The 72089-nt window shown below is 36.9% G+C and overlaps 5 protein-coding genes across 5 annotated transcripts; 1 reads left to right on the top strand and 4 right to left on the bottom strand.

The window, feature by feature from the left end:
• Positions 1-30624: 30624 nt before the first annotated feature.
• LOC104704647 (uncharacterized) lies at positions 30625-31638 on the bottom strand. Its single transcript, XM_010420698.2, has one exon. The coding sequence runs from the start codon at positions 31636-31638 to the stop codon at positions 30625-30627; it is 1014 nt and encodes a 337-aa protein (XP_010419000.2).
• Positions 31639-37672: 6034 nt separating this feature from the next.
• LOC104701209 (PHD finger protein MALE MEIOCYTE DEATH 1-like) lies at positions 37673-42421 on the top strand. The gene is made up of 3 exons (XM_010416856.2): positions 37673-38047; positions 38956-39199; positions 39290-42421. Exons 1-3 carry the CDS (start codon positions 37753-37755, stop codon positions 40869-40871), a joined length of 2121 nt encoding a protein of 706 aa, XP_010415158.2. The 5' UTR covers positions 37673-37752; the 3' UTR covers positions 40872-42421.
• Positions 40955-42468, bottom strand: LOC104701210 (U-box domain-containing protein 20). Its single transcript, XM_010416857.3, has one exon. It carries the CDS (start codon positions 42444-42446, stop codon positions 41103-41105), a length of 1344 nt encoding a protein of 447 aa, XP_010415159.2. The 5' UTR covers positions 42447-42468; the 3' UTR covers positions 40955-41102.
• Positions 42469-46262: 3794 nt separating this feature from the next.
• LOC104701208 (receptor protein kinase TMK1) lies at positions 46263-49752 on the bottom strand. Its single transcript, XM_010416855.3, has 2 exons — positions 47099-49752; positions 46263-47013 (listed from the first exon to the last, which is right to left on the bottom strand). The coding sequence occupies exons 1-2, from the start codon at positions 49398-49400 to the stop codon at positions 46481-46483; spliced, it is 2835 nt and encodes a 944-aa protein (XP_010415157.2). The 5' UTR covers positions 49401-49752; the 3' UTR covers positions 46263-46480.
• An 18804-nt stretch (positions 49753-68556) lies between these two features.
• Positions 68557-71655, bottom strand: LOC104704646 (vignain-like). The gene is made up of 4 exons (XM_019227074.2): positions 71166-71655; positions 70446-70687; positions 70156-70287; positions 68557-69125 (listed from the first exon to the last, which is right to left on the bottom strand). Exons 1-4 carry the CDS (start codon positions 71593-71595, stop codon positions 68856-68858), a joined length of 1074 nt encoding a protein of 357 aa, XP_019082619.2. The 5' UTR covers positions 71596-71655; the 3' UTR covers positions 68557-68855.
• Between the last annotated feature and the right edge of the window lie 434 nt (positions 71656-72089).

Below are 72089 nucleotides of genomic sequence, written 5' to 3'. Positions count from 1 at the left end.
ACTTTATTTTTCCTGCAACATTTTGAGAGAGAAATCCCTAAGAGATTTAGAGAATTTTTGGAGAGAAGAATCAAGACTCCTTACAGAGAAGATTTAGAACTCCTTTTCTACTTCTTTTAATCTCTTAATGCTATCTATTTTATTCATGATTTGTGTTTCATTAATCATGTCTGAGTAGATCTCTTGTTAGGTTCAGGGTTTTTCATAGGGTTTTTATGATTTATTAGATCTGTTATTTTTAGGATTCTTTATCTTTCTAGATCTTCATCTTAGGTTGTTCTTCATATTAATTCTTGATTGATCACCTAGAATTAATACCTAGAAAAATAAATTGATATGAGAATATAATTGATTTTCCTGATAAAACCTTTTGATGAGCAAAATTACTTTCTGCAAAGAGATTTGATTTAGTGATTTTGTGAACAATCTAAACTTGTTTTTAAAGCTGGTTTATTACCTAAAATTTTGCAAAGAAATTTGGATTTTCTGGTTTTAAATTTAGATAATATTTGTAGTGAGAACTGATTTATTTTACAAAAGAGTTTAGAGTTCTAGATCTGATCTTAATTGCTTGAATCCTAATTTATTGATTGATTTCATATTTCATAAATTCCTGAAAAATTCCCTAAGCCTAGCGTTTTTAATTCCTGGATTTACAACACTTTTGAATTATGTTTTGCATTGCTTTTAAATTAATATTTCGGTTTAGCATAATTAAAAGATTATTAAATATATTGTGTGATCTAGAGTCCTTGTGGATACGATCCCTAAGTACTACAATTGATCTCTTAATTTGAGAGAGTAGCTCATGGTTAAATTTGAGCATATCAGAAGTGGTATGAGAAGCAAGCCGCGACTTGAGCTTGTCTAGCCTGGGCCCATCTGTAATCCGTGGCTGGAGCGGGTATGGAGTATTCCATCCCATCTCTCTTGTTTACTTGGTCGCTTGGGATGGTTGGTTGTGCGACTAAGTAACAAGATGAGGTGGTACTCGGGTACAAAGTTTCCGTGAAGCGGGGTCTTTGTGACGGTTCTGTTTAGGACATTTGTTTGGCCTTGGTGGCGGTCCTGTTTAGGACATTTGTTTGGCCTTGGTGGCGGTCCTGTTTAGGACATTTGTTTGGCCTTGGTGGTGGTCCTGTTTAGGACATTTGTTTGGCCTTTGTGGCGGTCCTAGTAGCAGTGAGATGATCCATGTGTGGTCATGAGGTATCCCAGTGAGGGGATATGTGGTTGGTAGGACATTGAGATGTTTTACGCGAGCCACGGGAAGGAAACCTGGATAGGGATAGGACTCAGACGTGTTCAGAATTGTTTGCTCGCGACTCTTGGAGAACTTAGGTTCTCCTAGTACTACCATATTCTGAGACTTTGTGGCTTGGGAGTATGGTTGGTATATCGACTTCGGATGACGATCCGGGGGCGCGCTGTAGGGTGGCAACCCGAGAGATGACTATTCGATTTTTCCTTATATATTATGGCATGCGGGCTTAGGCCCGATGAGGAGCCAACATTATGGCATGCAGACTTAGGTCTGATGAGGAGCCAATAAAAACTCAAGGTCTAGGCCTCTGAGTAAAGGAAAGTCTAAAAGTCGAGAGCAAATAATGCTTGGAGCGTGAGTCTATCGCCTAGAGGTGAGCTTTCATAAATCGGTCGGAGGAGTGCGGGCCGTGGAGACGGTTGCACGGGATTCCTTGGCTGATGGTTGTTCGAGATTCGAGGACAAATCTAGTTTGGTGGGGGAGAATTGTAACACCCGCGAACCAAAATTCCGGTTTGGGGATTGCATCGGTCTATGCAGGTTCAGTTTTCTGCGTTTTGACTTAAGTGAAACGCTGCGTTTTGGGCAAAGGGAAGAGGAAAACCCTTAAGTCAATTCTTTTGTCTCATTAGTCGACTTTGGCTGTTTTTGAAAGAAACAAAGGAGAGAAAGAGTGTTCTTGGTGTTCTTGGTGATTTATGTGGGTTTGTGGCGTTTCCTGGTGAGATCTGAGGCTTAGAACGTTGTAGGAGCTTGCTAGGAGTGTTCTATTGCTTGTTTGAGGGTCAGATTCTTCTGTGGCAAAGGTAAGTTCAGGAACATGGCTTATCTAAGCTAGAGCTTCTTTGATCTGCTTGTTTACGTGTTGTTAGGCTTGTTAGATGGTTATTTGGGACGTTAGGAAGCTTTCTTGTGGCTTGGGATCGAGTTTTGTGGTTGCAGGAACAAAGATCCGGCGAGAAGTTTTGGGGAACGCGTTGCTTGGCATGATGCATCGGCCGATGCACTTTGTGCGTCGGTCGATGCAAGTGCGAGGACAGCGCATAAAACCTAGGGTTTTCGTGTTATGTCGAGCATGCGTCGGTCGATTTAGTGCGAGTGTCGGTCGATGCATGTGTGACTTGCATCGGTCGATGCATACCTTGTGTCGGTCGATGCATCCCCATGTGGTGTCGGTCGATGCATGTTGGTGTCGGTCGATGCAGAGTCCTGGTTTGTTGTTTGTTGATTGTTGGTTGATGGTTAGAGATGTCTTTATTGCTTGTGTGCATGGCCTAGTAGATGGGAGAATTGCCTTACTGAGTGTTTATAAAATACTCATGCATTGCAATTTGTGTTTATGGTGCAGGTAAAGGAAAAGTGTGATCGTGGAATCAAGGCAATGAAGAGGAGGATGTTCTAGGGACTCGATATGATGTTGTCTGACATTGCTAGGTTGCTAGAGTTGGGTCATTAGAAACATTTCTAGGTTGTTGGTTTCATGTTTTCTGATGATTGGTTATTGGATATGCATTATGTTATAATATTGGATATTTATTGTATATTGGTTTTGATTATTCCGCTGTTGGTTGTGATTGTGGTTAGGTGGCTAGTAAGTATGAGACCACTAGTTATAATTATTTATTATTATTATTATTTATTATTTTTTAAAAAAATGGGCCGGGTCGCTTCACGTACATACTACTAAATTATTAATATTTATTTTGGCTGAAATTTATTAAATAAATCAAATTTTTGCTTTACCAAAGCGTTATTTTCAAAAACCGCAACATAATTGCTTGTTTGACAAACATGTGCGGTCCTTAGAGTAATAGTGGATTTTGAAAAACGCAAACAGTATTTATTCTGTTTTTTCACAATAACTAAAATTTTATTTGTTGGTGTGATTGGTGACATTGTTTACTTTTTATCACGAACTTTGAAAAACGCTTTTTTACGTTTTTTTATACGTTACCATTCAAGCCCTAAGTAGAGGATTCTCTTTCTCATAATATATTTAAGAGTCCCTATATTTAATAGGATTCACTATTTTGGGCTCGACCAATCATCTTTCTATCTGCAACTCATCCTCAACCATACGATTAAGTGAAGATCAACGGCTGATACGAACTCCCGCCACACTACAATCGATAAGCTTCCTACCTTGAGACTCAAAAACATCAATTCAACTGATATTCCACTTCAATACGTTTTAAATTCGTTTACTTCGATAAGTCTGTATACTACAATATATAGGAACATATATTAATTTTGAATTAAATCAATAAAAATATGAATCTATACTAAAAAAGTATGTACATAATAGAGCTTATTTTGCGTACTACTAGAGTATCTTTTATTCTTAACATATTAAGCAAACTAAGGGTCTGAATGGTAACCACGGATTTAGTAGTGCGGGACAAATAATTTATTAGTGCGGTACATTTCAACTGCGATACGTGCAGGACAAATTTATTTGCGGGACAAATGCGGATAATGCAAATTAAGCGTATAAAATAATGTTTAATTGGTGAAAAACTATTTGCGGTGTGGATTTCATATTTTTATAAATAATTAGTATAATTATATATATATATATTATTGTAACAACAATGATATGAATAAATTTAAAAATATCTAAGTTTATTCAATAATAAAATATACTACACAATAAAAAATAACTAATAAAAGTTTAAAAAAAAAAATTATTTATTATAAGATTATCTGAATTATTAATGGTTATAGGTACATATTAATAAATTATTAATATTTATTTTGGTTGTAATTTATTAAATAAATCATATTTTTGGTTTACCAAAACGTTATTGTCAAAAACCACAGCATAATTGCTAGCTTGACATACATGTGCGGTCCATAGAGTAATAGTGAATTTTGATAAACGAAACAGTATTTATTCTGTTTTTTCACAATAACTCAAATTTTATTTGTTGGTGTGATTGGTGACATTGTTTACTTTTTATCATAAACTTCGAAACACACTTTTTTACACGTTACCATTCAAGCCCTATGTATAGGATTCTCTTTCTCATCATATATTTAAGAGTCCCTATATTTAATAGGATTCACTATTTTGGGCTCGACCAATCATCTTTCTATCTTCAACTCATCCTCAACTATACGATTAAGTGAAGATCAACGGCTGATACGAACTCACGCCACACTACAGTCGATAAGCTTCCTACCTTGAGACTCAAAAACATCACTTCAACTGACATTCCACTTCAATACGTTTTAAATTCGTTTGATTTGATAAGTCTGCATACTACAGTATATAGAAACTGATATTAATTTTGATTTAAATCAATAAAAATATGAATCTATACTAAAAAGTACGGACATAACAGAGCTTATTTTGCGTACTACTCGAGTATCTTTTATTCTTAACATATTAAACAAACTTATGGTCCAAAGGTTAACCATGGATTTAGTAGTGCGGAAAAAATAATTTGTTAAAAGTACGGATCAACTGCGGTACGTGCGGGACAAGTGTGGATAATGCAAATTAAGCAGTATAAAATAATGTTTGATTGATGAAAAACTATTTGTGGTGCGCATATTTTTATTAATAATTAGTATAATTATATATTTTAGTTTTTTTAAATAAATAAATAATTTTATTTTATATACAGATATATTATTGTAACAACAATGATATGAATAAATTAAAAAATATCTAAGTTTATTCAATCATAAAATATAATACACAATAAAAAAAACTATTAAAAGTTTCAAAACAAATCTATTTATTATAAGATTAACTGAGTTATTAATGGTTATACGTACATACTACTAAATTATTAATAATTATTTTAGTTAAAAATTATTAAATAAATCAAATTTTTGCTTTACCAAAGCGTTATTGTCAAAAACCGTAGCATAATTGCTTGTTTGACATACATATGCGGTCCATAGGGTAGTAGTGGATTTTGAAAAACGCAAACAGTATTTATTCTGTTTTTTCACAATAACGCAAATTTTTATTTGTTGGTGTGATTGGTGACATTGTTTACTTTTTAATCATAAACTTTGAAAAACGCTTTTTTATACGTTACCATTCAAGCCCTAAGTAGAGGATTCTCTTTCTCATCATATATTTAAGAGTCCTTATATTTAATATGATTCACAATTTTGGGCTCGGCCAATTATCTTTTTATCTTCAACTCATCCTCAACCATACGATTAAGTGAAGATCAACGGCTGATACGAACTCACGCCACACTACAGTCGATAAGCTTCCTACCTTGAGACTCAAAAACGTCACTTCAACTGACATTCCACTTCAATATGTTTTAAATTCGTTTGATTTGATAAGTCTGTATACTATAGTATATAGGAACTGATATTAATTTTGATTTAAAAGAAAAAAAATATAAATCTATACTAAAAAATATGTACATAACAGAGCTTATTTTGAGTACTACTAGAGTATGTTTCATTCTTAACATATTAAGTAAAGTAAGGGTCCGAATGGTAACCCCGAATTTAGTAGTGCGGGAAAAATAATTTGTTAGTGCGTGATAACTCTCTAATTTACATGTTTTAAGTATCATTTTTTGTCCATATTATGCATTGTTTATACCCTTACCTTAGCTTTTTTAGGTCATTAACTGTAGGAATTCGCATTAGGCCATTTAGGGTGTTGCATTAGGCCATTTAGGGTGTTGCATTTTTGCATTTGCATACTTTGGATGAAAACAGATAGAGCCTAAAATGGGGAAAAACTAGGAGAAATCCGAACGTGTACCCGAAGGAGCCATCAAGCTGTAAGAACAGTCTGAACCCCAACACGATCGAGGAGGATCCGAGAGAAGGAAGAACAACCCGAAGACCTACCCGAAGAGTAACCCAAGCACATCCTCGTGCACCCCATCGAGCAGACCCTCGGGCAGGACTGGGAAGCTAGGGTTAATGGGTTTCCATATATAATACCTCCCTCTTCTTCCTCTCGCCCTAGACGCCGCATACCCTAAAACCAGAGAGCGAGAGCTTCTGTGAGAGAACTGAGCGACTCAAAACTCTTTTCCACTTTTGTTAGGATTTATTTTTCTATCTTTTTGTTTTTTCTTTAGATTTCTACTTTGTACTCTATTTTCTCTACTATATCTTTCAATACAATGCAATTTTCGTTTATCTTTGTTTCTATGTCTTTTGCAATGATTTCTGAGTAGTGCAGTAAAATTTCTAGGGATGGGATAGATGATTTTGTGTTCTTGATCGGTTTGGATGTCTTAGTTTGATTTTTTATATTTTATAAATTCCCTTCTAGATTGGTGTTCTTAATGCTGTCAACAAACCGAAAGGGTGAGATTAGATCTAAGGTGTTTTACCACCGAGAGGTGTAGATGAAATGCTTGAATCAACCAATGCTAGAGGTTTACTCACTTAGCCTAAGAGATTAGATGACTAAGGGGTTTATTGACAATAATGAATCGGTTCATTATTGCCTGCTTGGTCATGTTTCTCTAACGAGAGTTGGTAGGGGAGTGATCAAGGTTGATTGCTTCTATCACGAGAGTGTTTTAACAAGATTTTAGAGATTCATTGTATATAGAATATTTGTGATGTGCGTGGTTTTTATCACTTCAATCTTTTACCTCAAAAAGACCACACAATGGCTGCAAGTGCACAGCTAATCGGTAGTAGTATTTAAGGATCGATCCCACAGAGAGAGAGTTGTTGTTTAACGGAATCCAACGGCAGTAATTAAGGGTAGGACTAAATAAAATGGGGGATTTGGGTGTCACGGTTGTAGCAAGCAAATAAACGTAAATAAAATGCAAGTAAAAATAATAAAACAAGCGTTGGGCATCACGGGAAATCGTAGGGGTTCAATGATCTATCTATCTAGGAAAGTTTAGGGTTAGATTGTTTATCTAAAACTCGGACTACGAAACACGAATGAACCGTTAACTTATAGTTCACAAGCTAACCGTCTAAGATCACTACAATCCGTTACTTAACTGTCGCAGGCAACGACGCATATATAGATCAAAGCATTTAAAACAAGTTCGATTCTAATCCATGGAATTCCATAGGTAAAGGGTATGTGCTTCCTATGTCTCCCAACACATCTAAGCTAGGTCAAACACACATGCAAGCTTTTGGCAAAGCACACACACTTTAGATCATAGTTAGTTCATGAGGCTAACTTAAAGCATTAAGCAAAGACTTAGAATTAAAGCATAGAATAAACAGAATTTAAATCTAACAAACCCTAAAAATTGCCACCTAAACTAAGATCATCTCCTCCCCTTTGATTTATCCCATTAAACCAACTAGAAAACTACTCTAGCATGTGTAAGGGAATCATCAAAGCAAGGTTTAAACAATTCATAAACATAAAAGAATAAATAGAGAGAAAGGATTTAGATATTACTTCAATGATTGTCAAACAAAGTTGTAGAATCTTCTTCCTTTTGAAACAAAGTACAAAGCAAATAAAATAGAAAGAGTTAGTGGATCTCAAAGCTTCAAAGAGAGGGACGAGAGAGAGAGAGAGCTTCTGATCGACGGCAGGTCCTCTGGTCGTGTCTCTTGGCTGCTCCAATGATTGCACACTCTAAACCCTAGGTTTAGAAGAGTATTTATAGGGTTGTGTCTAGGTTTAGGGTTTTGTAAGGGTAGAAACGTCTTTTCTTCTTAAGTGCATGTCAAAGAGCGGCATAGGAAGCTTCTAGAACATGGTGAAGGCTTGGACTGGGCCGCCGTGGTGTTCGCTGGTCAGGCCTTCAATAAAAAGCCCATTGGCTTGATGGTTCTCCTTATGTCGGTTTGTAACACGTCTCGGTAAATCGGGCATAACTTCCTGATGAGTGAATGGATTGACTTGATTCCACTTCGAGGAAAAAGATGACTCTTTCATATTTCCATAGACACCAAGTACGTCGAAATGTTAGTTCTGAAAGTTCTTCAAAAGTTGTCCGTACTGTAAAGCTCTGAAACTTTCCTAAAACGTATTTTCCTTGTCTTTTGGTTCTTTTTGTTATAAAACCTGTAAAACCTTCTTGAAACCTAAAATACTTGATAATAGACATTAAAGCCTTGAAATCATACTAAACTCTTCCTAAATGCATACTAAAACTATAGCTAAAATGGATAAAATAATGATGTTATCAACTCCCCCACACTTAGACTTTGCTTGTCCTCAAGCAAATAAAGAATAAATCATGGAAAAGAGGTTCTGAAAATACTGGGAATTCAATTATATTTGGGGATATTGTCTTTGCACTCTTCTTCGCCTTGACATTAGGAACTTTCATTTGTAATCCACCATGAGAATTATCAACGCTCCTTTATCCAGAATCAATTCTTTAGAGTCTCCAGAATCTCCATTGTCATCTCTTTACATAAATTAAAGCAATAATAGAATGTAAAATCTTACCAAGGGAAAATCGATCAATGGCTTGCAGACTTTCTTCAAGCCAAGACTTTCTTCATATGATTCCTTTACTCTCCCTTTTCTCACTTTTTTTTTTTCTTTTTAAATCAAAGGTGTAGGCGAATAGTGGGGTCATCGGTAATTTACCTACCCCTCGCTTCCACGCTTTGTGTGATCATTTGACTCAAGAGTAGAATAATGAGGTCAAATGTAATTTACCTACCTCTCTAAACTGATCAAAATCATCTCGTCTTTTGTTCTCTTTTTTTTGTTTTTTATTCTTTTTCTTTCTTCTTTTTTTTTTTAGTATTGAAGGGAAGATAGAGGGGAACTTACTTTTGAAGAAGTGCAATGTCTTGTGTGGCTTGAATGTAGAGATCTAGTCCAATGTATACCGATTCCCAGGGCTTGAAAATTAAGTTCGGTTTAGGTCCTATAAAAGTTAGAGACAACGTTAGATCATCTGAATATCCATCGAATAGGGACTTGGGGGATTGTTGAGTCGGCTCACAGTCTTTCCAAACTTTGGTTCTGTTGTCAAGCATAGTCAAGAGTCATAAGAGTGTTAATCCAAATCAAATAAACCGTTAGAATAAGATCATAATCCCCTACTAGTTTTGACTCAATAAAAAAAAATGTGACTCGATAAAAATGTCAAAATTATTGATGTAAAAAGTGGAAAAAGGTCTCAAGTCAACAAAATAGAAAGTAGCATTAGTATAGGATGAATATCCTTCCCCCCAGACTTAAATCACACCATCCTCGGTGGGAAAAAAGAAAGAGTTGAGGGTTAAAAATCATAAGGAAAAGTGTAGGGTTTGAGAACAATTTCACCTTGATGGAATGATGTTGTGTCGACTCTTAGACATTTTATGGTTGCCCAAAAATTTGTCTTAGGGTCGGCTGTGGTAATGAAAATGTGGTGACTAACCGTTTATACTTCCTTTGGTTGCTTGACATCGAGTTTGACCTAGGCTAAGTTCAATCGAATTGTGTTTGATATATCTCTAGATGCATCCTTCTTGAAACAAAAACCTAAAACCATCAATAATAATGAGAAAATAAAAATAACAAAAACATACCTAAAAAAAGGAATGGTGATGGTAGGTGGTAGGATATTGGTGGTTCAGATTTGTCTCGCGGTACACCGATGAATGGCCGCGGACAAAGCAGCTGGTACGGTGGTGCGGTACGCGGTACATGGGACATGGTATATGGACGTCGATCATGGTGCAGGGTATGCAGTACATGGTATGTGGTACATGGTACATGGTACATAGTACATGGTACACAATACACGGTACATAGTACATAGTACATAGTGGTACGTAAGACATGGCATTGGCTACGGTTGGTATGGCTGGTGGGGACTCTCGGCATCGATCACATGAGGATTGTGATTGATCCGTTGCCTTCGGCTTGCTTCGGTCACGGTGATCATGGCCGGTTAGTAGGTGGTACTTGCCACTAGACATGGTGTGCATTGCCAATCCATGGTCCTTCTTCTTTCTTTCTTTTTTTTTTTGGCTTTTCTGTTTTCTATTTTTTTTTTTGTGTGTGTGTGTTTTTTTTTATAAACCTGAAACTAAAATGCAAAAATTTCAATAGTAGAAGAAAATAAATCCTAAAAATAAAAACTTACTAGACATGGGTTGCCTCGACGTTAGCTTGCTTTCTCAAGCAGGGTGAGGAGAGTGGGTTGTCCTTAGACAAGCTCTCTTGGATCTTTCTCCAATGTAGGCATCTGGTGGCTCTCTTGCATAATCTTCTTCTCTACACCGTCGAGTAGGTGGGTTGAATGGTTTAGCCTCATAGAAAATGTCTCCATTGATGTTGGTGAGAGTCATTCTTCGGTTAGCCCAGTCCATGACGGCTCCAGATGTGACTAGGAATGCTCCTCCAAGGATAAGTGGTGTAAACCTTCCTTTCTCAGCATTGATAACTTGAAAATCAGTTGGAACATTGCAGATTCCAACTCTCACATGAATGTCTCGGACCATTCCTTCGGGTATTGTGAATGAGGAGTTGGCGAGTCCTATGCGTATGTCTGAGGGTTTTAAGTGTCTCAAGCCAATCTTCCTTGCAGCATTGGTTTACATGATGTTGATACAAGAACCGGAATCACATAATGCATCTTCGAATGTAACTCCATTGATGGAACAAGTGATAAGGAATCGGCCAGGGCTCTCCACTTTGTGCAGTGTGTTGAACGGTCGTGGGTAGTGTAAGGCTTTATCATAGAGCTATTTCATCTCTTTCCTTGACTCACAACTCTCAAGAAAGAACCGATCAATATGATAAATAGAACAAGCTTTTTCAAAAGTGGTACCTTGGGGAAGTCTTCCTACAGCTTGGTTGAAATCGCCTAGATCTCTTAGGCTTATCATGCGTGGGTAACAACGGTTGTTCAAGAGGGTGAGACAACGTGGTTCATATTGGAACTGTGTTCCCTTGAATGGCTCATCTTCTTCTTCATAAATCTCCCCTTCTTAAAGTTCTTGCAAAGGTTGGACTCCTTTGAAGGTTGTAATGGTGTTACAAACGACTTGGGGCGTTGATTCTTCTTCTCCTTGATGTGAGATTTCGTGTGATTTGAGGTTGCAGGTTTTGACCTCCATTGAACCTTGTTGCTTGTTCTCCACGAAATTCTCTTGTGTTGAAGTAAAAGAAAGTTTTCCTTTTTCAAAAAGGAAACTAGAATGTTTTCCTTTCTTGAATAGGATTTCCTTTTCTTCTCCTCCTTCCTCCTTGTCGGTTTTATCTTCCTCTTCCTTGTGTCCAGCAACACGTGAGGTTAGATCCTCAATCTTATCAGCAAGTTCTTGGTTCATCTCCTTTTGTTCAGCTTCAAACTCCTTATGGCTCTCCTTTGCGAATGTAAACTCATCGGATATGAGTTCTCCAAAATGTTTTTGTTCAAACTCGAGACCAAACATCTTGCTCTCAGCTTCATAGGCTCGGTTCTCAAGCTTCTGCACACGCCTCCTTGTGTCTAATTCCTTGTTGATTAAAACTCCAAACTTGGACTCATGGTCCTTTGCTAAGTTCGAAACTTCATTGCCCAAGTCTCTAATGTTGACAGCATTGTCTTGGGCACTCTTGAGATGTCTCTCTTGTTCTTCCTCAAGACAATGGAGTCTTATCTCCATGGCTTCAGCATCCTTAGACCTTTTATCTTCTATGCTTCTAACTCTAACAACAATGTCATCGATTTTTCTTGAAAGATTAGAATCGATTTTGTCAAGCTTCTCATGTAGCATCTTCATGGTCTCATCTTGAAGATCAGCTAACTGACTTATTAGGTTCAGCATCTTCCCTTCTTCAGCTCTTTTTGTGTAGACTCTCGAAAATTGTCTTTAAAAACTTGATGAGGGAATCGAATATAATCAGGCTCTCGGCGTGGATAGGGGCGGTTTAAATTGGTATCGGGCCTCCTTGGATAAGGCCTTTGAAAACGACTTTGCCGGTGACTTGGAACAGGTTCCCAATCTTCATAAACATCATATGGTGCTGGATATGGTCGGGTTCTAGGGTTACCTCGGTAGATAGCTTCCTCTTGGTGTTGGAGTTGTCGAAAATTGTGGTTTTCGGTAACTTCTTCATTAGGGAACTGATATGTCATGCAACAGTAGAAGTCTTTGAGCTCTTCTTCTCCATCTTCTTTAGTAGATGATAGATCATAAGACTCATCATTCTCTCTTGGTAAATCTTCATATTCTATAGCTCTCTCCTTGAAATAAGCTTCTTCTTCATCGGTTGGGTAATCTCTTTCTCTAGTCCACTCCTTGGACTCGTTAGGATCGGTTGGGTACTCAAGTGAGGCTCCATATTCTTCTTCAGCTTCTGTAGATTTAAAGACTTGATCATAACTCCAGTTGTTGCGTTCGTCCGGGTTGTTGAATAAGGTTTGTAAGGCTTCAACCTTCCATTCTAAGCGGCTCTCGATGGTATCAATGATGTAACCCATGTTGATAATCTTCGTCCTATCATCATCAATATACTCCATGTGGTTTAAAACTTGGTTGTTGATGGCATTGATTGATTCCTCCAAGTGGGTAACGTCCTTGGTGATAGCTTCGATTTCAGCTCCAAACTCAATGCTCATCTTATCCAATAGCATTTAGAACTTTATCAGCCTCCTCTTGACTTGATATAAGTTCATCCATCATCTTCATGATCTTGTCTTCATTGTAATAGCTCCTTGAAGGGATTAGTTTTCGATTGTCATAGAAAAAGTTTTCATTGACATCGACATTCATGACTTCTTGCGGATCAAGGTAGTGGTCCGTTGCGAAGCATGGCACATTCTTTTAGTACGGCGTGTAAGAGTGGGCAGCTGGGCAGTAAGCTGGTCCCATAGGTGCTCGGCCTTTAGATGGTCGAGTGAAAGAACTGCGACAAGGTCGCCTAAGTGATGGTACAATGGTTGGTCGAAAGTGACCAATACGTGAACCTTGCAGCGAGTGGGCTTGCGGACCGGATGAGTCTCCGGCTGTGGCTCGATGGCGTCACATGAGTTCTGAAATAGTGAGATTCTCAAAATCTCCTTGGAGGGCGTCGAGGTTCATCCTCAAGGTCTCCTGAAACAATGAAAAACAAAAAGAAAAAAATAAAAAGCAAGGTGTCCTAGACGTTACTCTAGTTCCTAGACTCTTTTAAACAACAATCTCTCCCCGGCAACGGTGCCAAAAAGCTTGATGTGCGTGGTTTTTATCACTTCAATCTTTTACCTCAAAAAGACCACACAATGGCTGCAAGTGCACAGCTAATCTGTAGTAGTATTTAAGGATCGATCCCACAGAGAGAGAGTTGTTGTTTAACGGAATCCAACGGAAGTAAGTAAGGCTAGGACTAAATAAAATGGGGGTTTTGGGTGTCACAGTTGTAGCAAGCAAATAAACGTAAATAAAATGCAAGAAAAAATAATAAAACAAGCATTGGGCATCAAGAGAAATCGTAGGGGTTCAATGATCTATCTATCTAGGAAAGTTTAGGGTTAGTTTATTTATTCGTTGCCTGTGACAAAACACGAATGAACGGTTAACTTATAGTTCACAAGCTAACCGTCTAAGATCACTACACTCTGTTACTCAACTGTCGCAGGCAACGACGCATATATAGATCAAAACATTTAAAACAAGTTCGATTCTAATCTATGGAATTCCATAGGTAAGGGGTATGTGCTTCCTATGTCTCCCCACACATCTAAGCTAGGTCAAGCACACATGCAAGCTTTTGGCAAAGCACACACACTTTAGATCATAGTTATTTCATGAGGCTAACTTAAATCATTAAGCAAAGACTTAGAATTAAAGCATAAAATAAACAGAATTTAAATCTAACAAACCCTAAAAATTGCCACCTAAACTAAGATCATCTCCCCCCTTTGATTTATCCCTTTAAACCCAACTAGAAAACTACTCTAGCATGTTTAAGGGAATCATCAAAGCAATGTTTAAACAATTCATAAACATAAAAGAATAAATAGAGAGAAAGGATTTAGATATTACTTCAATGATTGTCAAACAAAGTTGTAGAATCTTCTTCCTTTTGAAACAAAGTACAAAGCAAACAGAATAGAAAGAGTTGGTGGATCTCAAAGCTTCAAAGAGAGGGACGAGAGAGAGAGAGAGCTTCTGGTCGACGGCAGGTCCTCTGGTCGACGGCAGGTCCTCTGGTCGTGTCTCTTGGCTGCTCCAATGATTGCACACTCTAAACTCTAGGTTTAGAAGAGTATTTATAGGGTTTTGTTTATGTTTAGGGTTTTGTAAGGTAGAAACGTTTTTTCTTCTTAAGTGCATGGCAAGAGGCGGCGTAGGAAGCTTCTAGAACATGGTGAAGGCTTGGACTGGGCCACCGTGGTGTTCGCTGGTCAGGCCTTCAATAAAAAGCACATTTGCTTGATGGTTCTCCTTATGTCGGTTTGTAACACGTCTCGGTAAATCAGGCATAACTTCCTGATGATTGAATGGATTGACTTGATTCCACTTGGAGGAGAAAGATGACTCTTTCAGATTTTCATAGACACCAAGTACGTCGAAATGTTAGTTCTGAAAGTTCTTCAAAAGTTGCCCGTACTGTAAAGCTCTGAAACTTTCCTAAAACGTATTTTCCTTGTCTTTTGATTCTTTTTGTTATAAAACCTGTAAAACCTTCTTGAAACCTAAAATACTTGATAATAGACACTAAAGCCTTGAAATCATACTAAACTCTCCCTAAATTCATACTAAAACTATAGCTAAAATGGGTAAAATAATGATGTTTTTAATAAAAAAACATTTTTTTAAGTTTATGATAAAAGAGTAAACAATGTACCTATCATAAACTTTGAAAAACGCTTTTTTATATGTTACCATTCAAGCCTTAAGTAGAGGATTCTCTCTCTCTCATCATATATTTAAAAGTCCCTATAATTAATAGGATTCACTATTTTGGTCTCGACCAATCTTCTTTCTATCTGCAACTCATCCTCAACTATACAATTAAGTGAAGATCAACGGCTGATATGAACTCTCTCCACACTACAGTCAATAAGCTTCCTACCTTGAGACTCAAAAACATCACTTCAACTGACATTCCACTTCAATACGTTTTAAATTCGTTTGATTCAATAAGTTTGTATACTACTTAAACGACCCGAACCATTTTTTTAATAATAATAAATACTCTACAACTAGTGGTCTCATACCCACTAGCCACCTAACCACAATCACACAACAGCGGATAACATAAACCATAACATTAAACCAATAAATATCTAATAATTAAATAACCAATATATAAAGTATAGCAAACATCCATTAACCAAACAGCAGGAAACATAGAACCAGCAACCTAGCAATGCCAGACAACAACCAATTGAGTCCCTAGAACATCCTCCTCTTCATTGCCTTGATTCCACGATCACACTTTGTCTTTACCTGCACCACAAACACACAAATTGAGATGCATGAGTATTTAATAAACACTCAGTGAGTCAATCCTCCCATCTACTGGGTTAAACACACAAGCAACTGAGATACCAATGTCCAAAACAATCAACAAACAAATCATACAAACCATGAAGCAAACATAGTCTCGCTGGAAGGGAAGTGTCGACCGACACTGGCACTTGGTGTCGACCGACACTGGCACTTGGTGTCGACCGACACTACTCCACAGTGTCGACCGATGCTGCTCACTAGTGTCGACTGACACCCTCCTGGTGTCGATCGACATCGACTCTGCAATCGCAAACCGCTCGAAGCCGAGAGTCGAATCTCGCTTCCCAACTCTTCCAATCCGTCCAATACTCAAACCCAAAGCCATATGAATCCGTAGGAACCCTATAGCAACCATAACAAGCAAGAAAATACCACAAACAACACCAAACAAGCAAGACAAAGGAAATCTCAGGCTTAGATCAGCCATGGTCATGCACTCACCTCTTTGCAGGAAGATTCTGACCAACAGCAACGAATCCAACCCTCCTACCAAGCTTCTAGCACCTTGCTAGCTTCAGATCCCTAAAGAACAGCCAAGAAATCTAACCAATCCTCCCAAAACCTCAAGAACTCTTCTTTCTCTCTTTTTCTCTCAAAACGATGAAACAGCGACAAACAAAACTTGCCAAAACCCTTTATGTCGACAAATCCTTTAAATATCTCGGCTCGTTGGTTTTCCTTTAACTAAACAGACCAAAATCGACAATTAAATCGAACTGGTCGAACCCATCCCCAAAAGGCAAAGTTTTGGTTCGCGAATGTTATAATTCTCCCCCACCAACATAGATTCGTCCTCAAATCTCGAAAAACCATCAGCCAAAGACTCACGTGCAACCGTCTCCACGGTCCGCACTCCTCCGACCAAACTACAAAATGTCACCTCTAGGCGATAGACTCACGTCCAGGCATTATTTGCTCTCGCCTTTTGGACTTTTCTTTACTGATAGGCCTTAACCTTGAGTTTTATTGGCTATTCATCAGGCCTAAGCCGGCATGCCATAATGTTGGCTCCTCATCGGGCCTAAGCCCGCATGCCAAAATATATAAGGAAGTCCAATATTCGTCTCTCGGGTTGCCACCCTACAGCGCGCCCCCGGATCGTCATCTGAAGTCGATATATCAACCATACTCTCAAGCCACAAAGTCTCAGAATAAGAGTCGCGAGCAAACAATTCTGAACATGTATGAGTCCTATCCCTAACTAGGTTCCCTTCCCGTGGCTCTCATAAGACAACACAATGTCCTACCAACTACATATCCCCTCACTGGAATACCTCATGACCACACAAGGATCATAAACATGCCCCAAGGGCCGCCACAAAGGCCAAACAAATGTTCTAAACAGGACTGCCACCAAGGCCACACAAAAGTCCTAAACAGGACCGCCACAAAGGCAAAAAAATGTCCTAAACAGGACCGCCACCAAGGCCACTTGTCCCAAAGGACTGTCACAAAGACCACTCGTCCAGAAGGACCATCACGAAGACCACTTGTCCCGAAGGACCAACACGAAGACCATACATCCCGAAGGACCGTCACGACGACCACTCCTCCCGAAGGATTGCCTAAATAATCCACATGTCCCGAAGGACCATCACGAAGACCACACATCCCGAAGGACCGCCTAAACAGGCACATTGACTAAACAGCCCGTCACAAAGGCCACACAATGTCTCAAAAGACCGCCACACAAGGCACAATGACTCAAAATTCCGCCACGAAGGCCATACAAGCACCACCAAGGCTCACAACTACTAAAAATGGACAAATTCTAACTCACATAAAATTTTCCATTTTTAGAACTTTCCACTTTTAGAAACTTCTATTTGAGGAAACTTTCCCTCAAACCGCCGCCTCACGGAAATTTCGTACCCCGAACACCACATTATCTTGTTACTTAGTCGCACAACCAACCACCTCTAAGCGACCAAGTAAACAAGAGAGATGGGCTGGAATACTCCATTCCCACTCCAGGCACGGATTACAAATGGGACCAGCCTAGACAAGCTCAAGTCGCGGCTTGCTTCTTATACCACTTCTTAAACCTTGCCTTCATCCTCGCCTCTGGCTCCCAAGTCTGTTCCTTAACACCATCACAGTTCCCAAAGGACTCTCATTGAAGAAATCTTCTTCTTCCGAAGTTCCTTGATCCTCCTCTGGAGAACCCTCACTGGTCTCGCCTCCAAAGTCATATTAGGCTGAAGATCCTCAGGAATTTTAGCCAACAACTGATCATCCTCACGGAGACACTTCCGCAACATAGACACATGGAAAACCTTCTGGAACGCACGCATAACCTCATGCAACTCCAGCCTATATGCTACCGGTCCCACCCGCTCAATCACTCTAAACGGATCCATATACCTCGGACTCAACTTAGTCTTTGTCGATGACCTGTTCGGACCCCGCAACATGGCCATCTTGAGGTACACTCTGTCTCCCACCTGAAACTCAAGATCTCTTCTCCTTTTATCGGCATAACTCCTCTGCCTATCATGAGCTTCCTTCATGTTCAGCCTGAGAACCCGAATCTTCTTTGAGGTCTCCTGAACAAAACTAGCACCATACATGCTCCTCTCCCCCCACCAGGTTACGACATGGCCTCCCATACAATGCCTCATAAGGAGCCATCCCAATACTTGCCTGGTAACTGTTGTTGTAAGCAAACTCTACCAGGTTCAGGTGATCTGCCCAATGGCCACCCCAATCCAACACACACATCCTCAGCAAATTCTTCAACATCTGGATTGTCCTCTCTTGATTGTCCATCTATCTGGGGATGATAAGCTATACTCATATGCACCTTAGTGCCCATCTCTGCCTAAAATGCTCTCCAGAACACTGAAGTGAACTTAGAATCCCTACCACACACAATACTCGCTGGCACCCCATGCAACCTGACTATCTCCTTCACATATTTCTTAGCCAAGACCGCTGCTCCATCAGTCTTCTTAATGGCTAGAAAATGTGCCGACTTAGTCGGTCCACAATGATCCAAATAGCATCAAATATCCGAGACACTGGCAATCCTACCACAAATTCCATCGTGATCATATCCCACTTCCACTCGGAAATGGGTAGACTCTTCAGTAACCCGCATGGAACCTGATGCTCAGCATTCACTAGCTGACACACATCGCACCTCGTGACCCAACTAGCTACATTCTTCTTCATCCCGACCCAATGATAGTACCTCTTGAGGTCACAGTACATCTTAGTCACTCCTGGATGAATAGAAAACATGCTCGCATGAGCCTCTTTCAGGATCTCCTGCCTAAACTCCTCATCCTTGGGCACACAAATCCGATCGTGCATTAAAATAGTACCATTAGCTGAGACCTGATACTCTGAATCAACATCCTTAGAGGTATTCACCAGCCCCAAATCCTTCTCCTGAGCCAACCATACCCTGCTCAGAAGATCTGCTCTATCAGCCGCCTCCAAAACCAACGGCTCCTGAGAAACCGCACACAACCTCAAAGCATTGATCTCTCCTACCAGAGACTCCATCTCCTGCTCCTGAGCCGAAGCTACCCTCTTCCGACTCAGAGCATCTGCAACCAAGTTAGCCTTACCAGGGTGATAGGCTATCTCCAAATCATAATCCGCCACCATCTCCATCCACCGCCGCTGCCTCAAGTTCAGCTCAGGCTGAGTGAATATATACTTCAGGCTCTTATGATTTGTAAACACTTGTACTTTTGCACCATAAAGATAAGATCTCTAAATCTTCAGGGCAAAAACTACAGCAGCCATCTCCAAATCATGAGTAGGATAGTTGTCCTCATGCTTCCGCAACTGCCGCGAAGCATAGGCAATCACCTTCCCATGATGCATCAACACACACCCCAAACCAACTCTGGATGCATCTGTCTAAACCACATAGGGTTCTCCCTGCTCAGGCAAAGCCAATATTGGCGTAGTAGTCAGCATCTCCTTAAGGCTTGCAAAGCCCTCCTCTCACTCCTGTGACTAAACAAAAGAAACATCCTTTTCTGTCAACTTAGTCATCGGACGTGCCTTGCTTGCAAAGCCCTGCACAAATCTCCTGTAGTAACCTGCCAAACCAAGGAAACTCCTGATTTCTGTGGCATTCTGCGGGGTAGGCCAATCCCTGATAGCCTGAATCTTTTCTGGATCTACAGAAACCCCTTCTGCAGAAACAATATGACCCAGAAAACCCATCTCACGCTGCCAAAAACTACACTTGCTCAACATAGCAAACAACTTATGCTCCCGCAGCTTCTCCAGAATTGCCCTCAAATGCATTGCATACTCCTTAGGACTCTTGGAATAAACCAAGATATCGTCGATGAAAATGATGACAAACACGTCCAGAAACTCCTAAAACACGCTGTTCATCAATCTCATAAACGTTGTTGGCGCGTTAGTCAACCCAAAAGGCATCACCATGAACTCATAATGCCCATACCTCGTCCTGAATGCAGTCTTCCTCATATTTGCCTCATCGATCCTGGGAAGACGGTACTTGTTCTTCACAGTGACCCGGTTCAAACCCCAATAATCAATGCACAAGCGGAAACTCCCACTTTTCTTCTTAACAAATAACATTGGCGCTCCCCACGGTGATATACTAGGATGGATGAATCCCTTGCTGAACAAATCCTCTAGCTGCTTCTTTTGTTCCGTCATCTCTGCTGGAGCCATCCTGTAAGGAGCTTTAGATAACAGCGTCGTCCCCAATTCCAGTTCAATCGTGAAAGGATCTGACCGAGAAGATGGTAATCCCTGCAATGACTTAAATACATCCTCAAACTCCCCTACAACCTCAATACTGCTAATCGTAGACTGCCCCACTGACTCTGGCATTGATATAGTAACCAAATAAGCCTCACGGTCCTTCTCGATCATCTTCCCAGCCTGCATGGCCGAGATCATGAGACTCCCCGAAGTCGGTCTAATGCCTTGGAAAACCAACTTCCCTGCTGGACGCTCAAACTCCACTCTACCCCGACGGCAATCCAAATGTACCATATGCCGATGCAACCAATCCATCCCGAGAATAACATCATACAACTCCATTGGACTGATAAGCAAATCTGCTGGCTACGACTCTCCTGCGATCTGAATATCAACTCCCCTAACTCGTCCAATGACTCTCAGAAACTTGCCTCCCGCAACTCTGACAACTCCTTTACGCTCTATGGGATCCCCTCTGATATCTGCACCCTCTGCACACTCCAGGGTAATGAAGCTATGAGTAGCTCCAGAATCAAACATAACGTGGGACTTAAACCCGCCCACCAACAAGGTCCCTACACAAACCTCATGTGTTGAGAACCTAACACTTTATCACAGGAAAACATATAATCCGAACCTAGCACTGGTTCCACCAGTCTCGACCGTCGTGCACACCCATGGCGCCTGCTCAATCCGTGCCACCTGCTGCACTCCAGGGTGCACCACATGCTGCATTGCTGCTACTGCCATCTACTGCAACTTGGGACACTTGGGTTTGATGTGCCCAGGCTCCCTTCAATGATAGCATACACGAACCGCTGCCATCGGAGCACTCCTCTGGGGACAGCTAGCTACCTTTTGATCCATGCTCCCACACCCAAAGCACCCTGCACCACTCGGTCTCTGTGTAGCCTCCCACTTCTTCTTGGTTCTCTGCACAGGCTTGTCGCCCTTGCTAGAAACTCCCTGATGATGAGCCTTCCCATGCTGCACCGCTGGACTAACAGTCAGTAACTGTGCCCAGATGACCTCGTCAATCTCTGCTGCAGTCTCCACCAGCTCTGCACGCGTAGCATAACTTCGTCCTCTGCAATGGACCCTCAAGTCATCACGAAGAGCCCTCATAAACCTCCTGATCTGGGCCTCCTCAGACTCTATAGCCCGACCCCCATAAGACAGAAGTCGACTGAACTCCAAGTCCAACTCCCGCACTGACCGTGTCCCCTGAGATAATTGAAGGAACTGCACCTCCAACCGGTCTAATGCCTCTCTCAGGAAGTACTTGCGGTTGAACTCCTCCATGAAGTCAACCCAAGTCATCTTCCTCTGCACTCTCCTAGCAGCCACTGATCTCAACCACACCTGAGCATCACCAATCAAATTGTGGACCCCTATGTCCACCCAAAACTCCTCAAGACATCTGAGCGTCTGGAAGTTACATTCCCCACTCTTCCTCCACGCATCTGCAGCAGTAGGATCTGTACCACCCGAAAACCGTGAAGTATCATTGCTACGCATCTCCCTCAGCATAGACACATAACTACCATGTGCCTCCACATCCGCAGGCACTGGCTGCCGCTCCTCCGCCACAACTGGTGGCAGTACCTGAGCCTGATCCGCTACCACTGCTGGCAACCGATCCAAAAACTGTGCTAACAAGCCCGCAAGATCAACTCCTTCAGGGACTCCACCTGTTGGGACTCCCACACCCAAAACCCTCGCACCAATGGCCACTCGGGGACGAACACCGGCCACACTCATGGATCCCTTCTGAAGGCCCTGCGACTCGCCAACACCCTCAGCTGTCCCACTCTGGTCCACAGTATCACTAATTGTTGGGCCCCTGCCCCTACCACGACCACGTCCGCGTCTACGATCACGTCCGCGTCCACGACCACGACCAGCAACAACATCCTCTCTAACCATCTGCACTACCATGAACAGAAGACTAAGCAAGCAATTTAACCATAACATAAAAATAGACACTCATCGTGGAATCACACAGTATGCTCGAAGAGGATGTTCTAGAACTCCATGCCACACACAATTGACTAACTCACATAATCAAATCAAGCATGCAAATCCCAAACATCTGCAGCACAAAACTTAGTGAACCCAAACCTATAACCGTAAGGGCTCTGATACCAAACTGAAACGACTCGGCCCGTTTTTTTTAATAATAAATAATAATAATAATAATGATGATAAATACTATACAACTAGTGGTCTCATACCCACTATCCACCTAACCACAATCACACAACAGCGGATAACATAAACCATAACATTAAACCAATAAATATCCAATAATTAAATAACCAATATATAAAGTATAACAAACATCCATTAACCAAGCAGCAAGAAACATAGAACCAACAACCTAGCAATGTTCTAATGACCTAACTCTAGCAACCTAGCAATGCCAGACAACAACTAATCGAGTCCCTAGAACATCATCCTCTTCATTGCCTTGATTCCACGATCACACTTTGTCTTTACCTGCACCACAAATACAAATTGAGATGCATGAGTATTTAATAAACACTTAGTGAGGCAATATGACTTTGAAGGCGAGACCAGTGAGAGTTCTCGAGAGGAGGATCAAGGAGCTTCGGAAGAAGAAGAAGAAGATTCCTTTGGTGAGAGTCCTATGGGACTGTGATGGTGTTGAGGAGAAGACTTGGGAGCCAGAGGCGAGGATGAAGGCAAGGTTTAAGAAGTGGTTTGAGAAACAGGCCGCGACTTGAGCTTTTCTAGCCTGGTCCCAGTTGTAGTCTGTGGCTGGAGCGGGAATAGAGTATTTCAGCCCATCTCTCTTGTTACTTGTGACTAACTAACAAGATGAAGTGGTGTTTGGGATACGAAATTCCGTGAGGCAGTGGTTAAAAAAGGAAAGTTTCCTGATTTAGAAGTTGCTTAAAGTGGAAAGTTCTAAAAATGGAAAGTTTTATGTGTTAGAATTTGTCCATTTTTAGTAGTTGTGAGCCATGGTGGGGCTTTTGTTGCCTTTTTGGCGGACTGTTAAGTTATTGTGTGTCTGTGTGTGGCGTTTTTTCGAGATATTATGTGGCCTTTGTGGTGGACTGTTTAGCCATTGTGTGGCCTTTGTGGCGGACTGTTTAGCCATTGTGTGGCCTTTGTGGCGGGCTGTTTAGCCAATTGTGTGGCCTTTGTGGCGGGTTGTTTAACCAATGTTGCCTGTTTAGGCGGTCCTTTGGGATGTGTGTTCTTCGTGACGGTCCTTCGAGATGTGTGGCCTGTTAAGGCAATACTTCGGGATGAGTGGTCTTCGTGACGGTCCTTCGGGATGTATGGTCTTCGTGACGGTTCTTCGGGACAAGTGGTCTTCGTGATGGTCCTTCGCGACGAGTGGTCTTCGTGACGGTACTTCGGGATAAGTGATCTTTGTGATGGTCCTGTTTAGGACATTGTTTGGCCTTGGTGGTGGTCCTGTTTAGGACATTTGTTTGGCCTTTGTGGCGGCTCTTGTGGCATTTTGATTATCCTTGTGTGGTCATGAGGTATTCCAGTAAGGGGATATGTGGTTGGTAGGACATTGTGTTGTTTTACGCGAGCCACGGGAAGGAAACCTAGATAGGGATAGGGCTCAGACGTGTTCAGATGATGATCCGGGGGCGCGCTATAGGGTAGCAACCCGAGAGACGAATATTGGACTTCCTTATATATTATGGTAAGCAGATTTCGACCTGATGAAGAGCCAATAAAAACTCAAGGTCGAGACCTATGAGTAAAAGAAAGTCCAAAAGTCGAGAGCAAATAATGCCTGAAACGTGAGTTTATCACCTAGACGTAACCTTCGTCGATCGGTCGGAGGAAGTGCGGGCCGTGGAGACGGTTGCACATGAGTCCTTGGCTGACGGTTGTTTGAGATTCGAGGATGAATTTATGTTGGTGGGGGAGAATTGTAACATCCGTGTTCCAGGGATAGAGTTTGGGATGTGTTGAGTAAACCAAATGAGTAGATTTTAATTGATTTTTGGTTTAATTAAATCCTGGTAAACCAAAAACCCTTAATCTCCCTCATAAAGTCACGCTTCCTCTCTTTCTTTAGCTGGTGTCGACATTGTTATCAGAGAGAGGGAGAGAAAGTGTGAGAACCCTTGGTTTTTTTGGTGTAAAGGAGGAAAAGAGGAGATCAAGCTTTTTCCTTAGAGCAAAGAGAGAAACAGAACTGTTATGGTTTGGGAGAAAGAGGATCTGACTGCTCAAATCGTTTCAAAAGGTATTGATTTTGGGTAGGGTTGTAGCTAAGAGTTTTTCGTACACTCTCTGTTTTACAGAAGTGAGTTTGAGTTAATATTCTAGGAGATATCAGCAGTTTCGTAGGGCGTTTCTTCTCAGTCGCGGATTGAGACCAGCGTGTGTTTCGGGATCGATTGCGGTGTCATCTGAGATCTGATCGTGCTGAAATTTTGTGAGAAGCTTCTGGACGTCTAGACCTTGCTTTTCACCGGAGGGATTGGAAAGTTAACGGATCGAGTTTGGTTTTCTGGGATATCGGAGAGTTTCTCTTTTGGTTGTAGTTATTTTCGTGAATCACTTGTTAAGTTGAGTGCGTGACCATGTGCTTATATAAGCGATTGGGTTGTATAACTTGTTTTGTGTGATGATGTGTAGGTGTAGTGAAAGTGTTATTAGTTTTTCTGTTTAATGGTTGGTTAGTTATATTTTATTTGTAGTTGTACTCTTGATTTGTTTGTGTGTATAGCTCGTAGATGGGAGGATCACCTCACTGGGTATTTCTGGTAATACTCCCCCATCTCATTGTGTTTGTAGTGCAGGTAGAGGCAAAGTGTGACTGTGGGATCATGACTATGAAGAGGAGAATGTTCTAAGGACTTAGTTGTTATGTTTTGGTTTCTGCTAGGTTGCTAGAATTGGAATGTTGGTGTTAGAACCATGGTTTAAGTTGCTAGTTTTTGGTCTATGTTTCTCGTTAATTATTGGTTTATTATTATTGGTATTTTCCGCTGCTTCTTTGGTGATTTTAGTTTCTGCATATTTAAATAAATATTTTTGGGTTATTTATATATTTATTAATTATTTATTATTATTTATTATTTATTATTAAAAAAAAACGGATCGGGCCGTTTCAGTTTGGTATCAGAGCTCTTACGGTTCTAGGTTTGGGTTCACTGAGTTTCTGTTGTTGATGTTGTGGATTTTGAATGCTATAATTAATTATGTGAGTTAGTCATTTGTGTGTGGCATGAAGTCCTAGAACATCTTCTTCGAGTCTTTAACGAGATTCTACGGTAAGTTATGTTTCTTTGTATGGTTTCGGTTTGTTTCTATGCTTGTTAGCCTCTATTTTTGAAAGAACAGTGGTTAAAAGTGGTTGAGTTGTTGGTCGTGGATGTGGCGTTGTCGTGGTCGGGCGGATTCTCGAGGCCAACGAGTGTGTATTATTATTTTCATGAATCTCATCAACTGTTTTAATTTATAACATTGATGCTTACAACATAATATATAATCAAATTCATAGTTTAGTTTAAATCGTAATATAATTTTTCCTATATCAGTTATCATTAAAATTTAATAGTCAAAAATTATTTATATAAATCATTCATACATATATAATACTCAAAAATCAAAGTGTTATTTAAGGCCTAATATAATAATTGATATAAATTATCATCAAGTTCTAATAATCGAAATTTATTGTATAAACCATTCATGTATAAAACTTTTCTGAAAGTGATACTTGAGTATATATAGAACAGTCTATGGAACATTGCTTTGGAATATTAAAATACTCTCGTAATCTGTTAACCACAAAGTCTTAAAAATTGATTCTCACAATTCCCATTTTTTGTTTTGTTTTATTAGAAACTTTAAATAAATAATGAGTTATGAATAAAACACGACAACATCATATTCCACCGAATTCAGAGTTGTAGAGAAAGCAAATAAATTTGAACAAAATATCACATCAACTTATTACTTCAGAAAATCTTCAAACAAAAATAAATCTATATAATAAAAGAAATAAATACGACAAATCATATGTCAAACGGGCACATTAAAAAAAGGAGCTAGGCAGCCCCATGAATCTACAACCTGCCCGTGGGAGGGGAACAACAGCCAGTTCTAGTCCACTTGTCTTTTAAGTTGTGGTAACGGGACCAGACTATGTTATCATTAGCCATCAACTTAATTATGATATATGAACTCTATTAGTTATGCTCACGAAGATAAGCTCAAATGATACATAAAAAGATATATGAATTATGTTTCAATATGAATATATTTATAAGGGCTGAAAGCTAGAGGAAATATATATTTCCAAAATCTTTAAATAGTATTTTAAAATTATAGCTAACAATAACAAGTTTTTTTCCAAACTATCTAATATATTTTTCAAAAAACCATTTTATGATGAAAAGACGTAATTGTAAGCAATATTTCTTGAGATTGTTATATAAAATACCTGACTAAAATTGCATGTGCATAAAACTATATTTTACCATTATTGTATAGACTTCTCAACAATACAATACGGTATGTCGATCTATGTGATGTCAAAAGAACTTGGTAGTTTAACTTCATTAGTTGCTCACTCCATTTTGACCCCCGACCCTCATTTTATATTGTGAAATGTGACTGAATGAGGTGTTTGATTAATTTTGGGTTTTAGAGAATTACTAAACAAAATCGAACCACTAATTTTTTGAGGTTACTAAAAATATATATACACAAATCGACGAACGGAAAAAGTTTTTAGGATTTTTGAGATATATCGAAAAATATACACTTGATGTCGGAAAAAATCTAAATTGGGTAGTTCTACTGATGTATTTCATTATTTTTTTCTCTTCAAGTGTCTTCATCTTTCAACTTGTTTACATGTTTTTTTGTCTCTAAGGACATCTTTACTTAGAGTAACGGTGAACGTTTCTCAAAAAAATATTTTTTAAAAATTATTACAGATTTTCTTTATTTATTTATTTTTAATATATATTACACTGAATAAATGACACTTTTATATTTCTTCTAAGAATCGTTTCTCTTTTTTTGTCTTCTCCCTCTTCTTTTTATTATTTTTTTAATAAGAGTATTTGTATGAACATACCTTGTTCTTTTGGTTTTATGTTTATATGTGAGTCATGAACTGTCAATCATAATTACATGAACTTTTACTGAATTTAAAAATGATGTTTGTATGGTTGTTGAATTAAAATTTAATCTTTTTAGATATGAGGTTTAACACTCTTGGATCTTTTTGATTTTTTTTTTAATTAATTATCTGTCTCCAATTCATCATGTTTGGCAGAATATAGTTGTGACATTTAGGTTTTAGTTAGACACTCATAAAAACTGAAATATCTTAAAGACTGCAATTAATTAATATACTGCAAACATGTGAAATAACTATTTGATGTTTGTTCAAAAAAAAAAAAGTGAAATAACTATTTGATAAGTTTAACACTAATGAGCTACAAACTAACATCCCCATATGTATGAGAAATCACATTACATGTATGCGCAGAATATTCAACATTTGTATCTAATGATCGATTCCTTTATGTACTTATAATAATATTTTAACAAGTTTTTTTGGTCGTAGGCGAGTCAAGATGATTTTATTATAAGGATGGTTCTTAAATAATTTTAAAGGGTAAATGCTTCATTGTTCTTTCATCTATAAGTTTGTCTATGGCAAAATTAACATAATCATTCTGTTTTATATGTAAGGGTAATTTTTGTTCTAACATTGCTAATAAAAATCATCAATCAAGTAAATGAATAACTCTATATCCAATTAAAGGTACTGATGGTAAAAGGTATGTTTCACTACAACAAGGATCAATTACATAAATTATTTGATTCAAACGTTTGAATGATACTAATATAATGGTTCTTAATTAGATGATGTTTAAAGGTAAGTTCTTCATGGTTCTATCATCTATAAGCTTGCTTGATGGTAAATTCAACTTAATCACTTTGTTTTATATGTAAGGATAGTTTATGTTCCAAAATTGTTCAAAAAATCATGAATCAAGTAAATGAACAACTCTATACCTAACTAATGTTGGTGGTATTTTTTAAAAGATAATGAATCAATTGCATAAACTAATTTGACTCAAAAGTTTGAATGATAAAAATATGAATTACTTATTATAATTATCGATACACAAATTATAATTTAACATCAGTAGTAATAAATTAATAATCAATGTCATTATTGATTAGTGTTGCAAAAATAAATCCTTAAGCATAATTTTACAATAGTGATACACATATATAAATTGAATTTACATCATTTAGAAATTATACAATTTAAACAAATACTCGTGTTGATTTGGCAAGTCAATGAAAAGTTTGTTATTATATTCGAAAGTCAACAAAAGTTGAGTGTTTATTTGGCTAGACCAGAAATTTATGTTTTTTTTTTAGCAAATTCTGGAAAGTTTGGAGTTTTTTTTGCTGAATTCTCAATAATTTTCCCACTTAAAACCAAACTATATTTGTGGCTTCCAAACCAAAGTGACCAAAATTTTAATTTTGTTCAATTAACGGAACAAATTGATTTTCCAAAATTCGAGATTAAACCGAGCCAAATCGATCGCTTCTCCAGTCTACCCAAGACAACTATGTCGGACCCAGGTTATAGATTAACAGATTATCGAGAGTCTTTTATGACACCATGTGTCTCTGTAGCAAATACAACCACTGATCTAATGCTAGTCATGAGCTCTTCACCATATGTGGCTAAGTACAGAAATTTTTAAATTTTAACCACAAAATATGTTTTCGGTAATTTGATAAATTCTTGTATTCTTATTTTGACAGCATGAATGTGACTAAATTAACCTACTCTAGTATCTATCTCAAATTATTATAGACCAAAACTAAAAACTTCTTTTACCATGGCTTTCTGGTATTATGTACAAGATTGAAACAATATCTTCTCCATCAGCTATACTAAGATTCGAAAACAATATTTTTTTTAGATAGTTTGAAAGCAATATCTTCTCCATCAGCTATACTAAGATGAGAACATATTTTTAATTAAATCTATATATTTATAAAAATTGGTATAACATACTTGAATGCAACTGTATATTGGAAAAAATGATGAACAAAAATAAAATAAAATTAAGGAGAATTCAATACTAGGTGTCGGATTTTCTAATAAATGAAGGCATACTCTTTTTCTTTGCTTCAAGGAGAAAAATTCGCTTATAATATGAATCCAATATACTTTTCACTGATGCAAGAGAATAATATTATATAGAATTCTTGTCTTCCGCAACTAATCTTATATATAATAGATCGATCTAGAAATTGTATTTCTAAACTGGTGCTTTCTAGATATAAAGCAGTACAAGAAAACCAAAGATATTAAGAAAGACTTATCATCAAGGCTAATTGAGTTTAACACAGTTGAGTTGTTTAAAGTGTTTTTGAGCTGCACGATTTTCTGCTACCGCCATGTCGACGACCTCTTTGCCTTGTTCGTCAGGAAAGATCTTAAAAAGCTGAACGAGAGTGTACATGATGCAACCAAGAAGAGGAATTTTTGACCAATTGGAAGTAACTTGATCAGAAGCCTTTGGATGATCCATATGTATTGATCGATAAAGATTGTAAGAGAGGATGAAGAAAAGTAAAAGTAAAGAGAGGTAGTGGTGTATTTATCTAATCCTAATGGAAAGAGTGACTCAATGTCCACGAACAACAAAAAGTTCTCACGACTTCTTTATTGATTGAAATAAGAAAGTTGATCTCAAAGAATCAAATGCCTTGTTCACTTTTCCTACGTGTAAAATTCAAACAAATAATTTGACATAAGAGACTTTTAGAAATTATTTTAAAATCTATTTAGATTTTTTTCTTCTTCTTATAAAACCATTTCACCATTTACGTTGGACCAAAATTTTGATTTATCATTATAAGTAGTGGCACATAATTATTAGAGTTAATGATTTAGTATTATATTAATATGTGTAGATTGATGGTTTTTAATGATATAATTTTATATGCTTAATTAGCAAATTGGATATATATGAAATGGTTATATATATATATTCAATTATAATTTCTCTAAAGATGAAATTACCATTTTCTCTAAAGATGAAATTACCATTTTCTCTGTTAAGCATGGTTTATTTTTTGAATTTTTAGGAAATTTCTATTATATTTTTAAAATAAGGATCATAAATCATTTAGAAATTTTTTTTTTTCGTCTGAATAATTCATTATATTAAGAACTGAGTAAAAGTGTCACAATACAAAAAGATAAGGAACGAAAGCAATCATCAACAGAAAACTCATTACACAGGCGTAATGCATTTCTTATTTTCGAATAGTTTCTGTAACCAAAAAGGATAGCCTAAGGCTATATATGATTGCAACCGGTCCTCCCTTGTGACACTTCGAGCAATCAAAAAAGCTCCCAGATTCGTTTTTCTATCTTCTAATACTGTCCTCCAATGAGGGAGGGAAGCCAAGGCCCGGAGAAGGCATTCCGAGTGGTATCTGAAATTAGGCCACGCATCAGGACGATTTGTGGCGCCGACTAATTCCTTTGTGTCCTGCGCAAACATCACTCTCGGGATTTTCAAGCTTCTCATACTCTCAATGGCCCATAGGCCTCCTTGGAGCTGTGCAGAATCCTTGGTGTCAACATCACAAATAGCGGTTCTAGCATGCATGAGGACTCTTCCTTCATAGTTTCTTAGAACCCAGGAGGCTCCACATAAGCTTTTCTCCTGATTCCATGAGGTAGCCACATTGCATTTCAACCATGGCTTAGACGGCGGTCTCCAAGATTTCGAGTCTTTAGGCGGAGACTGCAGGTTGTTGATTTCTTCTTCTTCCTGAGAAAGTTCCTGCGCTTGGAACCATTCATCAGAACTTTCTCTGATTTTCAACACCAGATCAGTTACCAAAAAGAGCCTTCCTTCAAAGATAAGGTTGTTTCTATTTTTCCAGAGCAACCATAAAATCCAAGGGAAAGATCTTCGAATGCTTATGTCAATTTTTGAATTCTTACCCATAAGCAAGACATCATACATATTCGCATAGATGGAATTAAGTGAAAACCCACCTACTGGACTTGGTAAACCTGAGAGTGCCCAGATTTGTCTAGCAATGGTGCAAGTAACCAGGATGTGGTTGATCGATTTACCCTGCAACCCACAAACTTGACATCGCATGTCCATCTTAATGCCTCTGGTTGTGCCACTGACCGCTTTCCAGAGGAAAATCTTAATCTTTGAGGGTGCTAAGACTTTCAAGATTTGTATCTTAATAACATTCAACGAGGGTAACGAAGTTGCAGTCATGATTTCATCCTTTTTTTCAATCTGGGTGGCTAGCCACTACCCTGATTTGACACTGTACTCTCCACTTTTGTTGTGCATCCAACTTTTGTAGTCTGGGGATGACACCAGAGGTTTAGATAATAGGATTAGCTGGACTTCCCTCGGATAGAAGAGTTCCTCCAATGTTTCTATGCGCCAAGCTTTTGCTTCATGGTCTATGAGTTCCACAACAGATTGATCAATGTCTACCAAGATATTCTTCATTAATGGTGGTCGCATACTTCCATCACAGAGCCAAGGGGAGGTCCACACTTTTAAAGATCTGCCATCACCCACTTGTTGCTTCAGTCCTTTATCCAGCAAGTTTCTGCCATGCAGAATACTTTTCCATGCAAAGGAGGGCCGTGTCCCGAGTTCTGCATCCAAGAAAGAAGAGTCACAGTAATATCTACTCTTGAGGAATCTGGAGAAAAGAATTTCTGGTTCCTGAAGGAGTCTCCATGCTTGTTTAGCCAATAAAGCCTGATTAAAGAGTTCAATATCTTTAAACCCAGGACCTCCTTGGTTTTTGGGTAGACATAACTTTTCCCACGAAATCCAACTGATGTTTCTATGGTTTTCCAAGGAACTCCACCAAAAGGCTGACATCGCTCCGGCTAATGATTCACAGGTGGATTTGGGAAATTTAAAGCATGGCATGGCATATACTGGCATTGCCATTGCCACCGTCTTAAGAAGGATCTCCTTACCTCCCTGGGAGAGGGTTTTAGCATACCAGCCCGATAACCGGTTCTTCATCTTGACGTGGATATATGCTAGCATCTCTTTTTTGGATCCGCTAAAGCACTCCGGCAATCCCAAGTAAGTTCCAGCACCTCCCTCATCATTGATCCCCAGTTTACTCTTGATAAGTAGTTTACTTGGTTCTGGAACCTTCGCCCCAAAGGTAATGGAGGACTTGAGCAGATTTATGGTTTGTCCTGTCGCTTTCCCATAGATGTTCAGGATGTTCAGAAGTTCCCCACTTTGGTCCTCGTCTGCTTTGCACATGAATAGACTATCATCTGCAAAGAGGAGATGATGTATGGAAGGACCATCCAGAGAGAATTGTAAGCCATTGATTTACCCATTGTGCTCTGCTCTGTTTAACAAGTGGGTGAGACCTTCAGTGCATAAGATGAAGAGAAATGGCGAGAGGGGGTCTCCTTGTCTGAGTCCTCTTTGTGGTGTAACCATACCATGAGCCTGTCCATTGATCAAGATTGTGTAGGTGACAGTAGTGACACACTTCATGACTAGAGCAACCCATTCTTCTTTGAAACCCAAAGCGAGTAGAAGATACTTCAAATAGCTCCATTCAACTCGATCAAATGCCTTAGACATATACGTTTTCATTGCCATATAGTCTTTAGCTAAAAGATCATGCGTCCTTAAACCGTGAACCACCTCGTGGGCTATAATGATATTGTCATATATCAGTCTGTCTGCTTAGAAACATTTATTCATTCCACCCTTTACTTCAATTAATCCTTAAAAAAAAAAGAAAAAAAAAAATCTAATGCCACTTTCGCAAATAGGTAGTTAATTATATTCTTAGTACTTGTCCATCACACATGAGTTTGGTGTTTAGAGTGGTCTATGTAACTATGTACCTAAATAGATTTATTACACTATACAAACTTTACCAGTACACTTTTTTTTTTGGGGGGCAAATTGATACTACATTATACTAGTACATTTTTTTTTTTTGGACAAACAGATGTTATCATTCATTCATTAATGAAAGAGTAACATACAAGGGAACAAGGCTAGTTTAAAGGATAATATAAGAGGGGGTTTCCCAGAAATTAAAACATCAATGCAATAAAGGTAGATAGTGGCAACAGATATTAGAAGCTTGAGAGCTATGGACCAAAGGCTTGACAGCGTTTTGGAACCTGTGAGATCAAGACATATCAATGCATCCTCCATGAGCAGATCAAGGAAAAGAGGGTGGCCATTGTCTTGAAACAAAGACTAATTGGCAAAGGAACGACAAAGGCTGATACTCTCATAAGAACTTTGCCAAGGGAGTGAGCAAGAGTGGCGTTACTCTGCAAATCGGCCAATGCAATGGTGGTTGCTATTAAGTACTTGGGTGAAGGTAGCTTGAGGAGGTTGTGGTAACCACTACTTCTTTGAGCAGAGGTTATAATCCCACTAATCTTCATGCTTGACTGAGGAGACTTCAAAAAGTTGATGAAAAGCCAATTGGAGATCATAATCTGTGGGCGAGGGAGAAAGGAGAGGTTGGTGAAGCAAAGGTAACCCCCTCTCCGTAGAGGTGAGATCATAATGCCAATCTTCAACAAACTACCTCCTTCTAGAGGGTCATCCTTAAGTGATTCTAGTAACAGGGTTCTCAACAGACTCTTGGGCCAATATAGCAACAAATGCTGATTAAGGTTCACTAGCAGTGTTCGGACTAGCGGTATCCCTAAGCTAAACAACAATTGACTAGAAAGGGGAAGAGTGGAATTAAAGCTAGACCTAGTTACAAGTTGACACTGAAACAGTTGGGCTAATGGTAATATGTAGGATAAAGAATCAGGGATAACCAGCAATAGAGATACACCGATTGGCAGATCAACATCATTATCAAAGAGCTGCATTGGAAGCTTCCAAACCAAGCTAATTAACTGGCCTTGACACAAAGGTGATTCATCCACAACCGAAGTATCTAGGGATCTGCTACCGAGTGTAACTCGACTTGACCAAGCAGGATACAAAGATACTAATCGACTTGGCCTAATTATGCAATTAAGGTCATAGGGTCTAAGGCAATTCTAGGTCAGGGATGACTTATACTTATAGTTTATCCATCGTAAACTATCTTCCAGGGTTTCAAAGTAAGATTGGGGACTAAACCTGGGACAGAGGATTACCGAGAGAGAATCAGAGATCACCAAGGAGGAGGGCTTCTTCGTCAAGCGGTTCACCGGTCCCAGCGTCAAAACAGAGCTTCCGTCCAGCTGTAGTCAAACAAAGTACTTGGTGAGAGGATTTGGATCCGAGGAGCGGTAAGATGTGATATTTGACGGCTTAAGGGGGTGGTGAGACAGACAGAGACCGAGCCTATAGGGACACTGATGGATCTCTCGAGCAATACCAAAGTGATGAGAACTCGATGTAAGGGATTCACCGAGGGGGGTAACCAGGTGCGGAGGCGGAAAAGGTGGTTGAAGCTGATGCAATGTCGGAGATGAGATCTGGAATCTCAACATATCTCCGGGAAAACTGAGACTAGAAGCGAGTAGACTACAGAGGAAGAGGAGGCCATGGAGATAAAGAAACCAAGTCCCAGCGACGCCGATCGGGTTCGGCGCCGTCGGGGGAGAAGATCTCGGTGGTTGTGCCAGAGAGAAAAGGAGACTAGGGCGAACTCATGAATCTACAAGACTATAATAATATACTAGTACATTTCATACATATATTTTACAAATAAACATTTTTAAACAGATAGTTTAATGAAAGACTCTCACCAAGTTTTCCTAGACACAAGTTTTAATAAAAAATAGTATTTTAGAGATATGTGTATTTTATAGAGAAATTCCCTTCAATAGCACTAATCTAAGTTTTTCTTCCAAATCTAGCACACACTCTCAATTTTTCCAAAAGTAGCACTTGTGTACATTAAATTTATTATTTGATTTAAATAACAAAATTTAATTTGAAATTATTAAACTTACGTTTGGATAGGTTCTGTGAAGGTTCCGGCGAAGCTTACGGAGTTACGGTGAAGCTTCCGGCGATGAACCTTCCGGTGAAGCTTCTTCTTCTTCTTCTTCTTCGTGCATTTTTTTAGTCTTATATTTTGACATTCTCGACGAGATCGTGATTCTTTATAGCTTTTAACTGAGGGATTAGGCAAACTTGTCATATTAAGGCTTCTGAATATAGCTAATTGTTTCATCACCAATCAGATTCATAATTAGATTTGAAGCTTTGGGTATTGGAATTGTTGGGTATTAAATGAAATCTGATTATGAATTATGAACTATTGGGAATTGTTGAGTATTGTTGGGTATTGGAATTGCTGGGTACTGTTGAATGTTAGAACTGTTAGGAATTGTTAGGTAATAAAAGAAATCTGATTATGAGTGGTGGCTTGAATTTTTGGGTATTGGAATTTGAACTGTAAATGAGATGGAAAAGCATGGGTAATCTTGAAGATGAAATATGTATTTTAGTGATATCTTCTCATCTTTGGACAACAAAATTGTTGTATACCAAGTGTTTGATATAATGTCATTGAGAACAAAGAAGTTGGTAAATAGTAAGAAAATTAGTTGGTTTTGATGTCTTTGGCTTCTTCGGGTTATACTTCGTCGGTTATGGAGTTGGCTAGTACTGTTGATGAGGCAGAGTACAGTGGGAGAGGATCTTCTCGTTCTGGTCATAACTATTTTTGGGATTTATAAATATTCAGACAAAGCATCCTAAATTTCAAGGATGTCTTCCTAAATATTATGAAATCCTTTTGAAATCTACAGTAAAATCATTGGGGGACATAGTTGGACTAGCGTGTCTTGAATTAAGATCATTACAGTACAAAAAATATGTCCTCTCTGATGGTTCTGGATAAAATGATATGTATACGGTTGGTGCTATAACTATTGTGTTATTTTTTATAAAAGCCATCATAAATTTGAAAGTATCCTTCCTAAACATCATTCAATCCTTTATAAATAATTTGTTTGCATCCAGCTTAGTGTTTAACCTAAACTAGTGTTTGTTATTATATTTTCTACGAATGAATAGCTTGGCTTACTGGTACACTCTCTTAAACTGTTTCTAAAGGCAGGCATCAGATTTGAATCTTGGCAAATGTTAAAGAGTTCACATTTTTATATTTTTATGAAAACCATCATGAAGTTCAAGAAGTTCACCTTTTTATTTTTTTATGAAAGTCATCACGAAGGTTAAACATCATTTTGATGTTTGGAAATCTAAACTTTTTTTATGATAGTCATCATGAAGTTCAAGAAAATCCTTCCTGAATTTCATAGAATTCTTTCTAAATTTTATACAATCCTTCCTGAATTTCATATAATCTTTCTCGAATTTCATACAAACTTTCCTGAATTTCATATAATCCTTCCTAAAATTAGAGAACCTAGAGAATAGAACTCAGAAAAAAATCTAAGTGAGTTCAACTTGTTAATCGAGTAAAATAGTCGATAAATCAAGTAAAGATGATGAAGTAACGGACAAAAATGAACAAGATTCAAAGGAGGAGGAAGAAATTCAAGGCAACATGCAACAATGATATATATATATAGAGAGAGTGAGAGAGAAAGAGTGGATCGTGAGAGAGAGAGTGGATCTTGCTCGTAGGTAGTGTTCATATTCAGATGGTGTTCATATTCAGATTTGGGTTTGTGGAGGCTAAAAAAAAACGAAATAAACTTTAATTTTATTAATAATTTAGGTTTTTTTCCAAAATTAAGAATATATCAATTTGTGTTACTTTGGGAACATTTTAAAACATGTGCTAATTGTGGAAGAAAAACTTAAAATAGTGCTATTTTGTCAATTGACCTATTTTATATAAGATAATATTTTCGAAAATAACTTTTGTATATAAAAAATGAAGTGTTTAAATATTTAAAAAGTGTTCTTACTTTTTTGTGGTAATTTATTTAATTATGTTTTTAAAAATCAGAATTTTTTAGGGATAACAAAACTAGAAGACTAATAATTTGTAAATATTTTTATTTTATATAAAATCATATTCTGGAAATAAAACCTTTTAATTTTTATAAAAAATAATTAAAGTGTTTATTTTCTGGTTTCCGAGTGAGCTGTTGACTTAACAGAGTGAGCGGTTTGACTAACAAACACTTGCAGTTACAGAGATGAACGGCTAAGATCAACCAAATCCCCAACCTCAATCCAAAACCGTCAGATCTTAATGGCTATTACGTAAATAACAACCATCCTCAAGGGCATTTTCTAAAACAACCACTCGCTTTGTTTCAATTTGAGCGGGTAAACTCCTATCAGAGAGCTCATCTTCTTCCTTCCTTCGTCTCCATCGATCGAATCCTAAAATCCCCAAAAAAACCCTAAAAATTACAGAATCGAAATCGAACGATGCCAGTGCCAATCATAGAAACGTGCCGTAAGAGGAAGAGGAGGCCCAAAGTTTATAGCTCGCAACGGTTCGGCGAAGATGGGGTTCCGATTAACCGGGGCGAAGCTTTTCGCGATCAGATTAGGGTTTTTTTACGGGATTGCGGCGAGGTTGAGGAGTACAGCGTTCTTGGTATGCCTGTTTGGTGTACGCTACTTAGCCATGAGACTACGAACTCGGTGGTTCCGCTTTACACTGTTGAAGAGGACGTGGCTCGTTCTTCGGAGCCTTACTGCGATCAATGTCGTTGCACAGGTTTGTATGGATTGATTTCATTTTGGATTTGGTCAATTTCGTTGGATCAATTTGGTGTTTGATGAGATTTTTGTGGATTGGGGTTTTTGTATATGGATTTGTTTCGGTTAGGTGTTTATGATTTGTTGTTGGATTGAGATTTTTGAGGATTGGGTTTTAGATGATTGTGTGTATCTTAAGATGATAACTTTGAGTAATGGGTTTTGATGAGTATGGATCTTAAGATGTTTGGGTTTGATCGATTTGGTTAGATCAATTTGGTGTTTGATGAGATTTTGTGAATTGGGTTTTTGTATATGGATTTGTTTCGGTTAGGTGTTTACGATTTTTTTATGGATTGAGATTTTTGAGTAATGGTTTAGATGATTATGTGTATCTTAAAGGTGTTGTTCTGTATATTGGTTTCAAATTATGTATCTATCTTAACATGTTGTTTAATTGAAACTTTTGAGTAATGCATGGGTTTTGATGAGTATGGATCTTAAGATGTTTCTGAATTGTAAATCTGATTATCAGTTTCATATGAGTGTGTGTTATTGCTAAATGGTAATATTAGATTGTGAATATTGGTATCAGATTAATGTGTGTCTTAAGATGTTTCTGAATCGTGATTCTGAGTATTGGGTTTTAGGTAAGTAAGTATTTGAAGATGATGCTAACTCGAGATTCTCAGTATTCTTTTCAGATTAGTAGCTTTATGATGTTGTTAAATATTAGTATGTATCTTTAAGATGTTGTTGATTGAGATTCTGTTTGGTTTGAGATAAGTGGAATAACTGGTGAGGATCAATGATCGGACTAGAGAGAAGACGTTTCTGACTTTGACTTTGATTCTGACTTTGCTTAATGAGATTCTGTTCGACTTTGATTTAAGATGTTTCTGACTTTGATTTTGTGTTTTGTTTCAGGGTGGAGCAATCATTTTGTGTCAAAAAGGAAGTATCACTTTATAATTCCAATTGATTCTGAGTGGAATATGCCTTTAGAAGATGATGTTTTTGATCTACAAAGTCATCTTTTACATGGATTGATTCATAGTAATGGCTTTGGTCATTTGATATGCATCAATGGTATGGAAGGGGATTCTAAATACTTGTGCGGAAGAGAAATTGTTGATCTTTGGGACCGGATTTGTAATATCCTTGGAGCACGGTAATGGATATAGGACTAGTATCCGTTTACGTTTTGTTAGATTTTGCATTTTTATGATTTGGTGATTGATAGAAAGTGTTCTTGTTGCAGGATGATAACAGTTGAAGATTTTTCCAAGAAGAGATCTATGGAACTGAGGTTGTTGTATGGTGTTGCTTATGGCCACTCCTGGTTTGGAAGATGGGGATACAAGTTCTCTCACGGAAGTTATGGTGTGACAAAGAATGAATACGAGAATGCGATAGAGCTTCTTGGTTCACTTGACCTTGATCAGATTGAGTTTCATTTTGGTGAGTATCAACAATCTAAAGAGATCAAACAGGTTATTCGCTACTATAGAGAAATGAGTGAAGGGCATTTGAGGACGTTCAGAGATCTTTTGCGGTTTATGCTCATCATCAAGTCTCATGCTTCTCCCCAAAAGCTTCTTCCTGCGACTCCTCCTCTCCTGACAGATTCTCCTCATCAGAAAAGATCAACTAGGCTGCTTTTGAAGAAAAGTGATATCGCGGATAATGACAAGTCTCCGAAATATAGGAGTTATAGCACTGTTGCTGCAAATTTGGGTAGTAGATGGCCTGTGAGGAGACTAATATTTGCAGCTGAAGTTATAGTAGAGTCACTGAAAGAGATGAAAGCAATGAAGCCCAACGGTATGACTCGGCAAGATGTTAGGGATTCAGCTAGAATGCATATTGGAGATACCGGTCTGCTGGATTATGTGCTGAAGTCGATGCACAATGTGGTCGTTGGGAATGTTCTGGTTCGGCGTTATGTTGATCCCGTTACACGTATTCTGCACTATACAATACAGGAGATGCAGCTTGATGATGCGATGAACGTCATAGAACCGAGGAAAGCAGAAGCTGTTCTGCTAGAGGAGATTACTCCTTTGAGGATTTATGCTCCATTAAAACCTGGAGCTGATGTTTATGGAGATCTGTTGTCACTATACACAAATGTGTTGTTGAACTATCCAGAATCTGAGCTAGTGAGATCTGCAACTCAAGCAATCCTAGACAGCAAGCACTTCGTAAAGGAGTGGCCTATATGGGACAACAGTGAAACAGTCTTACAATTTGTTTGCCGTATCAATCCAAGTTTGATTGGTTTGAGATCAGAACAGATGACAGAGCTTCCTCCTGGTGAATTGGTCACAGTTCCATTACAAGCTACAGTCTTTGATCTAAAGCAAGCCATTGAAGAGACTTTCAGAGATACTTACTGCATCTTAGCAAACTTTGTGGTGTGTGAGATTGAAGAAGTTACAGAAGACATGAGTTTGACCGAGTCTTGTTCTGCTTTAACAGTGAGGGGTTATGGGATTGACTTGGAATCGAAACTCAAGTGTCAAGGTGGATGTGATACATGGATGGTGAGATGTATTTGCAAGGCTAGAGATGATGATGGTGAGAGGATGATATCTTGTGATGTTTGTGAGGTATGGCAACATACAAGATGCTGTGGGATTGATGATTCAGATACTTTGCCTCCACTTTTTGTGTGTTCGAACTGCTGTGAAGAGTTTGCAGAGCAACAGAGGAAAGTGTTGCAGCCCAAATATGAGTTTCCGAGTTCAGAGAATATGTTTCTGATAGAATCTGCAGATGACTTCAATGGGGATCAGAGTTGTCTTGGTTTGATTTTCCCTGAAGAAAACTATCTCTTGTAAATCCATCTTTGGACCAAACTTTGTAGATTACTCAATTTTTTTGGTAAATGAGAGAAACAAAATTGTATATGACACTTGTGTTGTTAGGTTGTAAATGAGTTTTGGCTTTGTGGTTTACAAGTTGGTTAAAGACGCTGCTAGAAAGAGAGGGTTTAGAAAACAGAGGAAATAAGAGTTGCAAAAAAAAATTGTGTTTCCTCTCTATATACAAATGTATGTATAGTTAATGTATCAAAATGGCTTCTTAACATGCTTGAACTCAATTGAAGAAGAATCAGAACGATCAACAAAACCATTCATCTTCATAACTTTATTCATCATCTTCAACAACTCAGTCACCTTCTCCTTCGTTCCTTCACCACATCCAACTTGTAGCATCACAACAAGCTTCTTGAACGCACCTAATCTTAAAGCTTGTTCAACCTCAGACCCATCTCCACTTTTACAAATCTTCCACATCACAGAAACCAAACTCTTCTTCTCAGTGATCTTCAATATCTTCTTTACCAAAACTGGTATCACCAGCTCGTTTCTTCTCACTTTCTCTCTTCCTTCGTTAGTTTCGCAAATCGCGTTTAAAACCATTAACGCTTTTTCACAAACGCTGTTTTCTGAATCAACTAGCATCTCCACTGTTATATTCACAAGATCCAATTCAAGAAATCTTGATATTGTTTCTTGATTTGCCAAGATCATGTGGTGGATCGAAACTAACGAGTTGACGCATATAGTATGGCGATTAATCAATTTCAAGAACGCTTCTTCGACGCCATTGATCTTTGTTAACGCGTGAACGTGAGCTACGTTAAGCTCAAGAAGCTCCTTTACTAAAAACGCGGCGTTTTGATCGCCATTTCTCAAAAGCTCCACCAACCTAGTAAACGACGACGTAGAGGTGAGTTTGGATTGACCTTCTGAACCAATGGGAAACATCCACGTCAGCACAAACACAGTCTCCTCCAATAATTGTGACGCTTTCGCGTTTTTAGAAAACGCGTCGAAGCAAACGCAAAGGACTAATCCGGCGCCGTTTTCCTTAACGCATTTACGGTTCCTCTCGCTCTCTTTTCCCAATCTTTTCAACTTCCCAACCATCTCGCTACAAACGGCGTGATCTCCACGCCGCGTCGCAGCGAGTAACTTCCCACAAATCTCGGTGACTTGATGACTTGTCACGGGTACACGTGGCGTAGGGATTCTCTCAATCCCGCCGCCTAGTGACGACCCGCACCAACCTTGAATCATCCTCCGAATAGTATGATTCGGAATCTGCTCCAAACTTGACAAAACCGTGTTAGTAACGGGACAAGTTTGGTACCCGGACTCGATCCATTTCTCGATGTTTTCGCGGTCGTAAGTGATCCCGGAAGCAATTATCACCGGATCTTTCATTAGCTCGTATGAAATCGGACATAGAAACTGCGACGGAATCGTTATTTCATCTTCTTCCGAACAACTAGTCACCGGAATGATCTCCTTCTTGTTGCCTCCACGACGTCTCACTCTCAATGAAAGTCCCATTCTTTGCCTGTTCTCTTTTGGTAATGAATAAACAAGTTGAGAGATGACAGACATTTATATATTTACGTATGTATGAATGCATAAAAACTTAGGGATAATAAATGTTATATATTTAAATCAGTCACTATCATACGCTTCTGGAACGCGAGTTGGGTGAAAGTTAAGTTTTAGGTAAATGAAAAAAAATAAACACATCACGGGAAAAACGAAATTTGAATAATGGAGATGGTTTATGTCAATATTATTTGCTAGCTGTTAAAGAATCGGAAAAATTGACCGTTGAATGTTTGAAAAAATTTAATGACATGACAAGTGACAAACTAATATAGAAAAGATGAAGATGAGAAAAATTGCTTAAACCTTGGTTGGGTTTTTTTGGAGTGACTTGTGAAAATCCATAAAATACAATATTTTTAACACTAAATCTTAAAATTATTAGGACGTTGTCAATAACAAAAAAAAACTTTCAAATATCTTTAAATTTACAAAAATTGTAAATCAGTCTAATAAAATCTAACTTAACCCGTAATATATATATATATATATAACTTTCAGTTATAACTTCTCAAATTTTAAATTTTTGAAATTATATATAATTTTCACTTACGACTTTTGACTTATAAATATGATATACATTTTCCGTAGATATACATTAATATCTTATTGCAAGTTAAATCCGACTCTGTAATTTTTTTTTTGTCTACCATACATTATATTAGAAGGTAATTCCAAAATTAATTGCTCAAACCGAAGGGAAAGAGTTTACAAATACAGTTTCTAAAACTAGAGAGCGCAAAGAACAGAGAAGACAATCTATCCTCACATTAACCGTATACAGAATCTTGCTAAGAGTAAAAGCAGAAAAAAAAGATCAGAGTAAACTGAAATTATCCAGCAAATTAGAAAAAGCACGTCATTTTTCCGGATATTGCATCATTGCGACCAACTTGCCGTTCTGTAATTTTAATATACAATTTTTATAAGTTGAGAGCAACATATATGGTTTTTCTTTATAGAGGTTTGTGAGAATCCATAGAATAGGGGTTTTTTTTTTGGTGAACTAGAATAGAGTATTTTTGTCCGTCTTAGAATAATATTTTAAAAATGAAGAAATAATGTGAAATCGGCTAGTTCTAGAGATTGACCAAGTCAGTGGTCAATAGTAGGTGCATGAAAATACTACCATGCGCATTTGTTCATTACGTTTACGTTCTTACCTCTTTTTGATTATTCTCTCTATAGCTTGAGATTATATCAGTCTGTCCATATCCTTCCCACTACATAATATCTTCTTTTTTAAAAAGAGAAATATAATAATAGTAAGGAACACGGCAACACCTATCTCCAACTCATAAACCCGATCTTGTACTTTCCAGCTAAGTATGTGTTCGACGACGTCGACGACCAAGACCAACATCATCTTAACCAAACCATATAACCCAAACAGCCAAACAGCTTCATTTTTAACTATTACATTTACATCAGTGTAAGTGAATATTTTCATTTTGATTGTGCATGGTGGCTAGCGATATGATATTTTCTTACGAGACGACGACATATATAATACCAAAATCTTTCGATTGTCAACCTAAAATTTTTAATTTTTGATAAATTATTTACAGTCTTAGTAAAGGAAAAAAGAGAAAGAAGATGAGGATTCTTTTATTTGATGGATTGGAGCAAAAATAAGTTCCTCGTCAAACTTTGTTATTAGATGCGAAATAAATATAATTTTTTGTTTTAAGTCTTTGTTTTATTGATACTAGAGATTATTTGTTCAAACAATTTTTTTTTTCTTTTTTTTGTTAAGGGATCTTCAATTGTTTCTTCAAATCATAATTTGAGTCCTTTACTACTTTTGTGTTTGAAACTTCTTACATTTATGGTTGTGTAAACTCAATTTAAGGATTTGAATGTCTATCTTTTTCTAAGGGAAATTAGTCAATGAGAGAGTTTTCTATATTTCATATGGAGATTGTTTTAGAAGGGTTTTTCTCTGTTTATTGAAAAAACCGATGAGCATTTGACTTGGAAGGAAATGTTGGAGTGTGACACAATATTGATTCATGATTTCAGAAAAAAAAAAGTAAAAATAAGGTTCAAGAGAATTTTATATTATTTGTTTTGCAACGTTCTGTGATGTCTCGTAAACAAGAGCTTGTTGTCCTTCAGCAGAAGGCTAGATAGCCATATTTGTTATTCAAAAGGATTTGAGATGTAGTTGTATGTTCATTTCGTTGTTCTTCTTCACGCCCTCGACAATATTAGTGAGAGATCACGTTTTGACTGTGACTTTGTGAGGAGTGGACATAATTGTTAATGAGTTGGGCTTCTTCAATTTTGTGGAGTCCTTTAGTGTTTTCAATTCTTTACATTCTCGAGTCTTCTCTTTTGGAGTCTCTTGTGGTCTAATCTTAACCCATAGCTGAGGCTATTTGCAAGATTCACGTAACTAAAAATCATCCACTACGAAGTGAATGGTCAACAGTTTGAAAAAAGAGAGATTAAAAAAATACAGTTGAAAAAAGAATAAGTGTTCGCACAGTTTTATATAAATAAATTTACAATAAAAAAAATCTATGATGGAAAAAGTAGAAGAAACCAATCTGTAATCGAATGTTTTAAGTTTTAAAATCAGCTAATTCAATTATATATTCGTATTCTAATGTTGGAAAATTTAGTTTTTCAAGATTAATTACTGCATGTACCTGAAAAAATATTTGCTCCTAAAATTTATTTTATGTTTATTAAAAAAATAAAACTTAATTGCAAAGTGAACATAAATGTTTGTTTGTTTAGTTAAAAGAATTGTACTTTCTTGTAACATACAGTACTTGTTGTTAACACTTCTACATGTTCTGTTTAGTAGTAGTGTAAAGTGTGTACATAATATCCATCTTTTAAATTATATTTTTCTTTCTCTTTTGGGCCATACTACTAAACGCGTTATATGAAAAAGGAAAAAAAAATTAATAAAACTCAGTCCTGTCCAATTTTCAGAGCTTAATATATAACTTTGCTCAAAATCTAAATTTCATTGTATATAGACAAAAATATATGTTATGTGTTTCTCTTTTGCTTATGAGACACATAAGTACAAACGTGGGGAAAAAATATCACTATCTCTCTTTTCTATGTGCTGTATTGAATTGTAATTATGTACAACTTTTATTTGATGATAAGAGTAACGATATATACATGATTATGTTAGATCTCCAGCTTCTGTTGTTTTATAATCAGTAATTGCTAACAAAACAAAAAATGTAATCCTTAAAATATGATTAGAATTATTGTAGTCCTGACCAAAACTTTGTTTATTTGTTCGATGTGGTTGAACTGTTTACCAAACCTTTGTCTTAATGATAACCAAACACACTTTTGTCTTTTTGTCATTTTTCAACCATATTATATTTCATCTCAAAACCAGATGATACGTTTGAATGTTTGAATATTTGAATATTTGAATATTTGATACAATCTGAAACCTAAATTTATTTATAAACTATAGGCATATTTAGTTAGTTAAAATTTGGTTATATTATTTGGTATACTATTACAATGTTTATAAACCAAAAATCCGAAGAACCGAAAAAACCGAACCGCAATCTGGATCAACACTCTACATATATGATATAAATGGCTAAAAAGTGTTGAATTTGTGTCAACATATACTAATTTAACCTGTTGAAATACATTATTTACTGCAATTTAAGTGTATGTAAAAAAAAACTAAATTCACCAAATACATTTTGGTGGAGGTCAAGTAGACGTCAATTTATAGAGATACTAAAAAAACGAAGATCCAAACAAAAGAGACAGCCATGTGAAGATGGATCCAATGCCAACCTCTCTACCTCACTGTCATTACCATTTTCCTCAAACTTAATAATTAAGACTTTAAAAGTACACACGTCACCTTTTCTAAATCAAGAAAACAAAAACACCAACAACAAATAATATTAAGAAACCAAATTAAGCCCTAAATGTTACTTGCAAAACAAGAAACATGAAAGAATTGTGAGAGGAGGAAACACAAATATACAGAAGAAAAAAAAACAAATCTTGGGTTTGAGGAAATCACTCATTCATCATCGTCCATCTACTGAAGTGAAAGACTCAGCGAATCCGTAAGGTCTAGTGGGAATACTCATCTGCGTGTTGTCCAAGCTAGGTAAAAGCGATGAAGTCGAAGATTCGAGATCGCTTCTTCCTTCATAAGCTTGCCATTTCTTAAGTGCCTGAGGCAAAGACATGTCGAGATCGATACCGTATATGTCTTCTGGATTCTGATCTGACGGTTTCCATAGCTCGACGAGTGAGGACAGAATGTTGACTGCGTGTCCCATGTCTGGTCTCTGGTAAGGCTCACGGGCGCAGCAATGGCCTGCTAGTTCAGCAACAGTATGAACGCTGGCTAGGGTTTCTTCGTCAAGGTCTATTGTTTGGTCGATCGCTTTCTTGAATGATGATTCTTTGTTGATGTACATCCGTTTGAACCAGGACACCAAGTGAATGCTCTCTTCTGGTTGCGATTCGTCTAGAGACTTTCTACCTGTTATGAGTTCCATTAGAATTACCCCGAAGCTGTACACATCTACCTTCGTAGTCACACGTCCCGTTACTGCAACAAACAAGATCACAATCATCATCAAGAAAGTAAAGTAACCTATATATTATCATAAAAAACAACCTGTAAACCAACTAACCTGCATATTCAGGTGCCAAGTAACCAAATGTTCCAGCAATTCTGGTTTCAATCGATCCTTTCCCTTCAGGGGCGAGACGAACAAGTCCAAAGTCTGCAACTTTCGCCCTCATATCATCACCTAGAAGAATGTTTGAAGGCTTAAGATCTCTGTGAATGAAGCTTTGATGAGCTAATCCATGGAGATACTCCACACCTCTTGCTACATCCAAGGCTAACGTCAATCTCTGTTTCCACAACAGAGGCTTAAGCCCTTCCTCTGACCACTCAAACAAATGCCTACTCAATGTCCCTTGCGGCATATACTCATACACAAGAAGCTTCTCGTTCCCATCCAAACAATAACCGAGAAGTGTAACCAAATGACGATGCCTCACCTTTGTTAAAACCGCAATCTCTGACTTGAATTCTGCAAAACCTTTACCAGCAATCACTCCATTCTCCATTCTCTTAACTGCTATCTTTGTTCCATCGTGCAATTCGCCTTTATACACAACACCGAAACCTCCTGATCCAAGAATGTTATCTTCACTGAAGTTGTTAGTCACGGAACGAAGCACTTGTATTGAGATCAGCATGTTTCCTGCTTCCACCATTTGGATATTATCACCTGCCTCACTCGTACCAGGAAGCGTGTAGGTATCACTTATACCTCCAACGCTTACACTTGAACCCGCAACAGTGATTTTCACACTCTCATTGTCAGAACCTGAATGTCGTGGATGCACCACTACTGCATTTGAGCTCTCCCCTCTTGTGCTACGCTTTTGCCTCTTCTTGTACCAGCAGAAAACTAATAAACCGATCAAGAAGATCGATAACAGACCTCCAAGTACTGAACCAACAATGATTCCTATAAAAGTCGAAGACTTCATTCCTCTCCTGTCCTTATCACCATCAATTCCTGAACCAGAATCACCTGAAGGCGAAGAAGAAGAACCAGGAGACGGCAAAGAGCTTTTTGCCTTTCCAATGTCAGGATTACCATTAGTATTCACAACGACATTGCTTCTGAAACCAGGGACCTTCCCAAAAAACTGGTTAGTCGAAACATCGAGTGTTTTGAGATTAGGTAACGTTGTAAGCTCTTGAGGAATCGTACCCGTAAGGTTATTGATTCCAAGAACGATCCTTTGAAGCGATTTAATGGCTCCAAACTCAGGAGAAATCGTCCCTGTCAGACCCATTTTCTCAAGATTGATAATAGTAATGTTCCCATTGCTACAAGCAATCCCAATCCAGTTGATGCAAGGATCATTTCCTTTCCAACTCTCAGCAAGCCTGAGCGGATAATGGAATGAACTAGCTATCAAAAGCAAAGACTTCACTCGAGCATCACACAAACCAGTACTAGACAAGCAAAAGCTATTGGAATTATTATCCAAATCAACCGAAACAGAGCTCTTAAACTCAGGAACTGGTCCTTGAAGATGGTTATTAGTCAAGTTCACAACTTTAAGTGACTCAAGACTAAACAAAGACTCAGGAACTGGACCAGTGAACGAGTTATCCCTCAAACTCAAGCTCTCAAGCTCTCTAAGACCCGAAAAGTCCGGTAAAGGACCCGAGAACGCGTTGGAATGAAGCCAAACCTCTTTCAAACCAGTCATGTTCTGAAGAACATCTACTGAACCAGTTAGTTTCTGACCATTAAGCCACAAAGACTGAACCTGCGAGCCAGCCAAACTCAGAGGCAACTCACCTTCCAAGTTATTGAAAGCCAAATGCAAAATCGACAAACCGGGAAACTCATCCGGTCCGAGAAAACCGGGTAATTTACCGGAGACATTAGCCGAGTTCGCCGAGAAATTCTGAAGAGCAGAAGCGTTTCTCAAACTCTCAGGAATCTCCCAAGACTTGAAAGGGTTGTTATCGATCTCTACAGACTGTAACGAAGTTAAACCTTCAAAGACATCACTAGGGATTGATTCGAAGTTGTTGTTACTAAGCATCAAGACTTGTAACGAAGCTAAACCACTTAAAGAAGGAACAGAGCCAGAGATGTTGTTCCATTGAAGCTCAAGCCTTTCGAGCTCAGGTAAGTTACGTAGATCAGGAGAGAGTGTACCTTGTAGACCCGAATGCCCGATTTGGATCCGGGTCACACGTTTTGTACTTGTACAAACGACGTGAGTCCATTTACACGGGTCAGGGCCAGACCAACCGAGAGAAACAGGTGGGTTTAAGCTCTTCTTGAGTGAAAGCATCGCGGAGATGTCTCCATCGGAGTCAGCTTTGGATGAATTGAGAAGAAGAATGAGAAATGAAATCGAGAAGAGAAGAAAGGTTCGTCTTTTCTTCATAGCTTGAAGAAAACAGAGGAGGTTGAAACAGAGAGAGAGATGTGTGGGATAAAGGTTGAAGCTTTAGGGTTAGAAGTTGATGGAAGTGGAAATGGGAAGATGGGCCATTGAGAGAGAAGGAAGGAAGAAGAAGAAGAAGAAAGATTGAAAACTATGAAGCAGAAGCCAAGGAGGCTGCACATGGGATGTCTGCCCCACTAAGCCAATGACAGTTTGGTAACAGATTAGATACATCAATTTTTTTTTGTAATCCATATTCTCTTATTTTAAATACTAGGTATTAGTCCATGGAATACGTGGCTGCATGCTTAATAACTTTTATTATATTTTTGAAATTTTGGTAAAATAAAATATTGTTTATTATTTTTTTTTTACAACAAAATGATCAGTTCATAAGAGCCAATGTGAAGAAAAAACATTTACAAACAAAACATGATGCAGAGATGTACACGCTTGGCGTGCCAGAGAATCCACACTTACATTAGCATTTTTTGAAATTAGAGATAAAGAGAAAAAAGAAAATTTATTCACATGATTTGGTTGTTTGTTGATATAAACTCAACACTCACACATAATATTTCAAAATGAAAAATATTACTTTTGAAGTGACAAACTAAATTACTTATAAAATTATATGAACTTCAATCTCAAAATTTTTTAAAACCCCTAGGATAACTTATATCTTTTTGGTTTTGGTTTTTTTTTTTTTTTTTCACTCATCACTTTTATTTATAGTGCTAGATTTCATACTAATGGTTTCATCTTTAGAGAATTTAGAATTATATTATTTTTTTATATATCTTTTTGGTTTTTTTTTCACTCATCAATTTAATTTATAGTGCTAGATTTCATACTAATGGTTTCATTTTTAGAGAATTTAGAATTATATTATTTTTTTATATTTCACTTCCAGCTAAATATAATTTATTTTTAGGATCATTTTTCATTTTGATTAAAACACATAGACCAATTTTTTAATTATGTTTTTGTTTTTAAAAACCTCAAATCGTAAATCAAATAAATAATATATTGATCTTTGCAAATTTATCTATTGGATCACAAAACAAAATAGACTTTGTAAATAGAGTTAATCGATTTTACAAAACAAAATAGACTTTATAAATGGATAATTATATTGATCTTTGAATATTATATTGATCTTTATAAATTATTAAAAATGATACATGAATATGTGAGATAACTGGAGACATGGGTAAATAATTAGATATGGATCATTTCAACTTCATGATCTTATTGTGTGGTGAATATTGTAAGAAGGTATGAAAATAATGACTTATAAGATGTTAATATGAGATAAATCTTTTAAAATATTTCAAAAAACAATATAAGATATACACATCATACAAACTCTAAAACTAAGCTTTTACAATGATATTTGATTTGATTTTTTTTTTAACCCATACAACAACAATAACGAAAAAAACACAAAACAAAAACAAAGGAGATTAGAGATATAGTTGAAGAAGATATGAGAATGAAAGAGTGAGAGACTAAAAGAATAAGATAATGAGTATTTATAGGAAGAGAAGTAATGAAAAATTACATTTAGAAAAATGAGAGTTACAATTCTAATTTATTATTTTGTTTTAATACAACTTAGTGAAGAAATAAAGTTAATGCATAATTTATAGGGGGCATTTATATGATTTCAGTTTTATATTATGTGAGTTAGAAAAATGAGAGTTACAATTCTAATTTATTATTTTGTTTTAATACAATTGATTAATACAACTTAGTGGAGAAATAAAGTTAATGCATAATTTACAAGAGGAATTTATATGATTTCAGATTAATATTATTTGAGTTAAATATGAAGATTAATTGTTTTTTACTTTGTGTTTTATTATACATATTTTTTTGTTAAAATTGCATTGCCAAGTGGACCAATAAAGAGAGAGTGAAACTTTACTTTTATATAGATGATTTCAAATTCAAAATTTACACCATTTTTTAAAATCATATGCACAAAAATAAATCACTGTATTATAGCAAAAGTTTAATTCACAGATTTTTTTTACAGGTTGTTTAGTCGTATTATTGTTGTTATTTTGTAGTATAACCTAAGTAAACCTTGTTGTAACTTTCAAGCCTCAAGTTGGACTTTAATTAAGAAGTCATTTTACCCAAAGAAAGTATACTCGTTGTACCAGTTACACAGTCTGAACAGTTTGTTTCCAAATACATAAGTGAGGTACACATTAATGTCTTCAAAGGATAACATAACAATTATTCTAGGAGGAAAGAATTAAATAATCAAACAATAAAGGTGAAATTTGCATATTTTTAAAAATTCTATATTCGGGTAGTTCACCAAAAATTTAGAGATCACACATCGAGGGTTCTAGGCTGTCAAATGGCATAAGAGTGCAAAAGTTGTGAAAAAGATTGGCAAATGATTCGTAGATAACACAAAAAGCATAAAAAAAAATATTACAATACGTAGCCAAAGATATTATAAAAAGCATATAAGGTGTTAAAACAAAAATTCATAAAGAAGCCTCGACTAACGAGAGGCAACAAAGATATACAAACAAAAGAAATGAAACTATTATTATATACAATATAATATGAATATATGTGATGCAAATTTTTAATATTAAATTGTTGTGTCTGTTTTTAGCAAAATGCTACATGTATCTTTCGTTGCTGTCTCATGAATCATGATGATTCAAAAGTCCTTTATCCTTTTATATTTACAAGTATCGTATTATTGTGACTTTCTATGGGTGCAAAAACTTTTTATATGTGTATAGGAAAAAACCAGGTGAAGCTGATTCCCCATGCACATGGCTTCTCTGCAAAGATCTACAAGAAAAGAAAAGAAAAACACCATATTATTTCTAGCTTCTAAAAGTTCCAAGTGCTATCGAAATCTCATATTTTAAGAGAGCAATGCCTATTTTGTTTTTTAGGTTCGATAATAATTGTGTTTGTCATAAATTAGAGAATGATGATGAATATTGGTAGTGAGCGAGACCTGTCAAAAATACTAAATGAATTCAACATTTTTCAGATAACTGCAAGACTTTGCATTATTTGAAAACAAAAATACTTTTTACTTGTTGGGTTAATTTATATAAAATCATCGTATGCAATCAAAGCCCAGCTACTTCTATTGATAATATAGCAATCATATAACCAAATCACAGTCCTCCATGATAATTTGTTATCTTTGTGATGAAACCATGTTGTCACTAATTTAGCGAAAATTCTCGACAATCATTTCTAATTTGTTAGTAGTAAAATAGTCACTCATCAGTTACTAATGAATCATATAAGTCAACAATTTATTAGAAAAATTACGATAAATTTATAAGTCGTAAGATCTGTCATAAGCGTGCACGTGTATGGTGTAGGTAGTCTATTTACAAATATATGCAAGTCTCAAATCATTACAAGAATATATGCAATGAAAATTTTTCTAACAAGTTTCCTGGGAAACGGTTTATAGTGAAAAAAAATGAGATAAACCCCATTCTATAGCAAATCGTTCGTCGCAAATTCAACACTTGTTTCTTCCACTTGGATCCATGAAACAATATGCTACTACTGAAACATGGAAGAGTTGAAATCATAAATCAAAACACTATGTATGGATGGTATGAACTGCCTTAACAAGAATTCTTGAACAACATTGAACGGAATGGATCGGATCTTTAGTACATTACATTACAAATATAAAAAGTTAGACCTCTGTTAATATTTGTTGCATTTCTGACACCTTCACACCGTTTAAGGCCAGCTCCTCATTCTCTCATGTATCTTTGCTTTAACAAAAACACAAAGAGAACTTTACTCCCGCTTCCATCTCTCTTGTCTTATTTTTTGTTTTGTTTCTTGTTTTTACAAAACACACATATAGACTCGATTGATGTCGAACACATAAAGAGAAAAGAGAGAACACATTAATTGTCTACATTTTAGTACTCGATTACGAAGATAGTTTCTTATATACAATACAAGACACACATATATGTAGTAGTCTTTTTTGTGCATACTACATACACTTACACACACTTTGAGACTTTAGCTTAAGCACTCTTTTTAGACATAATCATCATTAGATTATAGTCTAAATTTACAAGTAAAGCTTGAGCACTCGATCTCTTACACTTCTAACAACTCATTTAGACTCTAATTTGGACTTAACTAGTTTAGTTTAGGTTATTTCATTTAAACAGCACACAAGTTATCTTAGGTGAATATACACAAACACTTCTTCACTTGGGCCCTTAACAGATCTGATGGTTATAGCAAAACCAAAAAGTCCAACATATTCTTTGGTTGACTTTGCTTTCCTTTTTGCCGTTGACTCCTTCATGACAATTGACAACTCTTCTTGGTCACTTATTCTTCGCTTCTGGTTTCTCATAAAGCTTTCTTTTTTGTTGCAGGGTTTAATCAGAAGATACAACTATAACAATACTTTTTTAGTTCCCAAAAAAATATTAAATGATTATTAAATTTTTTAAAATTTTAAATTTATAAAATAATTTCTCAATTTTCGCATTTGCAAATTAATTTTTCAAGTTTTTAATAACTATGCAAAATTGGATTTTTAAAAAATTCAACATGATTTACATTTGAGAAATTCTCTTCAATAACATGATTTTTCTTCCAAACCTAGCAAATTTTCCAAAAGTAGCATATGTATTTATATTAAAATTATTATTTAAATTAAATAACAAAATTCATTTGTTCAAAATCAAACTCACAATTTTAGATTCATAACTCCGGTGAAGTTTGCGGTGAAGATTCCGATATGAGATCTTCATTTCCGATCTGAAATCTTTTCAATTAAGTGTCAAATCGATCTACTGAAACTTCAATCCATTGCCAAACTGATCGACGAAAGCTTCTCCATCTCCACTAAATCCACAACTGAGATCTCACCTTTCGAACTCATCGTGAAACCTCCTCCTCCTTCCTTTGCCACCATCGTTTCAGCCCCGGAAATCCCTATCGCCACGACCATGAAAAAAGGACTCAACAACGGCGAGCTTCACCGTTACATTGAGACTGTATGGACCACCAAACACAATCTGGTGACTTTGTCTCTCTGATCTTTAATCAGATGCCTCAATGAAATAGCTTCTCTTGGAATACTATAATCAGAGGTTTTAATAAGAGCGATGAAGACAAAGATGTAATCTTGATCACATTTTATGTGAGATGATAAGTGATGAGTTTTTTTGAACCAAATCAGTATGTGATTAAGGCTTGTGCGAAAATAGGGAAGATTCATGAAGGTAAGTAGATTCATGGATTGGCTTTGAAGCCTGGGTTGAGCAGTGATGAATTTGTGATGAGTAATCTTGTTAGGATGTATGTGATTTGTGGTTTGATGAAAGATGCTTGTGTGTTGTTTTATAAGAACATTATAGAAAAGAGATATGGTGAAGTTGTTTTGATGAGGAAGAGAGAAGATTTATTGCCAATGGTGGAAGCTGCATAAATGCGGAAAGAGAAGCATAATACACTGATGAGTCAAGGCTTTGAAACATCTATAGGTTATGGGATCGATCAAATGATAGCCTCGCCGCAGCTCAGATCTTTGCTATTGCCACCGGATTTTCCAACACTATCGTTCGCAAGCGATTTGCTTTGAGGGTAATCAAAGTTGGATTTCTCCTCACCGAAAAGAATCGAAGTCTGTCTAGTCGCCACCACCGTATTAATAGAACCTGTCAATGCTTTGATTCTCTCTTACTGTGTTTTTTTCTCGTCGGTAGAACACCGATTCTCTATTTTTCTTAATTTCAACATTTTGTTGAACCCTTTTTAATTTAATTTAATTTAATTAATATTTAATTTTATTATTGATATATAAGTTTGTGCTGATTTTGTCATTTTTAAGAGTGCGTGCTTGTAATATCCCGAACCCAAATTTAGGATGGTTGTTGATCGACACCAATAAGGGTGTCGGTGGACACCACTAAATTGGTGATTATTCGGTTCATTTTGAAATCATTCGGTTTAGTTTGGTTTGGGTTAGTCTCGTTTAAAAAGGCACGAACAGCCTCTCTTTGTTGGTTTTAGTCTTTTGTCGCTTCTAGAGAAAGAGGAAATAGAGAGAATTGCCTTGGGAGCTTGATCTAGAGGCTTAAGAAGAAGGTTAAGGAGAGTTAAGAAGAGAATAAGGGCTTGTTTTGGTGTTGTCAAGGAGAGGAAAAGAAGATCAGTAGCTTTATGGGCGTGAGTAGGTTGTTGTGGCGTGGTTTCTTGCTGTTCTTCATCTCAATCGTCTCTCTTTGCTAAGGTGAGTGCATGACCATGGCTTATCTGAGCAATTAGGGTTTGTGTGATTTGTTTTGGTGATAGTTTGATTGATTTTGTTCTGTTTTATGTGCTTATGTGGTGTTTGTGTGGTTGTTCTTGGATGTGTCGTCGAGGGAGATGATATGATGGAGCTTTTAGGGGTGATTGATAGAGTAGATCGTCAATGGATATGTTACAAAGTTTGGGTATGGACCGACACCAGGCGGGTTTCGCTCGACACCATCTGACGTCGCAGAAGTAAATCGCGTTGCAGAAGTAGCGTAGTCTGGTGGTGGTGTCGACCAACACCAGGAGAGTCTCGATCTACACCCTCATTGGACGCAGTTTTGGTTCCAATTGTCTGGTTTGGCTGTTTTTATGTTGTTTTATTATGTATGGCCTTAATTGCTTTTGTGTATAGCCTAGTAGATAGGAGGATTACCTCACTAAGTATTTATGATAATACTTACACATTTCAATTGTTGTTTGTGGTGGAGGTAATTTGAGACGTGGAATCATGGCGATGAGGAGGAGGATGATCTAGGGTGGTTAAGTTATTAATGTTGGAACCTTGTATAGAAGTATGCTAGGTTGTTGGATGGAATCGATAAGAATGTTATCGTGTTGATGATTTATTGGAGTTGGTTATGTGGTATGTTTTCGTTGTGCATGTTATTCAATGTTGGTTTATTATTGGTATTATGGTTGGTTAGTGATGTTTATGTTGTTGGTTTAATTAAGAATTACATGGTGCTTAATTATATTAGTATATATAAAAAAAAGCGGGTCAGGTTGTTTCAGTTTGGTATCAGAGCGTATAAGGCTTTAGGACAAACTCTATAATGGTTATAGACTTGTCTAGGTCGTTTAGACGTGATAAGTGCTACGGAAAAGCACAAAAGTTTTGTTGAGATATTTGATCCATAAGTGACAAGTAGGAAAGAAATTGTTTGGTTAAGGTCATCCGAGAACGGTGCTCGAGAAGTTAAGTTGGGAACTTACTTCATCATAGTGGCTTTGAGTGCCACAGGATAGCTGGGCGGGAATTTTTATGCGGGCCAAGAGGGGGTATAAGAGCGTGGCTAGTGTGGGTGCCGTTTAACCAGGTGTTTGAGTGTGGCAGCAGGTTGCTGAGGCCCAGTTGACTGTATTGCAAATTTTCTGACAATACTGGTGGTAGAGAATTTAATAAGATGATTAGTTCTTATAGATTCTTGGTGTGTGTTAGAGTTTAATGATTATGCGGTGCTGAAAATGGAAAGTTTTATGAATAGTTAGAACTTGTCCATTTACGGATAAGACATGTGTAAACACTTGATATTCCAGTGAGAGAATATGGTGGTTGGTAAGACATTGCGATGTTTTACACGAACCACGAAAGGTAATTCCAGTTGGAAGATGCTTATAGACGTTAAAACTTGTTTGCTCATGACGAGATGATTAGTTCTCCTAGGGGAGATGATTAGTTCTCCTGAGGAGATGATTAGTTCTCATGAGGAGATGATTATTTCCCCTGATGCACCGCAGGCTTTAGGGGTTACGACACTGAGAGCGGCAGAGGAGATGATTAGTTCTCCAAGGGGATGATTAGTTCCTCTAAGAGGATGAGTAGTTTCCCTATTACCGAGATCTTGAGGATGACAATCCGAGAGTGAGACGGTATGGCTCGAGGAAGACAGTCTGAGAGTGTAGGTAGTGCAGTTTGAAGGCTGCAACCTGAGAATGGATGAGTAAGGGAGCAAATAATGTCTATAAAGTTTATAAAAACATAGTGACTGGATGTAGACTTCGGAGGTTGAGAGTGATCTCGGGTTTTGATTGTACTGGCCAATGGGGTCAGGGTGTTGTGGACCGTTGGGTCGGGTTGTGGTGTGCATCGTTGCAACGGTGGTTGGAGGCATTTGGCAGATACGCTGCAGTGGTTTCAAATTCGAGGATGAATCTATTGTTAGAGGGGGAGAATTGTAACGCTCGTGACCTAAGTTCCAGTTTTGGAGGTTGATGTCGACCGACACCATATTGTTTTAAGGTTGTCGGTTTGGTTCGTTTTCCGGTTTTGTGCGGTTTAATGGTTTTGGAAAAACCCCTTAAGTTCTCTATAAAAGGGAAGACGCCTCGTTCTGTTGAAGGGTTCCTGCTCAAGCCGTCTCATGCCTTAGAAGAACAGGAGAGAGTTGTGGGCTCTCTCTTGGAAGGGAGGAGAAAGAAGATGGTTTAGGATGGACGGGAAAAGGGAAGGAGGTCTTTGTGTAAAGGAGAACAGGAGATCGAGCAGTGGGCATGAGGGGAGCTTCTCTTTCGTCATGCATCAAGGATGATGTAGGAAGAGATACCTTGTGCTTGGAGGTAGCATGGAGGAGACGTCTAATCCTTTTGCTGCCGCAAGGCTGAGGAGAAGAAGGGATATCTATCTTTTTCATGTGTGAGGGGAAGGATGGGAGATTGGTGGTGGATTGGGAGAGACAAGCAGGCTTTCTCATGGCTGTTATCCAGGTAAATTATGTTGTTTTAGTGTTAGATCGATTAGAGGATCGATGGTTGTGGCAGATTAGGGATTTGCAGCGAGAAGGAGCTTTGAAGGGAGGCTCATATTGTGATTTATGGGTTTGTGTCATTTGGCACCATTGTGGTGTCGTTCGACACCAACATCTGCAGATGAACTGCATGGACTGGTTCAATATGGCTACTTCAGGGCTACGTTTGGAGGATGAAACAGAGTCTGATTTGGCTAAAATTTGGTAGGAAGCTTTGTGGTGCTATAGGCTTCATATACAACAGTGGATTTGTGGAATGAATGGTTAGTTTGTGAATTAATCGAAGGTTAACATAGACGTTTTCCATGGACGTGTGGTGGCAATGTTGGGGTGTTGATTGACACCAACATGTTGATGTGTGTTTGGGTCGTAAGAAAATGGCTGGAGTTAGGTTTGGATGAGGAGAGATCGACGGCAGTGATGTCGTTAGCATCGGTGACGTTGTCAGTGGCTGCTATTCGTGAAGATCTATCTTTGATTGGAGTCAAGAGAGAGATCCCAACAGGTCATGTTCCTTTACATAATCTTCAAAATTCTCCTCAGCCTTCACCGATACATCGTCATTTGATTGGTGTCGAGAGAAAGATCCCAACAGGTCCTAATCCATTACATAATTTTCATAGTCCTCCTCAGCCTTCACCAATACATCGTCTTTTGACTGGAGTCGAGAGAAAGATCCCAACAAGTCATAATCCATTACATAATTTTCATAGTCCTCCTTAGCCTTCACCAATACATCATCATTTGATTGGAGTCGAGAGAAAGATCCCAACAGGTCCTAATCCATTACATAATTGTCCTCCTCCTCAACCTTCACCAATACATTGTCTTTTGACTGGAGTCGAGAGAAAGATCCCAACAGGTCATAATCCATTACATAATTTTCATAGTCCTCCTCAGCCTTCACCAATACATCATCATTTGATTGGAGTCGAGAGAAAGATCCCAACAGGTCCTAATCCATTACATAATTGTCCTCCTCCTCAACCTTCACCAATACATTGTCATTTGACTGGAGTCGAGAGAAAGATCCCAACAGGTCCTAATCCATTACATAATTTTCAAAGTCCTCCTCAGCCATCACCAATACATCGTCATTTGATTGGAGTCAAAAATAACAATATCGAGTAGTTTTGGAATTTATAAAAAAAAAACCCGAACGGTTTTAATTAATACTACTTATATTTTGGTAAAACTATTATTAATTTTTAATGTCCAAACCGAGTTTGAAATGATAAAACATTCCATTAATTGTTTATACTTCGTATCAGAAGTGGGAAGTGGACATATATTATCGAAAGCTTTGGGTTCGAACCGAAAGAAATTGTGACAGAAGTTTTGTTACAGAAAAAAAAAGAAAAGCAGATTGACTTTGACTTAAGACACTAGTAAAAAACTAAATGCAAAGGCATCCATTTTTGTTTTTTCAACTAGAAATAACCATAATTAAAAAAAACTGAACTGAATCATATTAAAATAGATAATTTTGATTGGTTATAATTTAGCCTAAAAAATTATTTAGTTGTCATTTTTATTAAGTTTTCGGTTTAGTTTGGTTTCGTTTTACGATTTTGTATAAAAGTTTGGATAATAATATATGTTCAGTTTATATCATGTTATTTTTCTCTATTATACTTAAAATTATGTTTAATTTATTGACTGATATATTTTGTAAGAGAGAAGACATATTTGTAATTAGATATAACCTAGATATTACCTAGTCTCTCATGTATCTCTCCATATATATATTGTACAGCCACATATGTAATATATTGAGCATTCTCTCATACATGGTATCAGAGTCTTTCGATATCTAACCCTAAATTTTTTTCCCGGCTGCCGTTCTCCTTCTCTTCCTCTTCCTTCATCTCTTTTCTTTGTCTCTTCTTCTCTACTCATGTCTACCACAGACTCACCGGCCACTGATTCTGAGACCGTCGTTGTCTCTGCCATTCCCACCCTGTTGAATATCAACATGTCGAACGTGACTAAGCTCACCTCCACCAAATTTTTGATGTGGCGTCGCCAAGTCCTTGCACTCCTTGTTGGTTATAACCTTGCCGGATACGTCGATGGATCCACTGTTATCCCTTTCCCGACTACTACCGTTGCTGGTGTTGCCACACCGAATAGTGATTACATTCTCTGGAAGCGTCAAGATCAGTTTCAATTCAGCCGCTTCTCTCCAAGGCCGATACCGCCGCTGACATTTGGGGCATCCTGTCTTCCACTTATGCTAATCCAAGCCATGGTCACGTTCAACAACTTCGTCAACAGCTCAAGTATTGGACGAAAGGCACCAAGTCCATTGCCGAGTATTTTCAGGGCTATACCACCCGTTTTGATCAGCTCGCTCACCTTGGCAAACCGGTTGAGCCTGAAGCCCAAGTGGAATTCATTCTTGAAGGTCTCTCTGACGACTACAAGCCTGTTGTGGATCAGATTGAATGTCATGACTCGGTCCCCTCTCTGCTGGAGCTTCATGAGAAACTTCTCCATTTTGAGACGAAACTTGCTGCTAAAGCCGCTGCTGCTCCGCTCCTTCCTCCCACTGCAAATGCGGCCACTTACCGTGGAAAGAACAACAACAACAACCCTTGTTATCAAGGTAAACAGTTTCACCGCAACAACAACAGTGGCTCATCTCGTTCGCAATATTCTCCACGCCCGTATCAAGGGAAGTGTCAGATCTGTGATATCCATGGTCACAGTGCGCGACGTTGTTCCCAACTGCAACTTTCTGGTGCTACATACAGTCCCAACCCATTGTCGGGGTCTGTTCCCTGGCAACCACGCGCTCACTTGGCTGCTGCTCAACCCTACAATGCGGGCAACTGGATCATGGACAATGGAGCCACTCATCACCTCACACCTCCGATCTCAATAATCCCGCCTTGCATCAGCCATATAATTGTGGTGAGGAGGTGACTATCGCGGACGGTTCCGGGATGCCAATCTCTCAAACTAGTTCTGCTTTACTCCCCACTCCTAGTCGCTCTCTTGCCTTAAATAATGTGTTGTGTGTTCCAGATGTCCACAAAAATCTTTTATTTGTATACCGGTTGTGTACTCTAATTGGGTTTTGGTGAACTTTTCCCTGCTCATTTTCAGGTGATGGATCTCAGAACGGGGGAGCGATTACTCCAAGGAAGGACAAGGAATGAGCTGTATGAGTGGCCTGTCACGAATACATCTGCGATGTCTCTTTTTGCTTCGCCATCATCAAAAACAGACCTTGCTTGATGGCACTTGCGAATTGGCCATCCGTCTTTTGCATTTTTAAAAACACTGCTTCATCAATTTTCTTTACCTGTTTCCTCTTCTTCACCACAACATTTATCATGTTCTGGTTGTTTACGCAATAAAAATCACAAACTTCCCTTTCACTCCAATACAATCACTTCTAAACACCCTCTTGAATATCTATACACTGATGTTTGGACATCTCCCATTGTTTCTATTGAAAACTACAAGTACTATTTAGTCATTATAGATCACCACACACGCTACACATGGCTTTACCCACTCAAATTAAAATCCCATGTTCGTGACACATTCATTGCCTTCACTTCTCTAGTCGAAAATAAATTCAAAAGACGGATCGACACACTCTATTCCGATAATGGCGATGAGTTCGTTGCATTACGGTCCTTTCTCACTTCTCATGGGATCACACATCTCACCACTCCGCCACGCACGCTGGAACTCAACGAGATCTCTGAACGCAAGCATCGCCATATTGTGGAGACCGGACTTACCTTGTTAAGCACGACTTCCATGCCACCTAGCTACTAGAGTTATGCATTCAGTATTGCCGTGTACCTTATCAACCGCATGATCACACCAGTCCTCGTTAATGTCTCTCCTTATGCCAAGCTGTTCGAGCAACCACCCAATTATCAAAAGCTCCGCGTATTTGGATGTGCCTGTTATCCTTGGTTACGTCCGTACGCGGCTCATAAGCTTGACGCTCGGTCTTTGGAGTGTGTATTTCTTGGCTACTCTCTTACCCAAAGTGCCTACTTTTGTCTTCACCTTCCCACTGGTCGTATTTACACTTCACGGCATGTTCGCTTTATTGAGACAACCTGCCCGTGTACTTCAAGTTCCTCGACGTCTCCCTTGGTCCCATCTTCGGAGGTCGTTCCGGATGTTCGACACACCGTAGTTCTGATTCGCACACAACCACTCATCACAACTCCCTTGCCCTCCTTGTCTTCCTTGCCTCCTCGTGCTGCTCCTCCGTTGCCACCGGCTACGCACTCCCCTGCTACAACAACACCGCCACCATCGCCATTGTCTCCCATTCACAAAAATCCTACTAGACTGGACTCTGATTCTTCTTCAGGCCCAACAAGAAGTGGGACACGACAAACCCACTAAGCAGCAGCCCATCTCCTCTTCCATTGCCTCCTTCCGACCCGAGTCCCTCTTCATCTTCACCGACACCTTCATCGTCACCTTCGCCACCCCCTCCGGTGGTTATACTGCCGGTGATACCACCACCGCAACTGAACCACCATCCGATGCAAACAAGGGCCAAGAATAACATTACCAAACCGAACACAAAACTATCTCTCACTGATACTGTTCCTCTTCGTCCGACGATCCCCAAAACAGTTGTGGAGGCCTTGAAAGATCCGAATTGGAGGAATGCAATAAGTGAGGAGATCAATGCTCAGCTTCGCAATGGCACTTCGACATTGGTTCCGCCGGCTCCATCTCAAAATGTTATTGGCTGTAAGTGGGTGTTTACATTGAAATATCATCGTAATGGTGAGCTTGACAGGTACAAAGCGCGGCTTGTGGCCAAAGGCTTTCATCAGCACTATGGTCATGATTTCACTGAGATGTTTAGTCCGGTAATCAAGTCTACCACAGTCCGCACGGTTCTTCACACGACGGTGAGTCACGGTTGGCGACTCCGTCAAATTGACGTCAATAATGCCTTCTTTCAAGGTTCTCTTTCCGATGAAGTCTATGTTGCTCAACCTCCGAGATTTGTTGATCAGGACATACCTCAATATGTCTGCCATCTTCGTAAAGCTCTCTATGGCCTCAAACAGGCTCCCCGAGCCTGGTAACAAGAGTTACGCGGGTATCTTGTTCAACTTGGCTTCCACAACTCTGTTGCCGATGCGTCTCTGTTAACCAGGATGAATATGCTGAATGCTCGACCTGTTACGACTCCAATGTCTCCGAGTCCTGCTCTTACGCTTACCTCCGGTTCACCACATACCAATCCCCGTGAGTACAGAACTGTGATTGGCAGTCTCCAATACCTTGCCTTCACCCGACCTGACATTGCGTATGCCGTGAATCGCCTCTCCCAGTTCATGCATAGTCCAACGGACCTTCACTGGTAGGCGGCAAAAAGCATTCTTCGTTACTTAGCCGGAACTCCTACACTTGGTATCTTTCTTCGTGCTAATACACCTCTGGGTCTTCATGCTTACTCTGATGCTGACTGGTCCCACAACGTGGATACTTGTATCTCCACAAATGCGTATATTGTGTATCTTGGTGGTAATCCCATTTCATGGTCCTCCAAAAAACAAACCGGAGTCGCTCGATCATCAATAGAGGCGGAGTATCGCGCTGTTGCTAATGCTGCATCGGAGCTAAGTTGGGTCAGCACATTGCTGACGGAGCTTGGTCTTCGGGTTCCGACATCGTTAGTAATATACTGTGATAATGTTGGTGCCATATATCTCTCTGCAAATTTAGTTTTTCACTCTAGAATGAAGCACATTGGAATTGATTTTCATTTTGTAAGAAAATATGTTCAGTCTGGTGCTCACCGTGTCTCCCACGTCTCGACCCATGACCAGCTCGCCGATGGTTTAACAAGCCGCTACCACGTCCACAGTTCATTGATTTTGTCTCCAAGATTAGAGTTGCTACAGCCCCTCCATCTTAAAGACATATTTGTAATTAGATATAACCTAGATATTACCTAGTCTTTTATGTATGTCTCAACATATGTAATATATTGAGCATTCTCTCATACATATTATTTATATTCTATGTTTACTTTTATTTGTGCAGAAAACTTATATTATTTTATAAAAACATGATAATAACCAAAAAATAATTTGTTTCTTTGGATAAGAAATATAAATAATAATAAAGACCCTGTAAAAAAAACTTTTAGAAATGAGATTTCGTTACTTATTTCCAGAAACGAAATGAGATTTCGTGCCATTTTTTTTCAATTGTAAAATACTTATTCAAGTACATATACAGCTTAGTTCTCCGTAATGGATTCGGATCACTACTCTCATACATATCTTCTATACACTCATTTTTCATTAATATCTCCGTATTATTTACATTTGACTAGCTTCCCTTAATTAGTAAAAAAAGACAAAAAGAAATTTACAAAAAAGAGAAAAAAGAAAGAAAGAAAGAGACTCAATTTTTAAATAATACAAAACAACTTGAAAGATTTCTAAATATCTAAAAGACCAAAAACTAAATAGAAGACAAATGAAAACCCAAAATTGCCCAGAAACATAGTGTTGTAAAACAAGAGGATTCAAAGTGTAGAATCTTTTCTTCTTATTATTAATTAATGAATGACTTGAGGTTACATATATATAATGTAAGACTTTGTGCAAAACAGAATAGGAAATACATAATGCTAAACCGACCTAGTCTATGCTCATGGCCGATGGGCCTTTGCTTCTAGCCAATGTACTTCATGGGCCGTGATCGTCAATGGGCTTGGTTATGGAGTCCATCCTTAAGTGGTTTATAACACATAGTAGATACATTTTTTTTCAATTAATTTAATAAAACTTATCTGTTAGTAATATATACTAGATATGGTAACATAGCAGAAACGATTTTTCATCATTCAACAAATAAAATCACAGGATGCAATTTAACTTACAAGGCCACACACATTGTCTATATCTATACTATTAATTGGGAAGCACACTTATAAATAAAAAAAAAAATCATATCAAATATCTATGTTGCCAAATAGACCTAATTTCCTACATATTACAAAAAAAAAGATTAAACAACATCTTTATTTTATTTTAGGAAATCATTCAAATTAGTTCCATAATAAGCAGGATATTAAATTTAAACTGTTAGATAATCAATTTACTTTATAAAAAATGAATTTAATCAATTTAAGAAAATCTATAAAAAATCATAATTTAATCAATTAAAGAAAGTATATATTAATTAATTCCGATTTTTGGTGATTATTCAAAGAAGAAATCTGTTAGACGAAGAAATAAATTATTAAAGTTAAACAAAAATATAAACCGTTATATTAGAAATTTTTAATACTATTTAACTTGATTTTAGGAAACCTTTTATACCATACATCACTAATTCGGATAATGGATTAAAAAAATAGAAAAGATTAATATCAATATTTTAGGGAAGTAAACAATTCGGTATCCCTAAATAGCTTAAGTACCATAAGGTCACAACTAATATAATAGATTACCAATAACGCAATAAATCCATTTATAGGAAATTCTTATTCTACATTTAATAACTATCCATAGTAGTTCCTTAGCATATTATTTGAGAGGTCAGAAAACTAGAAAATCACACAATCGTTGCTTAGAGTTTATTTGGAAATCTTTAAAATCGGATTTTGTGATAACTGATTAGCCATATTCGGATTTTCTAAACATATTCCACAATCAACTCAAACATCTTATAAATACACGCATCGATTCTAAGTTAGTACTCACTCTCAAACCTTCAAAGTTCAAACTTATTCCAAACATACAAATGGATGCTGATGTGCAGAAGATGCTACCAATTGATCACAACTTCCGATGATGCAATTTTTTAGGAATTTTTTTTTATTGTGATTAGTTTTAATTAGTGTTTGTTCTATGTGTTTAGTTTGGAAATCATTCATCCTCATCATTTTTTTTTCTTTTGTATCTTATAGATCTCTTAATGAAAAAGAGTTTTATGGAACAAACTACTTTTTTATGTTGTTTTTATGAAACTTATTATAATTGTTTATATATTTTTGTATATTTGTCATGTATGGTTATGTAACTTAATTAGTGTCTATTGTGATTTCTCTAAAGTCTAAACAAACATTCAAATGATCAAAAAGAAAACTTACTTTTGTTGAAGATAGCTCTCAAAATTAGTTGGTTTTGTATTTCATATGCTTTGATCATATACATCCCTTAAAGCTCATGTCTCTCTCAAGGGTTCTTACGACATCAAATCAATGTGAACCAAAAAATTATCATCAAGATTTTTTTTCTACTCATTGTTTACCTTGCTTTCAACCATAAGAAAGTGCTTTGATCAAGATATCTTTTTATTCACAATTGGACAATTCTTGGTTTCACCACTAGGGGTGAACCTCTCTTATTCACCCCCTCTTAATGAAGAAAACAAATTATTAATTAAAGAAACAAAATCTGTATTTCATTTAATTTTAAAGTTATTAATTCTAAACATTATATTATAATTTTTAATTATAACATCTAAATCCAAATTACTTATTTATAAACCCAAAACGACATATAATTTTGTTTAATTGTGTAATCTAAACCCTAACCACTCTTTTATAAACCTAAACCGATATTTATTTTTTTTAATTGTAAAATCTAAACCCTAACCACTCTTTTATAAACCCAAACCGACGTATAAATTTGTTTGAATGTAAAATCTAAACACTAACCACTCTTTTTTTTGTAAACCCAAACCGACATATAATTTCGTTTAATTATAAAATCTAAACCCCTAACCACTATTTTGTAAACCCAAACCGACATATAATTTTTTTTAATTGTAAAATATAAACCCTAATCACTCTTTTGTAAACTCAAACCGACAAATTTTGTTTAATTTAAAATCTACACTCTAACCATTCTTTTATAAACCCAAACCGACATAATTTTTCTTATTAAAAAATCTACAAAATATGTTTCCTTAATTTATTTTGTCTTTTTATTTTATTTTTAATATATCTTATTAATATGATATGACATGGCGTTTTGTTGTATTTTGATTGGTTGGTTAAGAGGGGGTGAATAGAAAAGGTTCACCCCTAGGGGTGAACCCAAGAATTATTCTTCACAATAGTAGCTCTAAAAAGAAAAACACCTAATTTTCTCATTAACTCTATATTTCCCTATAAATACATGTATGATTAAACTCACAAGGTCTCATTACTCATTAGTCACAATTTTTAGAAAACGATTTATAAAATAAAAAAATCGAATCTATTTTATTTTTGCTTATAAATTTTTGATGTATGAAATTTTTTGTTATATAATTACTGAGGGATTTTAGTCATTTTACATATGATGTTTTATTTTAAGGTGAAATGCACTATATGAGATCGTTTCTTACGAAAAATTAACAAGAATGTAATGAAAATTCTGGACTTGGTACCAAAATTATAAACATGTGGGTCTTGGTTTTAAAAATAAACAAAACTAAATATAAAATATTAACTACCTAATATTTTTTTGGAAATCGTTTATATTTATTTACATTATAATCATCAAGCTATAACTTTAAAATTGTACATATGTGAATTTGTTTGGTTTGGTTTTATATTTTGAGATATTTGAGTAAAGACAAATCAATTTAATACAATTAAATAAAAAAACCATCATTTAGTTTAAATTTTAAAATTTTCTTTAACAAAGTTATACTAATTAGTTATGATTAGTATATATATGGAAATAATAAAACCGTAATTGTATTTATAGCTTTTGTTAATCTACTTTAACACAACGGAATATGTGATTACTTAAATTCTAAATTACACATATACCACTAATTAAATCTAACAAAACATGTAAAATTTAAATAATTTAATTTTAATATTAAACTAAAATCTGTCAAAATCTAATTTGATTATATATAGAAATAAAATTACTTTATTTTCTTTTCTTTTTAATGTTGTTATCGTTAGATAGAAAAAAATTGGTAGTGATATCTAATTCTCAAAATCTCAATATTTTAGTAAGGGTCAACTTCTAGACGTGTAATCTCTACTTTGGGATGATTATTTGAAATTTTTAGTTTTTTGTTATAACCTGTAGATGGTCTCTTTTACACAAAAAATCTGATCTAATAAGAAAGAACCAGTATGAAATGGGAACATTATTTAAACTATTTCTCATAAAAAGTTAGACAAGAAACAGAGGTAAAGAGACGAGAGTATAAAATTTGGATGGTTAAGTTTAATTGTAGCTTTCAAATGCAACACTCTATTTATTTTAAATATCGGGACATTAAATAATGGGTACGAGATACACTAGACTAAATACTTGAAATAAATGAAACTCAAATTAAATCCAAATTTGTTTTGACACACCTAAACAAACAGTTGCAAAATGTTTAGATTAATTTAAAATAATATACATGTTATATCACTTATCTAAATTATATCTTAATTTTTTTTCTTATATATATCATCCATACATGTCTGAGTAGAGCTTTACGTGAATTTTTTTTTAATTTTAGAAAAATTTACACAAACATAATTCCGCACGTACGTGCGGGTCCGAACCTAGTATATTTTGTAACCCACATACTAATTCATAAACTTGAGATTGTAATACGAAAATGAAATCGTCTACACAAAAAGGCATGAATCCATAAGAATTAATTTGGTATAAATTAATATCTAGAGATCATCTTTGACTTGGTCTTTGTCTGTCGGTTCAGAGGGATTGCGAAATTTATGTTTGATTGGATAGGAAGCGTCCATTGCAATACCGCATAGTCCTTCATGATCTTCGATTCCACGCTCGATCCTCAAGTAACCTTCTTCTCCCCATCCGCGTCCGTATGAGTTTTTCAGTATCCAAAACTTGGTTTGGTGTGAGTCAGTCCCATACCCGACCACTGTCACTGCGTGGGTTAACTCATTTCCACATGGCCCCTTAAATACTCCCTACAAAGTGAATGAAAATGTGATGGGTAAGAATTGGAAGGTATGGAAAATTAATCTTTAGCAATTACCAAATACTGTATAGTATGGAATATAAAGTCCAAAAAAATAAACCATCTAATATTTATTATATGTCATAATATCAATTATAAGAATCAAGTCACATTTTTCTTAATGATTTAATTATTTTACACAATCTTAGTTAAATTAACTTAATTTTATATATCAAATATTCTAATATTAATAGTGTTAACAAATAATAAAATGAGGATTTAACCCATATTAGCACAAATTTAATGATATTTTATTTATTGCAACATGCCGTTTTTATAACCATATTATATAGTAGTTAAAACTTTTTTTAATTTTACATATTCGTAAGATTTTTTTTTTAAGTTTATATATATATATTAATGATAATATTTAAATAAATGTGTATCGAAGTCTTCTTACGTTAAGAATCAAAACTCACAGGTTTTGAAAAACAAAATAGGAATCAAATTGTTGTTTTGTTTGTTTGCAAAGGATTCAGAGATAATATATCTTCAAAACATAATAGAAGCTGTGGTTAAATATATCATAGTTTATGTTTCCATATTGATTTTGCTGTAATTTTTTTTAGGTAGAATGTAATTAATGTAAATATTTAGTAAACAAAATCTTAAGTAATGCTATTTTTGGAAAAATTTTAGGGATTAACTTTGTAAATAATTTTTTAAATAAATACAAATAAAAGGGTAGAACACAAAATGTACTTCAAAAATGTATATATAGATTATTTGGTTTTTGATAACAACTAGAATAATTTTACTTTTTCACTTACATCTAATAAAGTATAGTATCAATCTAAATTATAATTATAGATTCTTATTTAGATATTTTATAATTAAAAGATAAGATAAATTTAAGTCCGTACATACAACAAAATATTCTAAAATATATAACTCACAATAATTTTTCTTTGTGATCTTACTAGTGAGTATAGTGGATAAAAACTAATATATATTAATTTTTAAAGATTTTATTCTTTTACCCCAGTGTAGTGCATGAACTGTAAGTTGTTAGCATCAATTGCGACAGATACAGGTTGGTTCGCAACAGCCTTCAGAAGCGCATCTTCGTGTTGGTGAACATTCTCATACCAATCAATCTTTGCAGTACTTTCCTGGGAAGACAAACATTTCTGATCAGTCAAAATAATTTATGCAGTACATCTGTAAATAGGTCATCGTGTAATAGAATCATAATCGATCTATGATATATATATATATATATATATATGTGGACAACTCAAACAAATGTTTATATAATTAAGTCAAGAACCTTTGGAGTCTGGCAATTTTGATTTACAGCTTTGTAGGGATAGTTTTCCTCAGCAGTGATTCCACCATTCTTCGTGATAAACTCGAACGCTCGGTGCATGAAACCGCCTCCACAACCTTTGTTTTTATTAGTGTTATAGACACAGTCTACTAGTTCTTGTTCTGACAGCGGGACTAACTCTTTCGTTATGATCTGATTGATTCCCTCTACCGCTGCAACCGAAGAGAATGCCCAACAACTACCTAGAGATGCTCCCGTATTTAAAAAACATATATATCGACACATCCGTAACAGTAATAACGTATTAATCTATGTTTCTAAAACTTTTTGTTTGTTTTTTTCCTCCTAAGCTCGATGTAAAGTAGAAGGCTTGGTATAGGATGATGGACACATCCGTAGCAGTAATGTGTGATTTATCATAACAATATAACATTACTAATTTTAGTGATTATTTTTATTATAAATATAATTTTCCCAGAAAATTGATACTATATTCTATATTTTTGTAGCCTCTAAAAAATAGCAAATCCATAAAAATTTTAGATAAAATAAAAAATCCATATATTTTTTGGTGAAATAAAAAATCCATATATTTTTTGGTGAAATAAAAAAATCCATAGATATGTCATCACGAAAAATGGCAAATTCATAATTGATTAAAAACTAAAGCTTTCCTTTTTTTTTTTACGCATAAAACTAAAGCTTTCCAAAAAGACTTACAACAACCCTTTTGATCCTTGACTGGAGTAACGGCGCCTTTCTCTCTCCAATCAATCGAGTCCGGGAGTTGAGTCGCGTTCTCATACATAAACCGTCCGGATGCATTTGGAGACCCTTTAGTATCATAGCCGGAGTTACAATCTGCGTAGATGTTTGAAAACTCTTTGAATGTCAAGTCGGCGAACTTGTTGAGTTTAAGGTTGTAGGGTATGTTCTTGTTCTCGTGGACAAACATCACAGTGTCTTTGAAATTGTTGAACGTCTGTTCCCTCTCATCAGGGAGCCTTTCAACTGAGTAGTATCTCATCCATCTCTCATAGAGCTGAAGGAAGCTTTCCTCGTTCTGCAATTCCCTTTCTTCAAAGTCGAATCCCCGAACATACTGGAGAATGAGAAATATAGAAAAAATGATCAAGAAAACATTTTCCATTTTCCGATTCTTTGATTTAGCGCTACTACAAGATTTGAAGGTGATATTTTCAAAGTAGATGGTGTTGGATATACATATAGGCCGTGGTTGTTTATCTTTAAACGCAAGGAAACAGTCATGGGCATGTCGGATGAAGAAAGAATCCTGCTGAAACCTGAAAGTAATTTCTAAGGGTTTTCCTAAAAGAAAAAAAGAAAAGAAAAAGAAAACTTCAAATATATTATTTTGTAAATTTATTATCAACTTACAAAATATATAAAGTCAAACCGTCGAATTGTAGTTTAATCTGTAATATAACTCGTCGCTAACATCATTAAGTTTGTTGTCATTTAGAATTCAGAATCATGAGTGTCTACAAATTTTCTTAGAATTCAGAAATTTTAGTGGTATTGAGTAATATTAAATAACGTTGGTAAAATTAGATACACAAGCGGCAAAACATGTTGAAAATTTTCGAAGACAACAATCACAAAAAGAGAGAATTTTTTTTGAAA

The sequence above is a fragment of the Camelina sativa genome, chromosome 7, assembly GCF_030686135.1.
Source record: "Camelina sativa cultivar CO46 ecotype springtype chromosome 7, ASM3068613v1".
Taxonomy (NCBI): Eukaryota; Viridiplantae; Streptophyta; class Magnoliopsida; order Brassicales; family Brassicaceae; genus Camelina; species Camelina sativa.
Note: the sequence above shows the minus strand (reverse complement) of the source record. Positions and strands in the feature narration are given on the sequence as shown.

What these genes read in the sequence shown, in the direction of transcription:
- LOC104704646 (XM_019227074.2), bottom strand. Translation starts at nt 71,595, where the DNA reads ATGGAAAATGTTTTCTTGATCATTTTTTCTATATTTCTCATTCTCCAG. An exon ending in CAAGGATCAAAAGGGTTGTT is followed by an intron (nt 70,688 to 71,165) that starts GTAAGTCTTTTT and finishes GAGCATCTCTAG; the next exon opens with GTAGTTGTTGGGCATTCTCT. An exon ending in AGTTCATGCACTACACTGGG is followed by an intron (nt 69,126 to 70,155) that starts GTAAAAGAATAA and finishes TTCACTTTGTAG; the next exon opens with GGAGTATTTAAGGGGCCATG.
- LOC104701209 (XM_010416856.2), top strand. Translation starts at nt 37,753, where the DNA reads ATGCCAGTGCCAATCATAGAAACGTGCCGTAAGAGGAAGAGGAGGCCC. An exon ending in CGATCAATGTCGTTGCACAG is followed by an intron (nt 38,048 to 38,955) that starts GTTTGTATGGAT and finishes GTTTTGTTTCAG; the next exon opens with GGTGGAGCAATCATTTTGTG. An exon ending in TGTAATATCCTTGGAGCACG is followed by an intron (nt 39,200 to 39,289) that starts GTAATGGATATA and finishes TTCTTGTTGCAG; the next exon opens with GATGATAACAGTTGAAGATT.
- LOC104704647 (XM_010420698.2), bottom strand. Translation starts at nt 31,638, where the DNA reads ATGACTGCAACTTCGTTACCCTCGTTGAATGTTATTAAGATACAAATC.
- LOC104701210 (XM_010416857.3), bottom strand. Translation starts at nt 42,446, where the DNA reads ATGTCTGTCATCTCTCAACTTGTTTATTCATTACCAAAAGAGAACAGG.
- LOC104701208 (XM_010416855.3), bottom strand. Translation starts at nt 49,400, where the DNA reads ATGAAGAAAAGACGAACCTTTCTTCTCTTCTCGATTTCATTTCTCATT. An exon ending in CTTGGCACCTGAATATGCAG is followed by an intron (nt 47,014 to 47,098) that starts GTTAGTTGGTTT and finishes TGTTTGTTGCAG; the next exon opens with TAACGGGACGTGTGACTACG.